The following is a 72,089-nucleotide window of genomic DNA, read 5'->3' as shown; positions in this document are numbered from 1 at the left end:
ACCTTGCTTAATGATTTGGACCGCACGTTCCGCCTGGCCATTGGAGGCCGGCTTGAATGGCGCAGTCCTGACGGGGTTGATGCCATTGCCTGACATAAACTCTCGGAATTCATAGCTTGTGAAACATGGGCCATTATCACTAACCAGGATGTCCGGCAAGCCATGGGTTGCAAAGATCGCACGTAGACTTTCCACGGTGGTGGATGATGTGCATGAATTCAGAATGATGCACTCGATCCATTTCGAGTACGCATTTACCACAATAAGGAACATCTTTCCCATGAACGGGCCCGCGTAGTCAACATGAATGTGTGACCATAGCCTGGTGGGCCAGGGCCACGGGCTGAGCGGGGCCTCCCTAGGGGCATTACCTAGCTGGGCACACATTGTGCACCTGCGAACACAGTGTTCCAGGTCTGAATCAATTCCAGGCCACCAAACGTGTGACCGGGCAATGGCTTTCATCAGCACAATACCTGGGTGCTCGCTGTGGAGTTCCCTGATGAATGCCTCCCTGCCCTTCTGGGGCATAACTACCCGGCTGCCCCATAGTAGGTAGTCGGCTTGGATGGAGAGCTCGTCCATCCGTCTGTGGAACGGTCTGACCTCCTCAGGGCATGCTCCGTGTGCGGGCGCCCAATCCCCAGTCAGGACACATTTCTTAATCAGGGATAGGAGGGGATCTCTGTTTGTCCGTGATGGGGGAGCCTGCACTGTCAAAGGCATCGACAGCCATGACCATCTCGGCACTTTGCTCCGCTGCCCCCCTCAGTGGTGGCCAGTGGAAGCCTGCTGAGCGCATCAGTGCAATTTTCACTACCGGGCTGGTGCCGGATAGAGTAGTCATAAGCAGCCAGTGTGAGAGCCCATCGCTGTATGCGAGCTGATGCGTTAGCATTGATAGCCTTGCTGTCTGACAACAGGGATGTTAATGGCTTGTGGTCCGTCTCTAATTCAATCGTCCTACCAAAGAGGTACTGATGCATTTTTCTTTTACACCATAGACACATGCAAGCGCTTCCTTCTCGACCATCCCATATCCCCATTCTGCTTGACAGCAGACCTGGAGGCATAAGCCACAGGTTGTAGTTGACCCTCAGCATTGCCCTGCTGCAATACGCACCCAACCCCATAGGACGATGCATCATCACATGTCAGAACCAATTTTTTACAGGAGACGTACAGGGTCAACAACTTGTTTGAACAAAGTAGGTTTCGCGCCCGATCAAAAGCCCGTTCCTGACAGGCCCCCAAAACCAATCACAACCCTTACGCAGGAACATGTGCAGCGGCTCCAACAACGTGCTCAAGTTCAGCAGAAAGTTCACGAAATAGTTCAACAGTCCCAGGAATGAACACAACTCCAATGTGTTGCAGGGCCTGGGTGCTCGTCGAATCGCCTCTGTTTTGGATTCGGTGGGCCGAATCTCATCTCCAGAAATTCAACCTCAGGAGCTAAGAACACACATTTAGACTTCTTGAGTCGCAGGCCTACCCGGTCCAGTCGGCGTAACACCTCCTCCAGGTTGTGGAGGTGTTCCTCGGTGTCTCGACCCGTGATGAGGATGTCGTCCTGGAATACGATCATTCCAGGAATGGATTTAAGCAGGCTTTCCATGTTTCTTTGAAAAATCGCGGCCGCTGATCAAATGCTAAACAGGCACCTGTTATAAACGAACAGTCCCTTGTGCGTGGTAATGGTGGTCAGTAGTTTAGATTTGTCAGCCAGTTCCTGGGTCATTTAGGCTGAAGTGAGGTCCAACTTTGTGAACAGCTTGCCGCCTGCCAACGTGGCGAAGAGGCCCTCCACTCTCGGGAGCAGGTATTGATCTTGTAGGGACACCCGATTGATGGTGGCCTTGTAGTCGCCACAGATCCTGACAGAGCCACCCGCTTTTAGGACGGGAACGATGGGGCTCGCCCAGTCGCTGAATTCAACAGGTGAGATGATGCCCTCTCTCAACAGCCGGTCCAATTCGCTCTCGATCTTTTCCCGCATCACATACGGCACCGCTCTGGCTTTGTGGTGCACTGGCCTGGCGTCCGAGGTGATGTGTATCACTACTTTAGTGCCTTTAAAAGTTCCGATGCCAGGTTGGAATAGTGAATCGAATTGTTGTAGGACTTGCGAGCACGAACTTCGCTCCACAGACGACATTGCATGAACATCCCCCCATTTCCAGTTCATCTCGGCTAACCAGCTCCTCCCCAACAGTGCGGGACCATTGCCCGGGACAATCCAGAGCGGCAGCCGATTCACTAACCCATTGTGTGTGACAGCCAACATTGCACTGCCTAGCACCGGAATGATTTCTTTAGTGCAAGTCCATAATTGTGTCTCAATACGTGCTAATTTGGGTCTACTGGCTTTAAGTGGCCATAGCTTCTCAAATTGCTGAATGCCCATGAGTGACTGGCTGGCCCCAGTGTCCAGCTCCATGCATACTGGGATACCATTTAAGAAAACCCTCATCATCATTGGTGGCGTTTTGGTGTATGAACTGTTAATATTCGCCATATGGACCCGCTGAACCTCGGCGTCCATCGATTTGCCCCAAAAGTCATCCTGCCTCAAAGAACCCTCTTCTGGTCCATCCATCTCATATATTAGTCTGGTTGCAGACTTCCTGCACATTCGAGCTAAGTGGCCACCGAGATTGCAGTTTCTGCAGACAAACTGTTGAAATCTGCAAGATCTAGCTGAGTGTTTTCCCCCACACATCCAGCATGAGTTAAAGTTTCCATTGTTGGGAAAAAAGGTACTATGTCCAGGCAATCTGCACTGACTGTCCCTTTGACTGCTCTTAAGTACCCTATTAGTGGGTGTCAATGGCCCCATCCGGGCCGCATTGTCCACTGTGATGGCGTAAATGTCCGTTCAGCCTGCCATTATCTCTGTTGAAGTCCTACTCTGGGGTCTATTGCTGCCTGGGGAGTGTCGGACTGCCCCTGCCTGCCTGCGGGCTCTGAGTCGCATTGATGATGTTGACTCCTTGATCCATCGCCACGTTAGAGGCAGAATTGCGCGCGTATATTATTTTCGTCTCTTCCTCCCCCGCCATGAAAGTTTGAGCCATCAACGCCGCCGCTTCTAAGGTCAATTCCTTGGTCTCAATTAATTTGTGGGAAATTCCCGCATGACCGATGCCCTCGATAAAGAAGTCCCTTAGCACCTCTCTCCTGCAGGCGTCTGTGAACTTACAGAGACTGGCCAAACGCCGGAGGTCCGCTACGAAGTCCAGTATGCTCTGTCCTTCACGACGTCGGTGGGTGTAGAATCTGTGTTGGGCCATATGTATGCTACTCGCCGGTTTGAGGTGCTCCCCGATCAATTTGCTAAGTTCTTCAAAGGTTTTGTCCACCAGCTTTTTGGGTGCTAGTAAGTCCTTCATGAGCCCGTAAGTCTTTGGTCCGCAGCTGGTCAAAAGATGAGCCCTTCGCTTGTCGGCCACTGCATCTCCCAGCCATTCTTTCCTAACAAAGCTTTGCTGAAGCCTCTCGACAAAATCATCCCAGTCTTCCCCAACACAGTACTGTTCCTCTGTGCTACCGGTGGCCATTCTCGTGGGCCGTGAATTCCCGTTTCTCATCGCCAATGTAAAGTCTTTACTCTACAGTATGTAACCACACGAGGCACATTCTGGGGATAACCTTAACTCTTTATTCACAGGACTCCAAAGACGATGACCCTGCGTGGGACCACCCTTTTTATGATCAGATAAAGAGTGTCTCCCACAAGTTCACCCTTTGTGGTCAAGGTGTGCATCTAGGTTGAGTGTATACAGTAATACAGTGGTGTTACATTGTGGTTACATACATAACAGAAGCAGCCCACATGGTTGTACTTACTCTGGAGGAGGTGCTGGTGCCACCCAGTGAGGTGCCAGCCCCTTTCCTGAGTGATACGAGTGTTGGAACATTCCACGGTTTCCCACAGGCCGAGGCTGCAGGTTCCAGTGGGGTGCAGCGAGGCACACCCAGGGCCCCACCATCCGAGGCTGCGGGTCCCAGTGGGATGCAGCGAGGCACACCCAGAGTCCCATCCTCCGAGGCTGCGGGTCCCAGTGGGATGCAGCAAGCCACACCCAGGGTGAGGAGGGGAAGGAGAGCTTGACAGCGCTCTCCTGAGGTGCAGTCGATCACTCTCCTCCTCACTGTTCACTATACTTCCAAGTCATCTGCAAATTTTTTAATTGTGCCCTGTACACCCATGTCCAAGTCATTTATATCAACAAAAGCAGTGTTCCTAGAACCGACCCCTGGGGAACACCACTGTATACCTTCCTCCAGTCCAAAAAACAACTGTTCACCACTATTCTCTGTTTCCTGTCACTGAGCCAATTCCGTATCCATGCTGCCACTGTCCCTTTTATTCCATGGGCTTCGATTTGTTGGCAATCCTATAATTTGGCACTTTGTCGAACACCTTTTGGAAATCCATGTACACCACGTCAACCGCATTACCCTCATCAACCCTCTGTTACCTCATCAAAAAACCCCATCACAATGGTTCAAAACAATTTGCCTTTAACAAATCCATGCTGGCTTTCCTTAATTAATCACCCCTATCCAAGTGACTGTTAATTTTGTTCCTGATTACTGTTTCCAAAAGCTTCCCCACTACCGAGGTTAAACTGACTGGCCTGCAGTTGCTGGGTTTATCGTTATACCCTTTTTTGAACAATGGTGTAACATTTGCAATTCTCCAGTCCTCTGGCACCATCCCCATGTCTATGAATATTATGGCCAGTACCTCCGAGATTTCCGCACTCAATTCCCTCAGAATCCTAGGATGCACCCCATGCGCTCTTGGTGATTTATCTAGTTTAAGTACTGCCAGCCTTTCTAATAAATTTATAAATTTTTACCCTATCAAGTGTCTCCAATACCTCCTCCTTCACTATGTCTATGGCAGCTCCTCTTCCTTGGTGAAGACAGATGCAAAGTACAGGCAACTCTCAATTATCCGTACACGGATCCAACGGAAAACCGTTGTAACGGGATTTAAAATTCTGTTGCTAACATAAAAGACAGCCCCAAATAATTTGGAAAAATCACCTTCCAAATACTGTGCTCATTTGTATTTGCTCATTCTCTCTCTCTCTCTCTCTCTCTCTCTCTCACTCACTCACCATAAAAATCACCCTCCTCTGCCCTTGCTTTGCTGGTGTGTGTGTGCGCGCGTTGCTGCGACCGCTGTCTCTCGCGGCCGCCGCTGACGTTGGGAATGTGGGCAGAGCCGGCACCGGGTTCCAGGCACAGAATGCATGCTGGTAATGTCCATCTTTTGATACTGTTTGTAGCTGATTGTATTGATTCATTAAAGTTTTAATTTATAAATGTAAACTCGCCCTAACAACTGTATTTATTCATTGAAGTTTTAACTTTAAATTGTAGACTCACTCTAACGGAAAAATCATTTACCTGGCATAGCCCAATCCCCGAGGGACCTGGATAATTGAGAGTTGCCTGTACTTAGTTAGTATCTCAGCCATATCCTCTGCCTCCATATTTGTTCAAGTGCTCAGTCACTGTGTACCTAATAACAGATTTGAGTAATCTCCCCACAACAGATGTTCGATGAATAGGTGTATAAATGCCTGGTTTCTCTCTCACATGCTTCTTAAATAATGGATTGACATTGGCAATTTTCCAATCCAAGCCGAAAAATCCTGAATCAAGAGTATTTTGGAAGATCATACCTAAAGCATCTGAGGTGGAAATCATTAGGTCATAGAGATTTGTCTATCTTCAGTCTTACTATTTTCTCCATTACCAGTTTTTACTCATTATTTAGTTACTTATTTTAGTAAATTCCTCCCCTTGATTAATTATTGGTTTTCCTCCTATCTCTGGTACTTAATCCTCCTCCTCTGCTATGAAAACTGATGCAAAGTAATTATTTAGCAAGTCTGCTATTTCCTTATTTTCAATTACAATATAATCTGCGTCTGTTGTTAAGGGACACACCTTACCATAGCAACTCTTAATATACTTGTATAAAGCTGTTGTGTTGTCCTTGATCTCCCTCACAAGTTTTTTCTCATTCCCATTTGCAGCTCTTACTATTTTCTTTGCATCCATGTGCTGGTCTTTATATCTCTCCCAGTACATGGGATCTCCACTATTCTTTGCATTCATAGAATCATAGAATAGTACAGCACAGAAGGTGGCCATTCGGCCCATTGTATCTGTGCTAGCTCTTTTGTAGAGCAATCCAGTTAGTCTCACTCCACGCTCTTTCCCCGTATCCCTGCACTTTTTTTCTCCTTCAAGTATTTATCCAATTCCCTTTAAAGGCTACTATTGAATCTGTATCCAGGCAGTGCATAAGAAAAGTTTTCCCCCTATCACCGCTGGATCTTTTGCCAATCACCTTAAATCTGTGCCCTCTGGTCATCAACCCTTCAGCCATTGGAAACAGTTTCTCTTTATTTATTCTATCGAAACCCATCTTGATTCTAAACACCTCTAGCAAATCTCCTCAGCCTTCTCTGCTCTAAGGGGAACAACCCCAGCTTCTCCAGTCTATCCATATAACTGAAGTCTCTTGATCCCTGGAACTATTCTTATAAATCTCTTCTGCACTCTCTCCAAAGCAATTCACATCCTTCCTAAAGTGTGGTGCCCAGAACTGGACACAATACTGTAGCTGGGACCGAACTACTGTTCCATATAGATTTATCATAACTGCCTGGCTTTTGTACTCTATGTCTCTATTTCTAAAGCCCAGGTTCCCATCTGCTTTATTAACTGCTTTGTTAACCTGTCCTGCCACCTTCAAATATTTGTGCACAGACACCCAGGTCTCTTTGTTCTTGCACCCCCTTCAAAATTATACCATTTAGATTGTATTGTCTCTCCTAATTCTTCCTACAAAATGTATCACGTCACACTTTTCTGTGTTGAATTTAATCTGCCACATGTCTGCCCATTCCACCAGCCTGCCTATGTCCTCTTGAAGTATATTGCTGTCTTCCTCACTGTTTACTTTGTATAAGCCCTTTCTTTTAGTTTCATACTAAATCTCACCTCTTTTGTTGACCAAGGTTCTTTAATTACACAAGTACAGTTCTTACCCTTTAGGGGTATGTACTGGACTTGTATTGTATCAAATACTTCTTTGCACACCTTCCACCGTTCATCTGTAGTTTTATTCATTAACAGTTCTGCCGGTCTACTGTGGTCAATTTTTGCCTCATTCCTCAAAGTCAGCTTTACCTAAATTTAAAATCGTGGTTCGTGGCTCATCCTCCTTCCTCTCCCTTATCCAGAACTCCCTTATCCAGAACCACCCCTCGTCCAGCACCATTCCCGGCCACCGGGTAGCGCATGTGCAGAACTCCAACATGAACAAATTGAAGTCCTTCCTCGCCGTCGACTTCCACAATCGCTGGCCTAACCCCACAATCCACCGCCCCCCAACATGATCGCTCTGCCTCACCCACAGCCCCAAGCCAGCCAGCCCCGATATCCCCTTGCTCAGTACCTGTACCAACCAATTTAACATGACCACCCCTCATCCGGAAAAATCCCTTATCCTGAACAGGTCAGGTCCCGAGGGTTCCGGATAAGGGAGTTCAACCTATATCAAATTCAATCATATTATGGTCAACTGATACCTTTAAAAAGGAAATGGATCAATATCTCTAGAGGCAGAATTGAAGGTTTAGATATATTTAATTTTTTCAGGTACAGAAAGCTCCATAAACTACTGGATCATAAGGTGATTGAGTCCATGATAGAATATCATACATGGAATATGGATGGAGCAGGCTTGATGTTATTTTCTTACTTTGGTATTTCTAATGTTTAGAAAAATGCATTTACAAATTACACTCCTGATCACCACCTAATAATCCTTTCTTCAAAGCAGATGTATGGATATTGGACAAGAAGAATTCCTTCCTCTCCTACAGGTGGGAAGTCATGCTTGGGTACAGGTCCAGGGGTCAATGCTGGTGATTAGTTCAAATTGTGTTGGGTGACAACTGAATCGTGTTTGTCTGTGATGCCTTACATGTGAAATAGGCTGCCAACATTTACTTCGACATAAAGGATTACCATTTTGTTGAGGTACTGGAGGGGTTCTGGATGTCCACAGAACTGTTCCCCAATTGGTGTCAGCACATTCTGGAGAACAAACCTGGTTTTGAGCGTGCCAGTTCTCTGGCATTACATCTTTTTCTAACGAATTATTAAATATGCGTAGTAATGCCTCTGCTATCTCTTCCCTAGATTCTTTTAAAATGTGTGCATACAATCCAGAGGTTTTATCCTATTTGAGTTTGATTAGTTTATTTAATATATCCCCTCTTTTTATTTTAAATGTACTTATCTCATCATCCAATATCATGTCCACCTGTTCTATCTCCGTGGTAAGTACTGAAGCAAAATAATTATTTAATATTTCTGCCATCTCTCTATCGTTACCTGTGGTATTATTCTGTCTATTCCTTAATGGCCATATTCCCATTCCAACCTCCCTTTTTTATTGGTAAAATATTTTACTATTTTGTTTTATGTTTCTTGATAATTTAATTTCATAGTTCCTCTTTGCCTTCCTAATTATTTGTTTGACTTCTCTCCCTAATCTTTTCGTATTCTCCCTTATCATGCATTCCCCTGCTGTCTATGTACTTAATGTATGCCTCTTTCCTTACCCCCAATTGTTCACTTATGGCTTTATTCATCTATGGAGTCTCATTAATATTTAATTTGTTCTTTCCTTTTAGCGGAATATATTGTTCCTGCACTCTGTTGAACACTGTTTCAAATGTTCCCCATTGCTGTTCTATATCGTTTTTGGCCAATATTGTTGCCAATTTTATTTTTCCAAGCTCTACTCTCAGCCCCTCAAAATCAGCTTTTCTCCAATCTATTACCCTGGTTTTCATCATACTTATGTCCTTCTCAATTATCATCTTAAAGCGTGTTATATTATGGTCACTATTGCCTAGATGTTCCCCTACTTTTACTTTTCTTATCTGCTCTGGTTCATTCCCCACTACTAGATTCAATAGTGAATCCTCCTTTGTTGGGCTTTTCACATATTGGATTAGAAAGAAGTCCTGTACACATTGTAGGCACTCCATTTCCTTATCCCCTTTACTTACCTCATCAGCAAGCAGCAAGAGAAATGTCAAGGCTCTAGAGCAGTGCAGAGTTTTGGGTCAAAATAAGCAGAGTGGGTCAGGAAGGGACAGAGATCGTAACAAAGGTAATAGGGCATCACTGACTAAGGTGACATCAGGGAAAAATAGAAAAAAGTCAAAGCTAAAGGCACTATATCTGAATGCGCGAAGCATTGACAACAAAATAGATGAATAGTGCAGATAGAAATTAATAGGTTTGATCTAATAGCCATTACGGAGACGTGGTTGCAAAGTGACCAAGGTTGGGAACTAAATATTCCGGGATACTTAACTTTTCGAAGAGAAAGACAAAATGGAAAAGGAGGAGGGGCAGCCCTAATGATAAAGGATGGGATAAAGATAGTAGAGAGAAAGTATCTTAGCTCGGAAAATCATGAAGTAGAATTGGTTAGGGTGGAGCTAAGAAACAGCATGGGGCAAAAAACATTGGTGGGAGTTGTTTATAGGCCCCAAACAGTAGTGGTAATGTAGGGCAGAGTATAAATCAGGAAATTAGAAATGCATGTAACAAGAGTAATACAGTAATCATGGGGAACTACATATAGACTGGGTACCAAACCAAATATGCAGTAATATTGTAGAGGATGAATTCATGGAATGTATACAAGATGATTTTCTAGATCAGTATGTTGAGCAATCAACTAGGGAACAGGCTATTTTAGATCTCATATTGTACAATGAGAAAGGGTTAATTAATAACCTTGCAGCAAAGGGGCCTTTAGGGAAGAGTGACCATAACATGATAGAATTTTATATTGATTTTGAAAGTGATTTTGTTAAATCCGAAACTAGGGTCTTAAATCTAAACAAAGCCAACTACATAGGTATGAGGGGTGAGTGGCTAAGGTAGATTGGGAAACTACATTAAAAGGTATGATGGTAGACAAATAATGGCTAGCATTAAAAGAATTATTAATACATCATTTACAACAAACACACATTCCCTTAAGGCACAAAACCCCCACAGGGAAAGGGTCCAACCTGGGCCAACAAGAGAAGTTAAACATAGTATTAGATCAAAGGCAGAGGCCTATAATGTTGCCAAAAAGAGCTGTAAGCCTGAGGATTGGGAGAATTTTAGAATTCAGCAAAGGAGGACCAAGAAATTGATAAAGAAAGGGAAAATAGAATGAGAGAGTAAACTAGCAAGAGACATAGGTATGTAAAAAGGAAACGATTAGGAGATAGGAGAAATTATAATGGGGAATAAGGAAATGGCAGAGAAATTAAACAAATACTTTGTGTCTGTCTTCACATAAGAAGACACAGAAAACCTTCCAGAAATAGTGGCGATCCAAGGGTCTAGCGAGAATGAGGAACTGCAAGAAATTAGTTTCCGTAAAAAAAATAGTACTGGAGAAATTAATGGGACTGAAAGCTGATAAATCTCCTGGACCTGATGGCCCACATCCTAGGGTTTGAAAGAGGTGGCTATAGAGATAGTGGATGCATTGGTCGTCTTCCAAAATTCCATAGATTCTAGAACGGTTCCCGCAGATTGGAAGGTAGCTAATGTAACCCCGCTATTTAAGAAAGGAGAGAGAAAACGGGGACATACAGACCAGTTAGCCTGACATCAGTTGTAGGGAAAATGCTAGAATCTATTATTAAGGACATGGTAACAGGGCACTTAGAAAATAATAATAGGATTGGGAAGACTCAACACAGATTTATGAAAGGGAAATCATGTTTGACAAATTTGCTGAAGTTCTTTGAGGATAACATAGAAACATAGAAAATAGGTGCAGGAGTAGGCCATTCGGCCCTTCGAGCCTGCACCACTATTCAATAAGATCATGGCTGATCACTCACCTTAGTACATACCCCTTGATCCCTTTAGCTGTAAAGGCCATATCTAACACCTCCTTCAATATATCCAATTAACTGGCATCAACAACTCTCTGCGGTAGGGAATTCCACAGGTTAACAACTCTCTGAGTGAAGAAGTTTCTCCTCATCTCAGTCCTAAATGGCTTATCCCTTATCCTTTGACTATGTCCCCTGGTTCTGGATTTCCCCAACATCGGGAACATTCTTCCTGCATCTAACCTATCCAGCCCCGTCAGAATTTTATATGTTTCTATGAGATCCCCTCTCATCCTTCTAAACACAAGTGAATACAGGCCCAGTCGATCCAGTCTCTCCTCATATGTCAGACCAGCCATCCCGGGAATTAGTCTGGTGAACTTTTGCTGCACTCCCTCAATAGCAAGAACGTCCTTCCTCAGATTAGGAGACCAAAACTGAACACAATATTCCAGGTGAGGCCTCACTAAGGCCCTGTACAACTGCAGTAAGACCTCCCTGCTGCGATACTCAAATCCCCAAGCTATGAAGGCCAACATACCATTCGCCTTCTTCACCTCCTGCTGAACCTGCATGTCAACTTTCAATGACTGATGTAACATGACACCCAGGTCTCACTGCACCTCCCCTTTTCCTAATCTGCCACCATTCAGATAATATTCTGCCTTCGTGTTTTTGCCACCAAAGTGGATAACCTCACATTTATCCACATTATATTGCATCTGCCACGCGTTTGCCCACTCACCTAACCTGTCCAAGTTACCCTGCAGCCTTTTAGTGTCCTCCTCACAGCTCACACCGCCACCCAACTTAGTGTCATCTGCAAACTTGGAGATATTACACTCAATTCCCTAATCTAAATCATTAATGTATATTGTAAGTAGCTGGGGTCCCAGCACTGAGCCCTGCGGTACCCCACTAGTCACTGCCTACCATTCTGAAAAGGACCCATTCATCCCGACTCTCTGCTTCCTGTCTGCCAAACAGTTCTCTATCCACGTCAGTACATTACCCCCAATACCTTCTGCTTTAATTTTGCACACCAATCTCTTGTGTGGGACCTTGTCAAAAAGCCTTTTGAAAGTCCAAATACACCACATCCACTGGTTCTCCCTTGTTCCCTCTGCTAGTTACATTCTCAAAAAATTCTAGAAAATTCATGCTGACTTGGGCCGATCCCGTCACTGCTTTCCAAATGTGCTGCTATTCATCTTTAATAATTGATTCCAACATTTTCCCCACTACTGATGTCAGGCTAACCGGTCTATAATTACCCGTTTTCTCTCTCCCTCCTTTCTTAAAAAGTGGTGTTACATTAGCTACCCTCCAGTCCATAGGAACCGATCCAGAGTCGATAGGCTGTTGGAAAATGATCACCAATGCATCCACTATTTCTAGGGTTACTTCCCTAAGTACTCTGGGATGCAGACTATCAGGCCCCGGAGATTTATCGGCCTTCAATCCCATCAATTTCCCTAACACCATTTCCCGACTAATAAGAATTTCTTTCAGTTCCTCCTTCTCACTAGAACTTCGTTCCCCAATATTTCTGGAAGGTTATTGTGTCTTCCTTCGTGAAGACAGAACCAAAGTGCCTGTTTAACTCATCCGCCATTTCTTTGTTCCCCATTATAAATTCACCTGAATCTGACTGCAAGGGACCTACGTTTGTTTTCACTAATCTTTTTCTCTTCACATATCTATAGTACCTTTTGCAGTCAGTTTTTATGTTCCCAGCAAGCTTCCTCTCATACTCTATTTTCCCCTTCCTAACTGAACCCTTTGTCCTCCTCTGCTGTATTACAAAATTCTCCCAGTCCTCAGGTTTGCTGCTTTTTCTGGCCAATTTATATGCCTCTTCCTTGGATTTAACACTATCCTTAATTTCCCTTGTTAGCCACGGTTGAGCCACCTTCCTCGTTTTATTTTTACTCCAGACAGGGATGTACAATTGTTGAAGTTCATCCATGTGATCTTTAAATGTTTGCCATTGCCTATCCACTGTCAACCCTTTAAGTATCACTCGCCAGTCTATTCTAGCCAATTCACGTCTCATACCATCGAAGTTACCTTTCCTTAAGTTCAGGACACTAGTCTCTGAATTAACTGTGTCACTCTCCATCTTAATAAAGAATTCTACCATATTATGGTCACTCTTCCCCAAGGGACCTCGCACAACAAGATTGCTAATTAGTCCTTTCTCTTTACACATCACCCAGTCTAGAATGGCCAGCCGTCTAGTTGGTTCCTCGACATATTGGTGTAGAAAACCATCCCTAATACACTCCAGGAAATCCTCCTCCACCGCATTACGACCAGTTTGGTTAGCCCAATCAATATGTAGATTAAAGTCGCCCATGATAACTGCTGTACCTTTATTGCATGCATCCCTAATTTCTTGTTTGATGCTGTCTCCAACCTCACTACTACTGTTTGGTGGTCTGTACACAACTGCCACTAGTGTTTTCTGCCCTTTGGTATTCTGTAGCTTCACCCATACCGATTCCACATCATCCAAGCTAATGTCCTTCCTTACTATTGCATTAATTTCCTCTTTAACCAGCAACGCCATGTAACGAGCAGGGTGGATCAAGAGGAACCAGTAGATGTTGTGTATTTGGATTTGCAGAAGGCATTCGATAAGGTCCACATAAAAGGTTACTGCACAAGATAAGAGCTCACAGGGTTGGGGGTAATATATTAACATGGATAGAGGATTGGCTAACTAACAGAAAACAGAGAGTCGGGATAAATGGGTCATTTTATGGTTGGCAAACTATAACTAGTGGGGTGCCAAAGGGATCAGTGCTGGGGCCTCAACTATTTACAATCCATATTAATGACTTGGACCGGTGTAATGTAGCCAAATTTGCTGATGATACAAAGATGGGTGGGAAGCAATTTGCGAGGACGCAAAGAATCTGCAAAGGGATATAGATAGGCTCAGTGATTGGGCAAAAATTTGGCAGATGAACTATAATATAGGAAAATGTGAAGTTATCCACTTTGGTAGGAAAAATAAAAAAACAAATTATTATTTTAATGGGGAGAGATTACAAAATGCTGCGGTACAGAGGGATCTGGGGGTCCTTGTACATGAAACACAAAAAGTAAGCATGTAGATACAGCAAGTAATTAGGAAAGCAAATGGAATGTTGGCCTTTATTGCAAAGGAGATGGAGTATAAAAGTAGAGAAGTCCTATTACAACTACACAGGACGTTGGTGAGACCACATCTGGAGGGAGTACTGCGTACAGTTTAGGTCTCCTTATTTAAGGAGGCATTGGAGACAGTTCAGAGAAGGTTCACGAGGTTGATTCCTGAGATGAAGGCGGTGAAGAAGGCAAATGGTATGTTGGCCTTCATAGCGAGGGGATTTGAGTATAGGAGCAGGGAGATCTTACTGCAGTTGTACAGGGCCTTGGTGAGGCTTCACCTGAAATATTGTGTTCAGTTTTGGTCTCCTAATCTGAGGAAGGACGTTCTTGCTTTTGAGAGAGTGCAGCGAAGGTTTACCAGACTGATTCCCGGGATGGCAGGACTGACATATGAGAGACTGGATCGACTGGGCCTGTATTCACTGGAGTTTAGAAGGATGAGAGGGGATCTCATAGAAATATATAAAATTCTGACGGGACTGGACAGGTTAGATGCAGGAAGAATGTTCCCGATGTTGGGGAAGTCCAAAACCAGGGGACACAGTCTAAGGATAAGGGGTAAGCCATTTAGGACTGAGATGAGGAGAAACTTCTTCACTCAGAGAGTTGTTGTTAACCTGTGGAATTCCCTACCGCAGAGAGTTGTTGATGCCAGTTCATTGGATATATTGAAGGAGGAGTTAGATATGGCCCTTACGGCTAAAGGGATCAAGGGGTATGGAGAAAAAGCAGGAAAGGGGTACTGAGGTGAATGATCAGCCATGATCTTATTGAATGGTGGTGCAGGCTTGAAGTGCCGAATGGCCTACTCCTGCACCTATTTTCTATGTTTCTATGAAGGGGTTGTCCTATGAAGAAAGAATGAGCAGGTTGGGCCTATACACATTGGAGTTTAGAAGACTGAGAGGTGATTGTATTGAAACATATAAGATTCTGAGGGGGCTTGACAGGGTAGAGGCAGAGAGGATGTTTCCCCTCGTGGGGGAATCTAGAACTGGGGGGCATAGTTTCAGAATAAGGGGTTGCCAATTTAAAATGGAAATGAGGAAGAATTTCTTCTCTCAGAGGGTCGTGAATCTTTGGAATTCTCTACCCCAGAGAGCTGTGGAGGCTGGGTCTTTGAATATTTAAGGTGGTGATAGACAGATTTTTGAAAGATAAGGTAGTCAAGGGTGATGGGGAGTGAGCACGGAAGTGGAGTTGAGGCCAAAATCAGATCAGCCATAATCTTATTGAATGGCGAAGCAGGCTCAAAGGCCAAATGGCCTACTCCTGCTCATATTTCTTATGTTCTTAAGGACATGCTGATGACAGTTACATGAAGGGGGGTGGGAGGCGGCTCGTGTGAAGTATAAACATAGGCATGGACCAGTTAGACCGCGTGGTCTGTTTCTGTGCTTTACATTCTATGTTATGAGATAACATAGATTATGACATTGTCAGGGATCTGAAGTTATGAGGAAAGACTGGAGCAACTTGAGCTTTACATCCTTGAAAGGAGGCATCTGAGAGGTGATCTTATAAAAGTAAACAAGATAGTTAAGAGAATGGACAAAAGGTAAATCTAGATTAAGAGGACAAAGCGACACATGTAATAATGCCAACTCTCGCGAAATAATCACAAGACGCGTGATTTTTAATGAAAATTTATCCCAACTCATGATTTTTTTCCTACTTTATTAATTTCTGCTGCCTCAGATCCAGCAAGAAAAGCAATCTCCAGCCTGCTGCCAACCACCTCGCCCCCTAGACAACTGGTGAAACAATTTCATCCATCCCTGTCAATTATTGAGATAACAAATGGGATCAGATTGAGGATAGTCATAAGATTGGTGCATGCAAAGTTGGAGATCACAGATTGTTACCGCAAGTGGCGGTAAATGATTTGATATTATTACCCAGTAGACAATTGCGTTGATAATAATGAGTCAGAGAAAGGCTGAGGCGGAGATTCGGCTATCGAATTGTATCGAACCTTGTCAGCAGCAGGCTGCGATGTAAAGTATGATAATGGGCCAGGTTGGAGGCTGTGCAGACAATTCCTGTGCCTTCCTGCTATGTTTCGATGGTATTTTTTTCTGAATTAAGTGACGATGTTTTGCATAGTGTTGAAAAGTAAGCTGATTGTGTACAATAGTTGGTGTTTAATTCAGTTGTTAGTTAAATTTTAATGTTTCCCTTCCCTTAACTCTTACTGAAAGCTCTGTCTTTATTTCTTACCCAGGCAGAAAGTTCCATCTCTAATATTTACTGGCAATAATCACTAAATCTTATACTTGGGGGTGTGGGTGGTGGTGGTTGGGGGAGGGCAATCACTACTAGAGCTAGACATCTGAAATAAAATAGATCAGAGGAGACTGAGGTAATTTCATTTTAAAATTAGGAAGGGATTGGACAGAATAGGTAGAAACAAGATTGTTTTGTGTGACTGAAGGGTCTAGATTAGAACGACATAGATGCAGTAAAACTAACTCTCGTGAATTAATCGTGAGACACGCTATTTTAATGAAACTGTATAGGGTATTGGTGAGGCCGCACCTGGAGTACTGCTTGCAGTTTTGGTCACCTTACTTAAGGAAGGATATACTGGCTTTGGAGGGGGTACAGAGACGATTCACTAGGCTGATTCCGGAGATGAGGGGGTTACCTAATGATGATAGATTGAGTAGACTGGGTCTTTACTCGTTGGAGTTCAGAAGGATGAGGGGTGATCTTATAGAAACATTTAAAATAATGAAAGGGATAGACAAGATAGAGGCAGAGAGGTTGTTTCCACTGGTAGGAGAGACTAGAACTAGGGGGCACAGCCTCAAAATACGGGGGAGCCAATTTAAAACCGAGTTGAGAAGGAATTTCTTCTCCCAGAGAATTGTGAATCTGTGGAATTCTCTGCCCAAGGAAACAGTTGAGGCTAGTTCATTGAATGTATTCAAGTCACAGATATAGATTTTTAACCAATAAGGGAATTAAGGGTTATGGGGAGCGGGCGGGTAAGTGGAGCTGAGTCCACGGCCAGATCAGCCATGATCTTGTTGAATGGCGGAGCAGGCTCGAGGGGCTAGATGGCCTACTCCTGTTCCTAATTCTTATGTTATGTAAAATTTACCCCAACTTGCGATCTCGCGATTCAACTGTGAAAAGTCATGATTTTTTTCTCTACTTTATTCATCTTTGTCTTACCTCCTGGTGATTGGCTGCTCTGGGACACTTGAGTTAGGTCAGGCCGATGGGTCCATGGGAAGATTTTAGGGGGTCCGCAAGTTGGTTTGTCCCATTACTTATCTGTTTTTCCATCACCTCCCTTGTGTATTGAGACGATTTGGAAAAGTCTCAGTCTGTGAATGTGTAGTTCTTACTGTTCTGTTGGGCACCATTCATTATTGGTTGGGTAAGTTCACTGGCTTGTACAGATTTATCTCGGTAAGTTTTTTTTATTGCTTCTACCTTCAGCCCACTCACTGCTTTTAAATATTAAATAAAATAGAGGGAGTTAGAACTTCTTAAAACCCAAGTTGAGAGTGTGTTACTGCTCAGATCTGGTAACTCATCAGAGGCCAGAGATCGAACCCAGGCACTTTCCTGCTCTTACATTAAGTAAAACAAAAATAATATATATGTGCTTATTTCGTAGCCCTGACGAAAACTTGGCTGGGAGGGTGATGATACCTTACCCTTAAATGAAACCTGGCTATACCTTCCACCACTTGCCCCGCCCAGACCGCCATGGTGGCAGTGTAGCTTTTACCACCAAATCACACTTTGGTCTATCCTCCTACTGCTCTGGCACTTTCTCGTCCTTTGAGCATCTCGCCTTATTATACCCCTCTCACCTCATTTACAATTTTCATTCTCTATCGCCCACTCATTTACCATAAAAATGTTATCATCGAGATATCGTCACTGCTTTCCTCCCTCAGCCTCTGCACCGAGCAACTTCTCATCCTCGATTTCAACCTCCATCTCAATTCATCAGGCTCTCTCTGCTCTGAGTTCACTACCCTCCTATCCTTAATCTCTACCTCCATGTAAACTCCCCAACCCATATTCACGGCTGTTGTGTCCTTACACACTACTATAAATTCACACGAGGCACATTCTGCAGACAAAGTCACTCTGTGATCTGACCTTTATTCACAGGACCAAGAAGTGATGAAGGTGGGTGGAGCTTCCCCTTTTATACCTGAAAGACCAGGCTACGAGTGTCTCCCACAAGTTCATCCCCTGTGGTCAAGGTGTGCATTTCTAGGTGTATATAGTATGCAGTGTTGTTACATGAAGGTTACAGTTACATGAAGGTTACATACATGACATCACCTCCCCCCCACATCTTGTGGAGTCAAAGATTAAGTCTTTCGGGCGGTCGACACTCTCTTGTGGAGTGCCGCAGTGGGGGCTCTGGTTGTTGAGCCTTGGCATGTGTCTCTGTCCTCTGTGGTGATTCCGGCTCGTCTGGGCTGGCCGCAGGGACTGTGCATGCTGCTGAAAGTTTTTGTTGCTCATTCACTGGCGGTGGTGTGGGCAACATCTCATGATTTTCCTCAGGTTCCTCAGTGTCCATGCTGAACCTTTTTTTTACTTGATCCAGATGCTTGCGGCATATCTGTCCATTGTTAAGTCTGACCACTATGACCCTATTCCCCTCTTTGCCAATTACAGTACCCTCAAGCCACTTGGGCCCCAAAGCGTGATTAAGAACAAATATAGAGTCATCGATTTCTATACATCTCCCCTTTGAGTTACTGTCATGGCACTCATTTTGGGACTGGCGCTTGCCCTCAACAATGTCTGACAGGACTGGATGAATGAGGGACAGCCGAGTTTTTTGTGTACGTTTCATGAGTAGTTCCGTGGGTGGGACTCCCGTAAGCGAATGCGGTCGGGACCTATAGGCCAGCAGGAGGCAATAGGCGGCATTGAAGGGAGGGTCCTTGAATCCGGAGCATGCCTTGTTTTATGATTTGGACTGCACGTTTCGCCTGGCCATTGGAGGCCGGCTTGAACGGTGCTGTCCTGACATGTTTGATGCCATTAACCGACATGAACTCCCGGAATTCATAGCGAGTGAAACACGGGCTGCTGTCGCTAACCAGGATGTCCGGCAAGCCGTGGGTCGCAAAGACCACACGCAGACTCTCCACAGTGGTGGACGTCGTGCACGAATTCAATATGATGCGCTCGATCCATTTTGAGTACACATCAACAACAATGAGGCACATTTTTCCCATGAACAGGCCCGCGTAGTCTACGTGAATACGTGACCATGGCCTGGTGGGCCAGGGCCACGGGCTGAGTGGGGCTTCCCTGGGGGGATTGCCCAGCTGGGCACACGTCGTGCACCTGCGAACACGGTGTTCCAGGTCTGCATCAATTCCCGTCCACCATACATGTGACCGGGCAATGGCCTTCATTAGCACGATGCCTGGGTGCTCGCTGTGGAGTTCCCTGATGAATGCTTCCCTTCCTTTCTGGGGCATGACTACCCGGCTGCCCCATAGTAGGCAGCCGGATTTGTGACGTCAGAAAGATAATCGAAAGTCCAGGAAAAGCCCGGAATCCGGAACGGCCTCGGTCCCGAGGGTTCTGGGATTTTAGGCACTGCACCTGTATCACTCTCCACCCACACCCCCTTCCCTGCCAAACCTATTTCCTTCTGTGTCAGCCTCAGGAATAAACTTTCTCCCAAGTCTCTTACAACTGCAGTTACGAAATCCCAACTATCCAGCTTTTGGCCCTCCATTCAGCATGACAATTCTGCAGCTACCGATCTGCTCAACCACACCCTCAGTACCACCTTTGATGCCCTAGTCCCTATTAAAACAATTACTCTCTTTTACCCTGGCCGTTCCCCCGGTACAGCCCTCACCTTCGCTCCCTTAAGTTCAAGGGTCGCAGACTTGAATGGGCAACTGGTTTAGCCATTCACCTCCAGATTTTGGCTGGACCACATAAAGCATTATCGGGTCCTACTCTCGTCTGCCAAAACTGTTCACTATTCCAGAATTATTCTGGAATGCAAAGATAGTCCCTGGCTTCTATTCTCTACTGCTAACCATCTTCTTAAACCCCTCTCCCGTCTCCTCCACCCTCACCTCCAACAAGTGCGAGGAGCACATGGACCTCTTTGTCTCGACAGTTGAGACCTTATCAAAACATATAAGATAATGAGGGGGCTCGACAAGGTGGATGCAGAGAAGATATTTTCATTCATAAGGAAAACTAAAACTAAGGTGCATAGTCTCAGAATAAGGGACCGGCCATTTAAAACAGGGATGAGGAATTTCTTCCCTCAGTTGTAAATCTGTGGAATTCTCTGCCCCAGAGAGCTGTGGAGGCTGGGTTATTGAATATATATATTAAGCGGAGATAACACAGATTTTTGAGCGATAAGGGGTGATGGGTAGCGTACAGGGAAGTGGAGCTAAGTCCATGATCAGATCATCCATGATCTTTTCATCCATGATCTTATTAAATGGCGGAGCAGACTCGAGGGATCAAATGGCCTTCTCCTGCTCCTATTTCTTATGTTCTTATGTATGCCAGCACTAGCAGCAAGCCCAGGAGGGGGGCTTGGAGTGGCCTACCCCGGGGGGCGGTGATCGCAACTCCTATCTCCATCAAAGGTGTTTTTGATTTTTTTCCCCCCAAAACTTAGCTTTGGTTGGCAGCTGTAGGAAGTGCATTGCATGGAGATTGTGTTGGGCACCAGGTGAAAGGGTGGTGATAACGGGTAAGATTTTTAAAAAGATTTTTGCAAAGCATTTTCAAATACAGTAATATAGTTTTTGTAAAGAGTTGTGATCTGTTACATAGAGATGAAGCAAATCTATATTGGTTTCTGTTTGGGGAAAAAGTAGCAACTCACGATTTCTATACCAAATCTCGTATTTTATGAGTTTTTCTCCTAATTTGAGGCTGTGGAGTTGGAAATACTGCTCCCTTCAAACTAGTAAAAGGGGAATTTTAGATCTGAAAGCAGGAAGTTATTTTTCCAGAATGATCAACACCTGGAATGGGCTCCCAGATTTGATGGAAAGGAAAACCCAATTTTTTATTAAAACAAAACTGGATGCCACAATGAGGGGACTGTGAGGTCTCTGGGTGGGTGGATGGACCAAGTGGCTTTCCTCGTCCATAATTATCTTGCGATCACAGTTCTTCAGCCCCTTTTTATAACACTAACAGTAACTTACATCCATTTTTAGAAACCATTATGCTTTTCTGACGATGATTGTAACTGATATCAGTTGCCCTGACATTTAACCTGCGAGTTGCAGCGGGGCCGGGGCCGGGGCCGGCCGTGATTTGGCGCCAGACCCCAGTTGACCCCTCACTGACCTCGGCGCCGCCGGGACTCGCGCGCTGATTGGCTGCACACGACGATGATGGGGCGGGGGACAACGCAAGAAAGGCGGTGACGGGACAGCCCGGAATGCAATCCGTGCAACACCAGCACCCGGACACTTGACGGGACAACACCGGGGAGGGCCGGGTAACCAGGGCAACACCGGAAGCGCGGTCCGGGGGCATCAGGGCAGGTAACCGAAACACTCAAACTTCACCTCATTCTGCTTCAAAGTCGGGTGGTTTTGCTCGATCAAAGCGCTGTGTGGTTGGTCATCTGTGGAGGGGGCAGGCAGGCTAAAGGTTTGGCTGCACACCTCTTGCCATTCTGATCCAGGATTCGGCCCAGAAACAACGCCTGTCTGCTCTCTCCACAAATGCTGTGTGTTACAGCAGGGCCCAGCCTGAAACATAGAAAATAGGTGCAGGACTAGGCCATTCGGCCCTTCGAGCCTGCACCACATTCAGTAAGATCAAGGCTGATCATTCACCTCAGTATCCCTTTCCTGCTCTCTCTCCATAACCCCTTGATCCCTTTAGCATAAGGGCCATATCTAACTCCCTTCTGACTATATCCAATGAACTGGCCTCAACAACTCTGCGGTAGGGAATTCCACAGAATAACAACTCTCTGAGTGAAGAAGTTTCTCCTCATCTCAGTCCTAAATGGCCTACCCCTTATCCTTAGACTGTGACCCCCTGGTTCTGGACTTCCCCAACATCGGGAACATTCTTCCTGCATCTAACCTGTCCAGTTCCGTCAGAATTTTATATGTTTCTGTGAGATCCCCTCTCATCCTTCTAAACTTGAGTACAAGTAGGCTGACACTCCCAGCGCAGTGCTGAGGGAGCGCCGCACTGTCGGAGGTGCTGTCTTTCGGATGAGATGTTGAACTGGGACCCTGTCAGCTCTCTCGGATGGATGTAAAAGGTCCGATGGCGCTGTTTTGAAGAAGAGCAGGGGAGTTCTCGCTAATGAGCTGACCTATCCCTCAACCGACATCACTTAAGAAAACAGATTATCTGGGTCATTATCACATTGCTGTTTGTGGGAGCTTGCTGTGCGCAAATTGGCTGCAGCTTTTACTACATTACAACAGTGCACTCCAAAATTGGTGGCAAAGTGCTTTGCCACAGCTTGAGCTCGTGAAAGGTGGTATATAAATGCAAGTCTTTTTTCTGTTTCAGATTTCCACCACCTGCAATGTTTTTTTATTCTTGTGCTGAAATGGGTTTATAGTTAGTCTCGTCTTTCTTGATCATAAGAATCATTCAACTACATTTCATCCACAGTGATGACTCTCGACAGCAATGCTGGCACTCACTTGATCGCAGAGCAATGAGCAAGGATTAAATAACCACTCCACCTCCCCCCATAGTTACTGAACCTATGGATTGGTGCACACCAGTAGGATCAGATGCAAAAGGATAGAATGTTTTAAGGAAAGTTATTTGGAGCTGACGTACTATCCAGGAATTTTAATTTAAAGATACAGATGGATGAGATATTGAGAATGATGTAAAGACCTGAAAGCCAACATCTGGGGAGAGATTTGCACTTCTGAAGAAGCAACAGATATAAATCGAATACTTCACATGGCTATCAGATATAGTAAAGCAGGATGGCTTAAATATATTTCAAAAGTAGTTCCTCCCATGAGTTGAGAGAGTATATTGTACGAAGCAAACTCTCAGTAATTCATCCAAAAGCAAAATACTACGGATGCTTGAAATCTAAAATAAAAAGTGAAAATGCTGGAAATACTCAGCAGATCAGGCAGCATCTGTGGGGAGAGAAACAGTTAACGTTTCAGGTCGATGACCTTTTATCAGAACTGGAAGATGTTGGAGATTTAACAGTATGAGCAAGTACAGAGCCAGTGGAAAAAGGGAGGGTGGGGGGAAAGGGAAGAACTTTGACAGGGTGGAGGGCAGGAGTGATTAAATGACAAAAGGGATGATGGTGCAAGGCAAAAGGGAGTGGTAATGGGACAAGTAAAGAAACAAAAGATGGGTGTAGAGGAGGTGTAAATGGGAATAGCAGAATCATCAACAGCTGCTGTCCGAAAAAGTAGGTGCAGTGGTTATGATCTGAAATTGTTGAACTCCATGTTGAGTCCGAAAGGTTGTAAAGTGCCTAATCGAAAGATGAGGTGTTGTTGCTGTCCCTCGAGCTTCATTGGAACAGTATAGGAGGCCGAGGACAGAGAGCTGGGAGTGGGAAGAAGAATTAAAATGACAAGTGACCGGAAGCTCAGGGTCACGCTTATGGACTGAACGGAGATATTCAGCAAATCAATCATCCAATCTGCATTTCTCTCCCCAGTACAGAATAGACTGCATTGTGAGCAGCGAGCATAGTATATTAGTTTGAAATTATATCGCTGTTTCTGCTGGAAGGAGTGTTTGGAGCCCTGGATGGAGGCAGATCTTGCATCTCCTGTGCTTGCATGGGAAAGTGTCGTGAGAAGAGGAACAGGTATTGGGGATGATGGAAGAGTGGATCAGGGTGTCCCGGAGGGAACGATCCCTTTTGAATGCCGAAAGGGGAGAACTGGGGAAGATGTGTTTGGTAGTGGGTAAAATAGCGGAGGATTATCCCTTGAATGTGGATGCTGGTGGGGTGGAAGGTGAGGACAGGGGGGACCCCTTTAGCGTTTCTGTGAGGGAGATCAGAGGCTTTCAGGAGGTTGGAAGCCTTGGGGTCGGGGAAGGTTTATCAGATAGTTGACGGTGGGGTGGGGGGTTGCGGCTGATTTCGGGGGTGGGGGGGGGGAGTAGGTTAGCTTGTGGGGGTGGGGGTGGGGGCACTCCTTCTCCTGGCCCACAAGAAGTTCCTGGAAAGGCTCTTATCTGATGGATTGGGCCATTCTCGCCTCCTTCCATCTATTGGGTTTCTCAAGCCCTGGACGAAACATTAAAAATGAAACTCTGCTAAAATTTGAGGCATGCAGCCTCATTAAAACTATTTAAATATCAGATCAGCCTCTAGTGAGCAGGTAAGTCATCCACTCCCAACCCGCCTCTGTGGCTGCGCTGGGGTTGTAATTCCAATTTTTGAAAAGTAACCTTTCTTTCTTTGCCAGAAATAGCAGCGAACCCAGGGACTGGGAGAAATTTAGAACTCAGCAGAGGAGGACAAAGGGTTTGATTAGGGCAGGGAAAATAGAGTACGAGAGGAAGCTTGCAGGGAACATTAAGACGGACTGCAAAAGCTTCTATAGATATGTAAAGAGAAAAAGGTTAGTAAAGACAAACGTAGGTCCCCTGCAGTCAGAATCAGGGGGAGTCATAACGGGGAACAAAGAAATGGCAGACCAATTGAACAAGTACTTTGGTTCGGTATTCACTAAGGAGGACACAAACAACCTTCCGGATATAAAAGGGGTCAGAGGGTCTAGTAAGGAGGAGGAACTGAGGGAAATCCTTATTAGTTGGGAAATTGTGTTGGGGAAATTGATGGGATTGAAAGCCAATAAATCCCCAGGGCCTGATGGACTGCATCCCAGAGTACTTAAGGAGGTGGCCTTGGAAATAGTGGATGCATTGACAGTCATCTTCCAACATTCCATTGACTCTGGATCAGTTCCGATGGAGTGGAGGGTAGCCAATGTAACCCCACTTTTTAAAAAAGGAGGGAGAGAGAAAACACAGAATTATAGACCGGTACCAGCCTGACATCGGTAGTGGGTAAAATGATGGAATCAATTATTAAGGATGTCATAGCAGCGCATTTGGAAAGAGGTGACATGATAGGTCCAAGTCAGCATGGATTTGTGAAAGGGAAATCATGCTTGACAAATCTTCTGGAATTCTTTGAGGATGTTTCCAGTAGAGTGGACAAGGGAGAGAACCAGTTGATGTGGTGTATTTGGACTTTCAGAAGGCTTTCGACAAGGTCCCACACAAGAGATTAATGTGCAAAGTTAAAGCACATGGGATTGGGGGTAGTGTGCTGACGTGGATTGAGAACTGGTTGTCAGACAGGAAGCAAAGAGTAGGAGTAAATGGGTACTTTTCAGAACGGCAGGCAGTGACTAGTGGGTACCGCAAGGTTCTGTGCTGGGGCCCCAGCTGTTTACATTGTACATTAATGATTTAGACGAGGGGATTAAATGTAGTATCTCCAAATTTGCGGATGACACTAAGTTGGGTGGCAATGTGAGCTGTGAGGAGGATGCTATGAGGCTGCAGAGTGACTTGGATAGGTTAGGTGAGTGGGCAAATGCATGGCAGATGAAGTATAATGTGGATAAATGTGAGGTTATCCACTTTGGTGGTAAAAACAGAGAGACAAACTATTATCTGAATGGTGACAGATTAGGAAAAGGGAAGGTGCAACGAGACCTGGGTGTCATGGTACACCAGTCATTGAAGGTTGGCATGCAGGTACAGCAGGCGGTTAAGAAAGCAAATGGCATGTTGGCCTTCATAGCGAGGGGATTTGAGTACAGGGGTAGGGAGGTGTTACTACAGTTGTACAGGGCCTTGGTGAGGCCACACCTGGAGTATTGTGTACAGTTTTGGTCTCCTAACTTGAGGAAGGACATTCTTGCTATTGAGGGAGTGCAGCGAAGGTTCACCAGACTGATTCCCGGGATGGCGGGACTGACCTATCAAGAAAGCCTGGATCAACTGGGCTTGTATTCACTGGAGTTCAGAAGAATGAGAGGGGATCTCATAGAAACGTTTAAAATTTTGATGGGTTTAGACAGGTTAGATGCGGGAAGAATGTTCCCAATGTTGAGGAAGTCCAGAACCAGGGGTCACAGTCTAAGGATAAGGGGTAAGCCATTTAGGACCGAGATGAGGAGAAACTTCTTCACCCAGAGAGTGATGAACCTGTGGAATTCTCTACCACAGAAAGTTGTTGAGGCCAATTCACTAAATATATTCAAAAAGGAGTTGGATGTAGTCCTTACTACTAGGGGGATCAAGGGGTATGGCGAGAAAGCAGGAATGGAGTACTGAAGTTGCATGTTCAGCCATGAATTCATTGAATGGCGGTGCAGGCTTGAAGGGCCGAATGGCCTACTCCTGCACCTATTTTCTATGTTTCTCCTCTCCGCCCCTCTTCCGCTCATCCAGGGGAGTTAAAATTACCTCAAAGTGTCTTCATGTGAGTTTTGCAAGGCTAAGAAAAAAATCTTTGATATCAGTGCGGTTACTGAAGCGGCCATCGAAACAACAACAACTTTTATTTATATAGCGCCTTGGGTAGTAAAACACTGCGCTTCACAGCAGTGTTATAAGACAAAACAGATAAATTTGACACCGAGCCACATAAAAAGAAGTTACGGCAGATGAGCAAAAGCTTGGTTAAAGAGGTAGGTTTTAAGGAGCATCTTAAAGGAGGAAAGAGAGGTTTAGGGAGGGAGTTCCAGAGCTTGAGGCCCAAGCAGTTGATGGTTGAGCAGTTATAATCCGGGATGCTCAAGAGGGCAGAATTTGAGGATCGCAGACATCTTGTGGGGTTGTGAAGCCGAAATAGATTCTTTTCCTCTTAGCCAGTCCCTCGGAGTCGAGGATGACTTGCTTCCACACTAATGAGTTCTCAGGTGACTGAATCCAATGCGCGACCTACAGTCTTTGTCACAGGTGGGGCAGATGGTGATTTGAAGGGACGGGTGGGTGGGGTGCTTGGGTTGTCGGCGTTCCTTCCGCTGTTTGTGCTTGGCTTCCACTTGCTCCCGGCGAAGAGACTTGAAGTGTTCGGTGCCTTCCCGGATGCTTCTCCTCCACTTTGAGCGGTTTTGTGCCAGCGATTTCCAGGTGTCGGTGGGGATGTTGCACTTTTTCAAGGAGGCTTTGAGGGTGTTCTTGAAGCGTATTCTCTGCCCACCTTGGGCTTGCTTGCCTTGTCGGAGCTCTGAGTAGAGTGCTTGTTTTGGTAGTCTAGTATCGGCATGCGGACGATGTGGCCTGTCAATCGGACTTGATCGAGCGTGGTCAATGCTTCGATGCTGGGGATGTTGGCCTGAGCGAGAACACTGACATAGGTGCGCCTATCCTGCCAATGGATTTACAGGATCTTGCGGAGGCAGCGTTGGTGGTAATTATCCAGTGCTTTGAGGTGCCTGCTGTACATAATCCATGTCTCTGAAGCATATAGGAGAATAGGTATCACTACTGCTCTGTAGACCATGAGCTTGGTTCCGGGTTTGAGGTACTGGTCTTCAAACACTCTCATCCTTGGTGACCGACGGCTGCACTGATACACTGAAGGCTGTGTTGGACTTCATCATCGACGCCTGCCCTTGTTGACAGTGGACCCCCAAGTTATGGAAAATATTAGAGGTAGGGAGGGGCGAGGCCATGGAGGAATTTGTAAACCAGGATGAGCATTTTGAAATCGAGGCGTTATTTAAAAGGGAGCCACGGTCAGCGAGCACAGGGGTGATGGGTGATCGGGTCTTTATGCAAGTTAGGACACGGGATACCGAGTTTTGGATGACCTCAACTTTACGTAGTGTAGAATGTGGGAGGTCAGCCAGGAGTGCGTTAGAGTAGTCAAGTCTAGCGGTAACAAAGGCATGGATGTGGGTTTCAGCAGCAGAAGAGCTGAGGCAGGGGCACTGTTACGGAGGTGGAAATAAGCAGTTTTAGTTATGCCGCAGATATGTGGCCAGAAACTCATTTCAGCGTCAAATGTGACGCCTAGATTGCGAACATAACAGTGGAATTGTTTCAGCTCAGAGGACAGAAGTATCTTGTAGTTACTGACTATTCCAGATTTTTTGAATAGCTCCTCCGATATCAGATGAAAAGGTATGACGGTAGATAAGCAATGGCAAACTTTTTAAAATAAATATTCCAAAATTCTGAATGAATATACATTCTATTGAGAAATAAAAACTCCACGAGAAAAGTGATCCATCCGTGACTAACTAAAGAAGCTAAGGACAGTATTAGATTAAAAGAAGAGACTTAGAATGATGTAAAGAATAGTAGTAAGACTGAGGATTGGGAGAGCTTTAGAAACCTGCAAAAGATGACCAAACAATTGATAAGGTAGAAAATAGAATTAGAGTAAACTAGCAAATATAAAAACAGATTGCAAGAGCTTCTACAAGTATGTAAAAAGGTAGAGTAGCAAAATTAAGTGTTAGTCCCTTTAGAGGCTGAGACAGGTGAAATTATAATGGGGGTAAAAAGGAAATGGCAAAGACTTTAAACAAATATTTTGTATCTGTCTTCACAATAGACGACACAAAAAAACATACTAAAAAGTGGGGAACCAAGGGGTTAATAAGAGTGAGGAACTTAAAGTAATTAATATCAGTAGAGAAAAAATACTTGAGAAACTAATGGGACTAAAATCAGACAAATCCTCTGGACCTGATGACTTGCATCCTAGGGTTCGAAAAGAGGTGGCTGCAGAAATAGTGGATGCATTGGTTGTGATATTCCAAAATTCCCTGGATTCTAAAATGGTCCCAGTGGATTGGAAGGTATCAAATGTAACCCTGCTATTTAAGAAAGTAGGGAGAGAGAAAACGGGGAAATAGAGGTCAATTAGCCTGACATCAGTCGTTGGGAAAATGCTGGAAAATATTATTAAGGAAGTGGTAATGGGGTACTTAAATCATTAATATGATTAACTAGTAGGGTAGATAAGGGGAACCAGTGACCTCCCCACTATTCCAGCTCAGCCCAGACAAGGTGTGTTTACCCACAAAGCCTTGGGGGACCCTTTCCTTTGCATTTTAAGTTACGTTCTGTGATACATAAAAATATCACCCCTAAGTAACTACTAGTTAGCAACTGGCCCATACAACTCACAAAGCTGTCACAGTGGGGCTGTTTTGGGGGCAGGGAGACAGAGAACGTGTTTTGTGCAAATGAGTATTTATTTATCACTGAAAGGACGCTGTTCTGTGACTCCCCTTTCCAGACCATGTGTTCTGCTTTTGTTAGGATGTTCAGGAGAAGTGGACTAGGGAGTTCCGCCCTGGCGAGAGCCCAGGCTCAACTCGCTGGGCAGAGAATATCAGAAAGCTTCGAGGATTCTGGGGACGAACTGCAGGTAATGAACAATTGTCTTGCAAAAAGTACCTTTTTGACACCCTTGTTGTCGACCTGCAATTTTTTTTTACTTGGCTCCTGCTCGACTTTGCCCTTTTCTCTTTTTGTTTAGTTTTCTTCTCTCTCTCTCTCTCTCTCTCTCTCTCTCTCTCTCTCTCTCTCTCTCTCTCTCTCTCTCTGTCTCTCTGTCTCTCTGTCTCTCCATCTCTCTGTCTATCTATCCCCACACTTTGTATCTCATATGTGATAAGTGGCTTGAGAAGTAATATTTGGGCCACACAAGTGCCAGGCAATGACCATCTCCAACATCATCATCATAGGCAGTTCCTCGAAGCGAGGATGACTTGCTTCCACGCCAAAAAGGGATGAGTTCACAGGTGTTTCAATGAAGGACCTAATATTCCAGATCCCAAACTACATGCTGCACAGACCAAGCGTGTGCACATATCGCGGTGTGGGCTGGCCCTTGCTGTCCCTAGGCCCTCGCCTCTTCTGGGCCCCAGATTCACGCCTCTCTTGGGCTCTGGTCACTTCCCTCTATGGTCTCTTCCCACTCCTTCGCCCCTCCTGTTGTGCCTGCCCGCACTGCAATCAGCGACCTGGCTTTGTAGCCGTCGCCCTCCTGCAGCAGCACACGCTGCTCCCTGTAGTGGTCTGCCGCCACACGCTGCTCCCACCAATGGTCCCGGCCTGCTGATGGTCTTGCAGGCCGGGACCGTGCCGATTTCCGGGCTGGGCCGCCGCACGCTGCTCTCTTTCTCCCCCCCACCCCCAGGCAGGGCCGCGGATGGATGGCGGGCAGCACCGGGTCCTGAACCGCCCGGGGGAGGAACAACTTCCAGAATGATCCGCGCGGAAACGTCCCGCAAGCGAGAGTCTAACCACCTCCCTTAGCATTCAATAGCATTATCGTTGTTGAATTCCCCACCATCAATATCCTGGGGGTCACCATTGACCAGAAACTTAACTGGACCAACCACATAAATACTGTGGCTACAAGAGCAGTTCAGAGGCTGGGTATTCTGCAGCGAGTGTCTCACCTCCTGACTCCCCAAAGCCTTTCCACCATCTACAAGGCACAAATCAGGAGTGTGATGGAATACTCTCCACTTGCCTGGATACGTGCAGCTCCAGCAACACTCAAGAAGCTCACCATTCCAGGATAAAGCTTGATTGGCACCCCATCCACCACCTTAAACATTCATTCCCTCCACCACCAGTGTACCGTGTCTACAGTGTATATCACCTATAAGATGCACTGCAGCTACTCGCCAAGGCTTCTTCAACAGTACCTCCCAGACCCACGACCTCTACCATCTAGAAGGACAAGGGCAATGGGAACACCATTACCTCCAAGTTCCTCTCAAAGTCACACACCATCCTGACATCACCGTTCCTTCATTGTCGCTTTGTCAAAATCCTGGCACTCCCTCCCTAGCAGTACTGTGGGAGTACCTTCACCACACGGACTACAGCAGTTCATGAAGGCAGCTTACTATCACCTTCTCAAGGGAAATTTGGATTGGACAATAAATGCTGGTCTTGCCAGTGACCCCCACATCTCCGGAATGAATAAAAAAAAGTATTTTCTTTCATTGATATTCCTCATTATGTTCTCTAATGTTAATATCACTTCTGCCACTTGGCCATCTCCTGTTTTCCATGTTATAGATCATTCTGTTTACTTTTCCTTTGTGTGTTATTTTTCTTTCCCCTTAACTCTGTAGGGCCCCAACTGCTGCTTCAGCTGAGATCAATGAAGTGACCTGCATGCCTTAGTACTGCACCACATCATGCATTTTCTAACTAAGCTGTCAAGCTAGCTCAAGTATATACACTTTTTTCCCCCAGTTAAAATATACAGAATCCCTAGGGTTACTCTCATTTCCTAGCAGGGAAGGAGTCAGGTACCTATATGCAAGTTCTGCCAATCAAGCTATTAATCTCACAGTTCAAAGGTATACAAACCTTCCCTCCCAATTATTTCCCCCCCCCCCCCACCTTATGTTGGAAGTTTCTCACTTTCTCTCAATACCTCTTCCTTTAGCTCAACTGAGATTGGGAATTGCAGGTATAAACCCATGTGGTATGATCTACCACTGAATCTACATGCTTTCTCTATGAGGTGGCAACAGTAACTGTTTTCTAAACTATCACTCTTGTATTTACAGGATTATATGAACACTCTCTATAAGAAAAGCAGTGCCCTGAAGATTAATCCTTTCAATGTGCATGAAATTAGTGACCTAAGCGACCTTTCAGTAGAGGACACAGTGGACAGAGAATGGAAAGAAAATCAATATTCCAAAACTGCAGCCAACATAAAGCCAGCAGAAGGCATCAGTGAGCTGCCATTGACTGGCAATCGGTTCTTGAAGAAGCCAAACAAATTGGCAATATCGCAAAGTCCCACCGTGAGCAAGAGCATGTTGAAGAAAGCTAATGAAGCAGACACAAGAAGACCTGCTGCTGCCTCCACGTGGGTCAGATCCTCCAGTGCTGCGCTTGCCAGACTGGCACAAATAGAAAATAAAATTATGAGCAGAAAACTGAGTGCACTTATGATTGATTCGGATGAGGATTTGCAGATGCCTGATGAGAGGCAACTTTCCCCCAAGTCAAGCAGTGAGTTAAGCGGAAAAGGGGGCAAGTTCCTGAAGAGAATGGCAGATACTGCTGTGAAGCAGGGGTTCAATGCTAGGGATCAGAAGAAAGAAATGGGATCTTCCAAGAGAGGCAAGCATAACTCGCATCCTAAAACTCCAGCCAGAGTGGTCACAATCGACAGTGATGAGGAGGAAATGGGAAGAATGCTGGGAGGCTCCCTAGAGCTCTCCGATGAAAGTGAACTTCTAAAAAGATCGCAAGGGACTCCACAACACAGTTCCAAATTGCACAACCAGGTAGTGTACACGCACAATACTACTTTAATAGCAACTTGCATTTATATAACGTCTTTAACGTAATAAAATATTCCAAGGTTTCACAGGAGTGTTATCAGACAAAGTTTGACACCGAGCTACAAAGGAGATATTGGGCCGTGAATTGCGGCCTCTCCGAGTGTGTACGATGTGCGTACCTGCCCGAAGATGCCCCGCAAGTGCTGGTTCTCTGCGTGCGATGCGCATGTGCCGAAAACCAGTATTTTGTTTGATCCAGCTCTTTGATTGAGCAATCCACTCTCCCTATAGTCTTGTACCTTCCCCTGCTTCAAATGTTTATCCAATTTTCCCTTAAAAATTGCAATGGTCTCTGCCTCAACCACTCACTGTGGCAAAGCATTTCACTCTCGCATCTATCCATGTAAAGAACCTCTCCCCTCACTCTCAATTTCAAATAGATGGCACTCATAAAAACATAACATAAGAAATAGGAGCAGGAGTACGCCATACGGCCCCTCGAGCCTACTCCGCCATTCAATAAGATCATGGCTGATCTGATCATGGACTCGACTCCATTTCCCCGCCCGCTCCTCATAACCCTTTATCCCCTTATTGTTTAAGATAATTTACGGCCTCATCATTGACTCCCCAACCAGAGGAAATAGGGTGAATCAGGAAAGACTATCAAAACCTTTCATAATGTAAAAGTCTACTCTTAGCCTTTGCTGCTCCAGTAGAATTAATCTTGCCCTATTCATTCTTCTCAGAACCATGGTTTCCCATCCCTGATTAATCTACACTGGACACTTCCTATGGCTTTAAAGTCCTTTCTATAATGGGGTGCCTCAAACTGTGATCTAATTAATATTTTGTACAAGCTTATAATTACTTCTTTACTCTTGCACTCTATGCCCCTGTTAATAAAACTCAAACTGCTGTTGGCCTTTTTTATGGTTTTATCCACTTGTACTTGCACTTCCAGGAAATTGTGTATTTGAACCCTTGGATCTTTGTTCATCCACACCCTTAAGCATTTTTTTTATTGAGTGGGTATACCAATTCTCATTTCAGGTTATTCCACCTAAAATCTATTACCTCACACTTATCCACATTAAATTACATCTGCCACCCGTCTGCCCATTCCATTAATCTATCTGTCTTCGTGAAGCCTTTCACAGACTTCCTCACTGTTTGCAAAACCCGTTACTTTTCAAGATTTGCTACCAACTGCTCTTTATGCTTAACTTCAAATCGTCCAGATACACACCGAGCATAAAAGTGACCCCTCCGGTACATCACTTCCGATTCTTCGCCAGTCTGAGCAACACCCATTTGTCCTTGACTCTTGTTTCCTGTCTATCAGCCACTTTTCTGTCCATGCTGCTGCATTTCATGTTGTATCATGTGTCTGAATTTTGTAACAAGCCTCTTGTAACACCGGATCGAAAACTTCCTGAAAGTCCATATCTGCTACTACATTCCCTTTTATTTATCTAATTGGTCACTTCTTCAAAAAAGTCTACTAAATTTATAAACTGTGACTTGCCTTTGACAAATCCATGCTGGCTGTCCTTGATTAACCCATACATTTTCAAATACTTACTTATTTTAAGAGCTTATCTACAACTGAGAGAGTAAAGAGATTTCATCACCCCTATTTCAGACTTTGTAAAAGTCTTGTTGTGTGAATACGTCAAAATAATGAAATACAGCTACAATATTTGGGAAATTAGGAACAAAAATATCATGAAATAATCTCCAAGGAGATTGAAACTGGTTTGTGAAATCAGTGTTAATGTCTCTGAGCCCACATCAGATCCAGGAGTGAGGGCACTGTCCAGAAGCAGATTTGTAACACAAAACAATGTTCTCGCCCTTCAGACTGACTGGTGATTCTGCAGCATCAATAAAATACCCAGATTGGTAGTCTCAAAACAGGTTCAAGATATAACAGAATACGTGATTCCTACTCCCCCACACCATGGCTCTCCACCGCCCTTTGAGGGGCTCCATCCCACCACACACCCACCCATCCCAACCTGTTCCCACTAGGGGCTTGCCCTGCCTGCCTGGTGCCCTGTTTTGCTCCTTGGATTCCCTACCAATGCTTCGATGCCCCAGCCTGATTTATTTTTGCACAGAATGTACAGCACAGAAACAGGCCATTCGGCCCAACAGGTCCATGCCAGTGTTTATACTCCACACGTGCCTCCTCGCACCACTCTTCATCTAACCCTATCAGCATATCCTTCTATTCCTTTCTCCCTCATGTGTTTACCTAGCTTCCCCTTAAATACATCTGTGCTATTTGCCTCAACTGTTCCACATGGTAGCAAGTTCCACTTTCTGAGTAAAGAAGTTTCTCCTGAATTCCCTGTTAGATTTATTAGTATTAGTGACTATCTTATATTTATGATCCCTAGTTTTGGCCAGAAGGTTGTGGGTTCAAGTTCCACTCCAGGAACTTGAACACGTAAATCTAGGCTGACACTCCAGTGCAGTGCTGAAGGAGTGCTGCACTGTCTGAGGTGCCGTCTTTTGGATGAGACGTTAAATCGAGGCCCCATCTGCCCCCTCAGGTGGACGTAAAAGATCCGATGGCACTATTTTGAAGAAGAGCAGGGGAGTTATCCCCGGTGTCCTTGCCAATATTTATCCCTCATTCAACATAACAAACAGATAATCTGGTCATTATCATATTACTGTTTGTGGGAGCTTGCTGTGTGCAAATTGGCTGCCATTTTTCCCACATTACAACAGTGACTACACTCCAAGAGCACGACATTGGTTGTAAAGCGCTTTGAGACGTCCAGTGGTCGTGAAAGGTGCTATATAATCCAAGTCGTTGCTTTATTTTACTCATAAGTGGAAACATCTTCTCTACATCTACCCTTTCATAATATTAAAGACCTCTATCGTGTCACCCTAAGCTTTCCCATTTCTAGAGAAAAATGCTCCAGTCTGTTCAATCTTTCCTGATAATTATAACCTCTCATCCTTGAATGCTATCACCCTTGTAAATCTATTTTGCATTTCCTCCAATGCATCTATATCCTTTTTTATAATTTGAAAACCAGAAATGTTCTCAATAAGTGAGATCTAACCAAGGTTTTATACAAGTTTAATATGACTTCCCTTGCTATTCAGTTCTATCCCTCTAGAAATGAATCCCAGTGATTGGTTTGTCTTTTAATATCTTATCCCTGCAAATTACCCTGCATCGCTTGTGATTTGCATTTCTGTAACCCCCGATCTCTTTACTCCACTACCTCATTTAGATTCTTTTTTTCAAGGATTATGTGGCCTCTTTATTCTTCCTACCAACATTCATCAACTCACACTTAACTATATTGAAGTTAATTTTCCAATTACACATCCATTCTGCAAGTTTATTCATTCTTGTATTTTGTCGCAGTCCTCCTCTGTATTAACTACACCCCCACCCCCCCATTTAGTGTCATCCACAATTGTACACATCATTCCAGAGTTCAAATCGTTATGCAAATGGTGAACAGCAGTTGTTGCAGCATGGATCTTTGTGAAACATCACTTTCCACCTTTTGCCAGTCTTATTTGCTGCCCTTAACTATTTCTCTCTCTTTTGTGTTTTGTAGCCAGCTTGTTATCCATTCTGCTATTTGTCCCCTGACTCCACATGTTCCAACCTTAGACACAAGTCTATTATGCGGTAACTTATCTAAGGAGTTTCGAAAATCCAAATATAGTACGTCTACTACATTGTCCTTGTCTACTCTTTCTGTTAGTTCTTCAAAAGCATGGGCCTTCCCTTTTGATATCCGTACTGACTACTTTATTATACTTTCTGTTTCTAGATGTTTTTCAATTACATATTTGAGTAAAGATTCCATGATCTTTCCTATCACCAACATTAAGCTAACTGATCTATCGTCCCCTGGACTTGTTTATTTCCCTTTTCAAATATTGGAGTTGCACTCGCTTATATATGTAATAGTGCCATATCTTAATTTATTTTAATGCCTGTGGGTGCAATCCATCTGAACCATGGGTTTTATCCTCTCTAAATTTGATTAGTTTATCAATGAACTCATCCTTTCTAGATTAAATGTCTTTATATCTTATTTGATCTCTTTCTTTACTGTCATGTACACCTTGCCAGTCGTGCTGTTAAATACTGAGGCAAAGTAATTATTCAATAATATGCAGCAGGGCGGAGGATTTAAAAAGAAAAGTCACTCAGAGTTTGATTTTATCGCAGCAAGAAATTAGGGGAGATTTTTCAGGTCGTCGGGTGCATCTGGTGGCGGGGTCGTGTGCGGGAAACATTGTTTTTGATAGCGAGTCGGGACCTCACTGTCAATCCGCCACCATGTGCCATTCTCAAATGTCAGGTCTGTCGGCACTGAAAAACCCAACACGCAGCGGTGGGGGAGGCACTTGAGGTCATTATGATCTTGTTAGCAGCCCATTAAGAAGTCTTTTGCGCTCAGCTTTACATTTTACTGGATCACCCACAAATATGCTCGGGGATCACGTCAGGTACAGAAGTCGGGACCATCGAAACATATCCTTACTTGGCAGCTGCAAATATCCTATCCAATCTCCCACCTCACAGCTGTTCACTTTCCAAACTCAGAAGTCGTTGCTTACTGCATTTGGAACACAGATTGAGCTTTATGCAGCATACAAGTGCCTACCTAACCTTGTGTCTTTTTACTTGGTATGATTGGACTGGGATGAGGGTGAATGTGAGTGGTGGCTATTGAGATGGGGAAGTAATAACATAGATAGAGAAACATGGTGGAGGTGTGAGTAAGGATGTGCAGGAGTAGGGTAGGGAAGGCAGAGTAATGAGCTTGTGATGAGTGGCAAAGCAGGATGAGGTTGAGCGTGGCTTTGCAGTAACGTTTCGTGGCCTACTGAAATAATTGAAATGTTTGTGCCACTGCAACCAGGTCCTCCTGACGACATCCGTGCTTGTGCCCTCCTGTGCAATGTGCAACCAGGCTGCATTGGTGACCTGTGGAGGTCTGTTCTGCCTATTGGAAGGGAAGAGAACCTCCCTGCATGCTGTGACTCCCTCCGTAAGGATATGGGGAGAGTCATGGGAGAGCCTGGGTGCAAGCCATCCATGTCTAACTAATGAAGTAAAGGATGGTATTTAAATTGAAAACAAAGGCATACAATGTTGCAAAGAATAGCGGGCCAGAGGATTGGGAAATTTTTAGAAACCAGCAAAGGACGACTAAAAAAATAATAATAGAGAAGATAGTTTGAGAGTAAGCTAGCAAGAAATCTAAAAACAGACAGTAAAAGCATCTACAGGTATAGAGAGTAGCTAAAGTAAACGTGTGAGCTGTGAGCTGTGAGGAGGATGCTAAGAGGCTGCAGGTTGATTTGGACAGGTTGGGTGAGTGGGCAAATGGATGGCAGATGCAGTATAATGTAGATAAATGTGAGGTTATCCACTTTTGGAAGGCAGAATATTATCGGAATGGTGACAGATTAGGAAAATGGGAGATGCAACGAGACCTGGGTGTCATGGTACATCAGTCGTTGAAAGGTGGCATGCAGGTACAGCAGGTGGTAAAGAAGGCAAATGGCATGCTGGCCTTCATAGTGAGACGATTTGAGTTTAGGGGCAGGGAGGTCTTTCTGCAGTTGTACAGGGCCTTGGTGAGACCACACCTTGAATATTGTGTACAATTTTGGTCTCCTAAACTGAGGAAGGACATTCTTGCTATTGAGGGAGTGCAGCGAAGGTTCACCAGACTGATTCCCGGGATGGCAGGACTGACATGAAGAAAGACTGGATTGACTAGGCTTGTATTCACTGGAATCTAGAAGAATGAGAGGGGATCTCATAGAAACATATAAAATTCTGACGGGATTGGACAGGTTAGATGCAGGAAGAATGTTCCCGATGTTGGGGAAGTCCAGAACCAGGGGTCACAGTCCAAGGATAAGGGGTAAGCCATTTAAGACTGAGATGAGGAGAAACTTCTTCACTCAGAGAATCGTGAACCTGTGGAATTCTCTACCACAGAAAGTTGTTGAGACCAGTTCTTTGGATATATTCAAAAGGGAGTTAGATGTGGCCCTTATGACTAAAGGTGTATGGAGAGAAAGCAGGAATGGGATACTGAAGTTGCATGATCAGCGATGATCATATTGAATGGTGATGCAGGCTCGAAGGGCCAAATGGCCTACTTCTGCACCTATTTTCTATGTTTTCTATGCCCCTTAGAGGATGAAACTGGGGAATTAATAATGGGAAACGGGGAATAGGCAGAGACTTTGAACACATATTTTATATCGGTCATCACAGTAGAAGACACTAAAAGCATCCCATAAATTGATAATCAAAAGGCTATTTGAGGGGGGGGGGTGGTGGAAACGACTTAAAGCAATCACTATCACTAGAGGAAAAAGTACTAGGCAAACTAATGGGACTAAAGGTGAACAAGGCCCCTTGATCTGCTGGCCTGCAAATTAGGGTTTTAAAAAGTGGCTGCAGAGATCGTGGATGCATTGGTTGTAACCTACCAAAATTCCCTGGATTCTTGAGAGGTCCCAGTGGATTGGAAAGCCACAAAAGTAACACCTCTATTTAAGAAAGAAAGCAGGAAACTATAGACCAGTTAGCCTAACATCTGTCACTGGGAAAATGCTGGAGTCCATTATTAAGGAAGTAGTAACAGGACATTTAGAAAATCATAATGCAGTCAAGCAGAGTCAGCATGGTTTTATGAAAGGGAAATCATGTTTGACAAATTTGCTGGAGTTTTTTTGAGGATGTAACGAGCAGGGTGGATAAAGGGGACCCAGTAGATGTCGTGTATTTGTATTTCCAGAAAGCATTCTGGTGTCACATAAAAGGTTACTGCACAAGGTAAGAGCTCACGGGGTTGGGGGTAATATATTAGCATGGATAGAGGATTGGCTAACTAACAGAAAACAGAGAGTCGGGATAAATGGGTCATTTTCAGGTTGGCAAACTGTAACTAGGGGTGCCACAGGGATCAGTGCTGGGGTTTCAACTATTTACAATCTATATTAATGACTTGGATCAAGGGACCGAGTGTAATGTAGCCAAATTTGCTGCTGATATAAAGATGGGTGGGAAAGCAAGTTGTGAGGAGGACGCAAAGAATCTGCAACGGGATATAGACAGGCTAAGCGAGTGGGCAAAAATTTGGCAGATGGAGTATACTGTGGGAAAATGGGAGGTTATCCACTTTGGCAGGAAAAATAAAAAAGCAAATTATTATTTAAATGGGGAGAGATTACTAAATGCTGCAGTACCGAGAGATCTGGGGGTCCTTGTACATGAAACACAAAAAGTTAGCATGCAGGTACAGCAAGTAATTAGGAAAGCAAATGGAATGTTGGCCTTTATTGCAAAGGGGATGGAGTATAAAAGTAGGGAAGTCCTGCTACAACTGTACAGGGCATTGGTGAGACCACACCTGGAATTATTAAGGAAGTAGTAGCAGGACATTTAGTTATACTTGCATTGGAGGCAGTTCAGAGAAGGTTCACGAGGTTGATTCCTGAGATGCAGGAGTTGTCATGTGAAGAAAGATTGAGCAGGTTGGGCCTATACACATTGGAGTTTAGAAGACCTGAGAGGTGACCTTTATTGAAACGTATAAGATTCTGAGGGGCCTTGACAGGGTAGATGCAGAGAGGATGTTTCCCCTCATGGGGGGAATCTAGAACTAGGGGGCATAGTTTCAGAATAAGGGGTCGCCCATTTAAAATGGAAATGAGGAAGAATTTCTTCTCTCAGAGGGTCGTGAATCTTTGGAATTCTCTACCCCAGAGAGCTGTGGAGGCTGGGTCATTGAATATATTTAAGGTGGAGATAAGACAGATTTTTTAAAGATAAGGGAGTCGAGGGTTATGGGGAGAGGGCGGGGAAGTGGAGTTGAGGCCAAGATCAGATCATCCATGAATGGCGGAGCAGGCTCGAAGGGCCAGATGGCCTTACTCCTGCTCCTATTTCTTATGTTCCTATGAACTTAGATTGGTCCATAGTTACTTAGTTTATCCTTCTGTCCCTTCTCATCTGAGCGTGCCCCAAAGACATTTTGCTCGAGCATAAGGAGAATGAGTTCCATTTTACCTGGGGTGAAAGCCTTTTCTGCATCTAGGGATAGTATCCACGCAGGAGCACCACATTGAATCATACAGGGTGGTAATGGACTATTTGTTCATGTGGAGGGTAAATGTCAACACGGGCTGGTTGGGCCGAATGGCCTGTTTCTGTGTTGCAACTTCTACGTTTTGTCTGCCAAGAGGTATCCTCTTACGAAGCCAGTGTGATCTGGGTGAATTAAATCAGTCAAGACTGGTGAGAATTTTGGTCAACATTTTATAGTCACAGTTAAGGGCTGTCACGCTGTGACAAAACAGAAAATTCTGTAATTATCTTGAATGATTTTAGAGAGTCGGGGTAAAGCCACGTTTTAAAAACATTGTTTTCACCAGCAATGTCCCTGGAGTGACTTTTTGTAAGAATTCTCTTGTTCAGTAGCTGCATTGTAAGTCATCATCATAGGCAGTCTCTCGGATCGAGGATGATTTGCTTCCACGTCAAAAAGTTCCCAGGTATTTCAATGAATGACCTAAAATTCCACATCCCAAATTAAATCTTCAAGGGTGGAAGATGCCTGTGCGTGGATTTTTTTTAAACGTGTGGTGGCCGTTGCACCCCAGCCACCACACGGGCTTGACAGAGCTAGGTCTTGGTCTAGTGCAAGGATTAACCAAGACGACTGGAGATCAGCTCTGCTGCACGGACCCAGTGCGCACAATATCGCAGTGTGGACTGGCCCGTGCTGCCCCTGGGCCCTCGCCTCTTCTGGGCCCTGAACTCGCGCCTCTCCTGGGCCCTGATCACATCCCTCTACATTCTCTCACCGCTCCTTCGCCCTGACCTTGCCGCTCCTGCTGAACCTGCCCACGCTCCAATCACCGACCTGGATCTTGGTGACGTCCCTCTTCACTGCCGTTGCTCTCCTGCTCCAGCACGTGCTGCTCCCTGGAGTGGTATGCTGCCACGCTGCTCCTTCCGCTCCCCGGCCTGCTCCGATGGTGCTCGCAGTCGGGGGCCGCTCAGCCTTCTGGGCCATGCTGCCATGCTGCTCAAGTACACAGCCTCTGACTCTCAGCTGGTGAAGTCCCTTTAATCTTGAGGGAATTGTTACTTGCCTTCCTTTCTGGGGTGATGTGCAAGATGTTGAATATTACTTCCTATTTATGGGGTGTTGAGAACCATTGTAACTAGGAAGGTGAAAACATCACAGATGGTTGGAGGACCAGGCTTCAGTACGGTATGGAGACCTTTCCCATTCTATATAATCTTTGGACTAGGTGTAACTGTTCAATTTGATTATAATCCCCAGCATCAAAGCACTGACCACACTCTACCAGCTCCGCTAGGCGAGCCACATTGTTCGCATGACTGACACGAGACTCCCAAAGCAAGCACTCTGCTCAGAACTCCTACACGGCAAGTGAGCCCAAGGTGGGTAGAGGAAACGTTTCAAGGACATCTTCGAAGTCTCCTTGATAAAATGCAACATCCCCATCAACACCTGGGAGTCCCTGGTCAAAGACCGCCCTAAGTGGAAGAAGTGCATCCGGGAGGGCACTGAGCACATCGAGTCTCATCGCCGAGAGCGTGCAGAAATCAAGCGCAGGCAGCGGAAGGAGCGTGCGGCAAACCTGTCCCACCCACCTCTTCTCTCAACGACTATCTGTCCCACCTATGACAGAGTCTGTAATTCCCATATTGGACTGTTCAGTCACCTAAGAACTCATTTTTAGAGTGGAAGCAAGAATTTATAAATATTTGGTTGCGCTTGTTCCTGACTTTTTATTGACTCATGCTTGTTTTACTCTTAGTCTGTCTTGAGGACCCAATTGAGAATGCCTTCGCCACCCAGTGTGGGCTCCCTTCAATTGAGTTGGTCGCCAAGAATGAGATTTGTGAAACGACTCCCATCATCCCCATCCGAACAAAGTGAGATTAAATCTTTGGACGAGCTCTTTACTGTACCTTCTGTTGCTGAGGATGTCCGCAGTCTTGACAATGAGACTTGTGATGGTGAGTATCTCTTTGGGCCCAAGCTTCCACACGATAAAAAACGGGCGCCCCTCCGAGCTGGGCGCCTGTTTTTCGTGCCTAAAACGGCGCCTAAAAAAAAAATCGCGATTCTGGAGCGTTCTGCAGCTCCTTGTCTGCCTGGCGCGGCGCCCAGGGGGGCGGAGCCTACACTTGCGGCGATTTTGTAAGTGGGAGGGGGCGGACACTATTTAAATTAGTTTTTTTTCCTGCCGCCAACGCTGCACGTGTGCGTTGGAGCGTTCGCGCATGCTCAGTGTGAAAAAAGCATTGGCACTCGGCCATTTTTGTAGTTCTTTGTAGCTGTTTAATTTTTGAACATTTTTTTAAATAAAAGCACATTGCCATCAGCACTTGCAGCCTTCTCACTGTCTCTCTCCCCCCCCCCCCCCCCCGCGGGAAAGAACGGGCACCTCCTCTCCCCTCCCCCCACCCCCCAGCGGGAAAGAACGGGCGCCTCCTCTCCTCCCCCTCCCCCCCCCCGCAGGAAAGAACGGGCGCCTCCCCTCCCCTCCCCCCCCCCCCCCCCCCCCCACCCGCGGGAAAGAACGGGCGCCTCCTCTCTCTTTCCCCCCCCCCCCGCGGGAAAGAACGGGCGCCTCTTCTCCCCTCTTCTCCTCCCCCAGGAAAGAACGGGCGCCTCAGGCTGACTGCAGCATTCTCTGTGCCTCAAGCACTTTCACACAGGTAGGAAGATGGTTTATTTAATCTTTTCTTTGCTTATAAATGTTTATTCAGGTTGGATTTATTTGTATAATATTTGTAGAAGTATAAATAAGGATTGATTGTAGAATTTAATGACTTCCCTTCCCCCCCCCCCCCCCCCACCTCGTTCTGGACGCCTAATTTGTAACCCGCGCCTGATTTTTTTAATGTGTAGAACAGGTTTTTTCAGTTCTACAAAAATCTTCACTTGCTCCATTCTACTTTAGTTTGGAGTATGTTTTCACTGTGGAAACTTTGAAATCAGGCGTCAGTGGCCGGACACGCCCCCTTTTGAAGAAAAAATTCTGTTCCAAAGTAGAACTGTTCTACCTGACTAGAACTGCAGAAAAAAAAATGTGGAGAATTGCGATTTCTAAGATAGTCCGTTCTCCACCAGTTGCTCCTAAAAATCAGGCGCAAATCATGTGGAAACTTGGGCCCTTTGTACCTAATTTTAGGCATCTTGTTTGATTGGATCTGGTGATGAGTGTAAAGTTTGACAGACTGTTCACAGTTTTGTTTCCAGCTGTATCTGTCCACACTGTGGAGCAGTAGTACAGAAACATGGGAAATTTTAGCAATAGGGAAAGGTCATTTGGTCCAACAAAAATGCCCCTTTTTCAAATGATATCAACTACATATTGATTTCTCACCATATTCACCTATCCTCTTTTTCTCTGGAAATATATCCAGTTGTTTCTTGAACTCATTCCTAGCTGGCAACCTAATTTCCTGGAGTCCAATAGCGCCAGAAAATCTGTCAAGTTGGTTTAAAGCCATGGTCCCTTTTTCCATGGAGTTACACTAGGACATGGGACGAGTGGGTGTTGCTTCTCTTGGTAACAACACTTTTTAAAGAAAAAATAAACCTGATTTGTCTTTTCCAGTGTGAAATGAGGAGTACTTTGGATAAAAAAATACTCTCCCTAGACTTAGACTCTCCCTTAATAGACAGTGAATATTGACAAGCTACTTGCTATGTGGGGAGCATCACAGCTGAATCTATCCTGTCCTCCTCTGCCATCTACACACACGTACTTTGCAGCAAAAGTCACCAGAGAACAAACAGGAGTAAAAACCCTATCTGATTTATCTTTTCTCTTTTGTGTAGCCCAGGGATACCAAGGCTCTCGTAGTGTCCCAACTGCTATCCAGGCTGAGATCAGCAAACCCAGCACTGTCCGTGATTAACCTGGAAGCTCCTGGTTTCTGTGAGTTAATACACTGCATGGTGCATTTGCCTACTAAGCTGGCAGGGAAGCTTTAATTGGCCCTGAATTTGCGGTCGGAAGCGTACCTCCGGAGTACGCCTCCGACCTGCAAAATATTTCTCAACTTACCTCTTGGCTCCACAGCTATGTAGAGTTCAGGTCTCGGCCTGCAGGTGTAGGTCTGCATAAAGGCCCAAGGATCCCAGGGACGCAGGCGGTTCGGAAGCATCCCTGGGATCACGTGGGCCGGGTCCTCCAATGTGAAAAGAGGATTCTATTGCAGTCCGAAAGGAATCTCCTAATGACATACAATGGAATCCCCAAATAATTATACAATTTAGACAATTCTTAATAAATATAAATGTTCTGATTTTCAAATTTAATTATAAGTCCCTTAATTACAACAAATACAAAATTTTAAAAAATTTTTTGGAAACGAATGTAAACTTTTTAATTCAGGCCAATATTTGCATAAACTAATTCTAAGTGTGCATCATTTTTTATTGAAAATTTTTTAATTTAAGATTTATATTAGCCCTTACGCTGGTGAAAGCAAGCCCTATGCCTGCTTTTATCAGCCGTAAGAATTTTGTGGGCAATTGCTGGGTAGTAGTTGGTTCGGTAGATCTGTCGAGGCATATTTTGACCGATCGCAAGTTCCGGGTATTCACGCATGCACAGCGCATGCGGAAAGCTGGAACATGAGGGGCCTTTCAGAAGGCTTGCAATGGTGTATGCTCCGCGTCCGCCAGCATCAGCACCTCAAATTCCGGGCCGTTATGTTTTGTACTTTTGTCCCAGGCCATGTCTGACAGCTAGTTTGATATTTTACATAGACTTCTAATAGATATGATCTCACATATAGGAAGCTCTGTTTGGGTACAGCCATTTTGTGTAGAACTGTGAAGGGATAATGAGCTGTGGGCAGCACTTCCCATGCTGATATCAGTACTACATAAAATTTCTGCTCCCAGGCTCAAGCAAACAGTGCACAATTACATTTAGGAGACAGTATTTCAGAAGCTGGTGTTATAAGGGAGAGTGCTCTTGATAACCAGATTGCTCTGTTATAATTTAAATACCATGTCACTTTCTAACATGTATTCTACGTCTGTTTCAGACTTCAGGCTAAATATCTTGACTCTGGATGATTTGGTTCCAGCTGTAGAACAGAAAACAGCACTGACTGTGAAGGTAATCTGTTTGTCCTAGATTGAGATTGTTTAGTTTGAACTATTCCATCCTGCCTTGTCAACTATCTGGTGCAGTGCCGGCTCTTATAAGCTGTTACAGAATTTAAAGTTTTGCAGCTGCATGTAATTTCCCATCCCCAAACGGGCAAGCTGCCAATCAAAAGGTATTTTTGGAGCTCGTCCATAATATATTTCAATGAAGCTGACCCCTGCCACCATGCTCAGGATATTGGGCAGGTACATGCATCCTTCTAGTCTGTCTCTCTCCAGGCCTGCTCTCATACACCTCATGAGCCACCCATAAAGTGACAAAGGCAGAGATGTGAGCATGTCATATATTCCCAGAGAAGTTGCTTTGCAGAAGGAGATTATAAGGAGGGGTTAAATAGAAAATACAAGTATAGCTGTGATGCAGTGCTTTGATGCGCAGTGCAATATGTATAGAGTCATAGAATGATACAGCACAGAAGGAGTTCATTCGGCCCATCGTGCTTGTGCTGGCTCCTTGAAAGAGCTAACCAATTAATCCACTCCCCTGCTCTTTCCCCACAGCCCAGTAGCATGTTTGCTTAAAAATTATCAAAAGGGGAATAACTTTGAGATCAAAGCTGGTGGATGGCTGCATGTTCTGGGAGGCTTTGAAATCTATTGTGATCGACAGCTGACAACTTTGCTTACTTGTGATGTCTCGGGAATGGGGTGATTGACAGCTCCTTGCTTCGGCACAGAATATATTTGGCAGCCTTGAAGCAGTTCAGCAATTCTTCCTGTTCTATTGACATGGAAAGGAACACGTGAAGGTACCACACCACGAGGGCAAACTGAACCTCCCATGTCAGTTTTGTGTTGGGGCCACTGGTCCAGGTTCAGTGTTAGAAGAATTGATGAAGCATTCTGTATTTTATTATTTTGTGAACTGAGTGAACAGTAAGTTAAATGTAATTAAATCTGTTAACCTCCCTATTTTCTACTGTTTACTTCTAATATAATCATGGTTGATAGTTTATGGCCTAAGCCACATAGTCTGACAGTAATTACTCTTCCACTGTTAAAAGAATAAGAATACTTGCGTCATTTGCAATGAGCATATTGCAGCAACAAGGATGTTCTCTTCTACCCTGGGCAACACTCACTACATTACCAGATATTGCACATTTGTGATCACATTTCAGTTTGTAAGGAGTGAGGGATTGCTTTACATCGTCCTTGGCACTAAGCTCGCGAGAAATACCCAGTGAGTGCCTGAAAATCTTAACCAGCCAGACATCAGTGGAACTGCAATATGCAATATTCAGTGAACTGAGTGTTTTATTTGTATGACAATGTTATTGCAGGACTATTGATCTGTACAACTCAGGAGTAGGAGGCCTGGCTGATTTTTCACTCCCCCCACCCCCACTCCCTAGCCCAGGGCACTGAGGCCAATTGTAGTGCTCCCTGTCTGAGATCAGCCCACTACATGGATTAGTAATCACATCCAAGAACTTTCTGGTCTACATGGTTCAGTTCCACATGGCAACGCACTTGCCCACCAAGCTATCGGGGAACTATAGTATATGTTACTAACCCAAGCAGGGGACTGATCGAGTAGAGTAATATATCTATTTATATCGCTAGTTATTTACTTGTGCTCTGTTATCATGGAGTGTTTTCTAAGGATGCAGTCTGTTGCCTTTTTTTTTAAGAATAAAGAAAGCCAATCCTCGGGTGATCAGAGCAAGCAATCTGCTTTTCACACCTCCGGGCTACGTATGGCAAATGAGCTGGTCAGTCCACGTTCCCGACCCACCAAACCTTCAAGGGAGAAAGACGAGAGTGACTTGGAAAGTGAGATCCAGACAGTAAGTGCTGCCACTGGAAGTGAAATCTCCGAATGTTTGAATGGAGATTCTAATGTGTCGAGGAAGGAAAAGAACTCTCCAGGGAAGCTGCACAGGCGATTAACGGGGGATGATGAGAGCACTCTGTGTTCTGAGTATTCGGAGGACTTTGAAAACTCTGACTGTGAAGTGTCCTCAGTAAAATTGGACCAGAGCGAATCCTGTGTTGAGCAGTCATCCGAGGAGCAGTCAAAGATTAATTACTCTGACAACAGCACTTACCATTCATCGTCCTCCAGTCCAACTCCAGACCAGTCCAAGCTGGCAACAAGCATTGAATCTTCCTGTTCAGTGAGAAGGATGCGAGAGTCGGGACTGACTAAAGTGACTGTAAAAGATACAGCAATACAGACGCAGCCATCCGGGTTTACCTACAGCTGGCCCAGAGGTTGATTTGTGAATTATTTTTATTTTTATTTACAGATTTGTTCCCCTCCTCCAATCGTTCCTCCCTTCTCCTTACCCCAGTTAATCCCAATATATCTCGGTGAAGCAGTTGGGCGGGTAAGGACTGCTGTTGAAGGTGTGTAGAAATTAATAATCCTGGAGCACAGTCTGCTACCATGAGGCTCCCTCCCACCTAGAGAGCAGTCCATAACCCTGTGAAACTCTGGCCTGGAGTCAAAGTTGCAAATGCAATACATGATTATTACAAGTGATTTACCAATATGCTGTTGGTCTGCCGACAAACTGTCTCTTTCCATTCCCTGTGGTCTGATGACTGGCTGTTTACAACTCCTGGCAGCCTTGTTGCAGTGTTTATTTCCTTTACTTTCTTCCAGTCCCGCCGAGTGACCATAGGATCAATTGTTCCCGAGTCTGTTCGTAAAATTGTTGTAATGCACAGATTGTAGAATGAGTTGTAGCTGTGGGCCTACCTTAGTTATAGCTCTGGTGTGTGAGTTAGTCTGCAGTACCATACTTGAGTTTGAAATCCAGTCTTGCCTACAGTTAATTGTTGGGCTTGCTCAAGGAATCAAGAGGCTGAAATTGCCCCGTTCCTTAAGGCCTGTTACCACTGGAAATCGTCGGCCTTGCTGCGGAGTGCAATGGCCACCGACTTTTCGTGTAATGGCCGCCATTATCAAAACTTGGCTCTTGCGGTATCCCAGTGGTGACCCGTATTAGACAGCTTTCTTGCTCTTTTCGCTTTGTTGCTTTAAACGTCGGAATTACACACACTCATTTGTAATAATGGCAAGATCAGATATTTTATTTAAACCTTCATACTACACAAACCAGTATGAAAGTTACTGAGACTCTTCACCAAGCCAGCTGACTGCTTGTGAGGTACACACCACCTGAATTTCCAGAGTCTATCAAACAGCCTTCTCTCTCATCTCTTATGCCAAAAAAGCCTTTGAAATCTCATTTCCTTGCATAGTAACAATGGTACTTACAAATAATTAACACAGATAAATGACCAGCTACCCATTATCCTGAAATTTAAAACAAATCTTCAAAGAAACAAATTCTTTACCGATACTATGATAACCATTTGCAGTAACCTGCTAAGTAATGTAATGGTGTCTGGCTAAATCAGAAAGCTAGAATGATGCGCTTGATGGACTCGGTGGCCTTTTCGCATCCTTGACTTAGTTCTCGTTAAGTTTATTAGTTGGGAGTTGATCAAGTGTTTAATTCATAGTTGCATTTAAACAGCTCATTCGCAACTAAGTTCACCTCTGCATGGAACAGTCCAACAACTGTATATAGCTTGTGTGTCAAATGCAGCTGCTGGTCAGGTTATCCACTGTGGCACAAAACAATAAGCATTCTCTACTCGTTCCACAGGGGAAGGTCTGGCTGTACTAGGAGCGTCTCTTGGAGCTGCATATGTGGATCCCACACCCATTGCCAGTCACGTTATCAGCCCTGAGGCAATGGAAGGTAAACATTTAGCATTTTACTTGTCAAGATGATGTCAAATGGAGGCTGAAGTGCAGCCTCTCAGATCCATAGTAGAATGGGAATACAGTGCTGAGGAAAGCATGAGGTGTGAAGCTACTGTGCGATGTGCAGCAAGTTCTGTACTGGACTAGGGGACAGTGAGGGGAAATAGCAGTCTCTGTGCTGGAATCCAATATGGGGGACTGGGGATGGAGTAAACTGATGTTTGAGCCTATGGATAAATCACTAAGGTTTCATTTAGGACTAAGGGACAAGGAGCTGAGTAACTTGGAGTCAAGTAGAATTAATGCTGTTCAAAACATTGAATTCTGTTTAAATCTGTACTCATTGAGAACATTGCATTTAAAAAAATATATATCGGAGCTGGGACTGGGATTGGGTTCAAATGCAGACCAGACTGATGGGATAAAAGTCTTCCCTGGGGTATAGTCCGAGAGACTTGACAGCCTGTTTGTAGCCTTTATGTCGTCTTCCAATATTGATGACCAGCTTGCAGAAGGACTGGGCTTTAACCTGTATTTTCTTCCTTTTGAAATTTGGGGACAATAATCTCACTTTGAATCTCTTGGAGGAATTTGCCTACATTTTTCAACGGTGAAGTTACTTGCAAGAACTACGGTTGCCAAAGAAAAGAAAGAATTGCATTTATATAACACCTTATTGTGTTTCTCAGGATGTCTCAAAGCGCTTCACATACAATGCATTACTTTGAAGTTGTCATGTAGATGGATGACCAACTATTCTTAGTGATATTCGTTGACACTGCACAAACTGCTCTCCTTTCAAAACCAGCTTTTGTGTGGACACACCAGAAATTGCATTTAAATGTGACACTATATCATGCAGCACATAAACCTGTCAGTGGGTAATCTGTAGTTTGAACTTTTGGTTCCAACTGTTTGGATAGTTTGCTGTTAAATCAAATTTCTCAAAATGCCACAGCTAAGGTATTGGAGTGTTAATCAGCATTCCTTTCCAACTATTAGGATGGATAATGTGATAGATAAAATATGGAAGGGAGGGGGTGAGTGACTAAAGTTGAGATGGTAATCTGAAATTAGAAGTGCCGGGTGGGGCAGCTGATCAGTCTGGTACATTGTCAGATTGATTTTGATCAGATGCACTGCAAATTGGGCGCCCGATCATCCTGTTGAACGAGACTTGGCGCTGGGAACAGAGTCCCACAATTTCAAGCTGTGTTAAAACAACATGATGGAATTTTTGCATTCATCAGACCCAGAGCCCTCCTGACTTCAGCCTGCCACTGGATGAAAGGGTGGGGAAGGAAGAGAAACACGGCATGCGTCAGTCCTGTCATTAAATAGACGCACAGTTGTATGAAAAATACAATTAAATTAACTGTGCAATAAATTAAACCTGCCTGTCCTGAGGTGAGTGTTGTGATTGTAGATCATTGTACTGCAGCACAGTGTGTCGCTCATTTCCCTCCTTGGCTTGTCCAATCCACAGCACTGACAGCATACAGTCCTGCCATCTTTGCTCTGAACGACATGCTGAAACAGCAGCTCACTCTGACCCGGCAGTTTGTGCAAGTCAGTCGACATCTCTACTTGTCTGTGGTGGCCTTGTTAGAACAGGACAACTACCATTACATGACCTTGGAAGAAACTAAAGAGGTAAGTAAGCAATCTTTTTGATGCACTGGGACTTTACAGTCCCCCCACTCCCTCTCCAACAGTGCTGCTTGGCTCCCTGCATCCTTTGAAGCGGAGAGGAGGCATTCACACTGCACACTCATTTCAAGTTGATAACAACTTTCATTTATATAGCGCTTTCAATGTAGAAAAGCATCCCAAAGGACTTCAGAACCATAATCAAAAAATAGATGCCGAGCCAAAATTCGGAGGAGAGTTCAGAGTTGGGTTTTAAGGAGGCTGTTAAATCCCAGAAATTTACAGCACGGAAGGAGGCCATTTCGGCCCATCGTGTCCATGCCGGCTGACAGAGCTATACAGCCAAATCCCACTTTCCAGCTCTTGGTCCATCGCCCTGTGGGATACGGCACTTCAAGTGTATATAAGAGGAAGAGGAAGAGGAGGTGGGGGAAAGAAATTTCAAAGTATGGAATCTTGGCAGCTGATTATGAAGTTGGTTTGTAAGGCATCACTGAATGGGAATGCTAGCATATAGAGGTTCACAGGAAAACTGAAAGACTTGCATTTCTACAGCGCCTTTCAGAATCTCAAAGTGCTTTATAGCCAATGAAGTACTTTTTTGAAGTGTAGTCACTATTGTAATGTAGGAAATGCAACAGCCAATTTGAACACAGCAAGGTCCTACAAACGGGTATGTGATAATGATCAGGGATAAATATTGGCCAGGACACCAGGGAGAACTCCCCAGCTATTTTTGAAATAGTAGCATGGGATTTTTTTACATCCACCCAAGAGGGTTTAACATCTCATCTGAAAAACTGTACCTGCAACAGTGCAGCACTCCCTCAGTACTGCACTGGAGTGCCAGCCTAGATGTTGTGCTCAAGTCTCTGGAGTGGGACTTGATCCCACGAGCATCTGACTCAGAGGTGAAACTGCTGCCAACTTAAAGCAGACGAGCGCAATGTTTTTGTTTGTTTACACACACTAAAGTGGAGAGTTGCCAATTGTTAAATCTGTGCCATCTTAACCTGTTGCATCCTTTTCTTGTCCAGTTTGTCAGCAGTCGTAGGTCTCCACCACTCACCTTTGATCAGGCTCTGGAAGAGGTGCAGCAGGAAATGAAGCAATATCACTACATGTGACTGCCTGCAAAACATGAAGTAAATCTTGCAATGCTAATGATGAAGAGAAGAACAGCTGCTACTGAGCCTGGCTCTCGTATCAATGTTACAAGTAAAGCATTTATCATTGTCCTGCTCACCTGTTAATGCAGTTTTTCAAACTCTGATTCTGTTCATTTCCAAGTGGTTTAATTTTGTAGTTGGCACACTCCGTGTATTAGCACTCATTACAAGAAAGCGGATATGGATGAGAAATATAAAGAATAACTCACACATATTTTACAAACAGGCCCTGATTATCCTTGCCAATACCTGGCCTGGCCTATATATGACTCTGGACCCATAGCAATGTGGTTGACTCTTAACTGCTCTCTGAAATGCCCTAGCAAGCCCCAGCATCGACCTCAGCACCGACTTCGGACATGACAACAGCACACCCAGCCCCGTTGACCCTATAAAGTCCTCCTCACTAACATCTGGGCACTTGTGCCAGAATTGGGAGAGCTGTCCCACAGACTAGTCAAGCAACACTCACAGAATCATACCTTTCAGCCAATGTCTCAGATTCCTCAATCACCATCCCTGGGTATGTCCTGTCCCACCAGCAAGACAGACCCACCCAAGGTGGCAGCACACTGGTATGTAGTCGGGAGGGAGTGGCCCTGAGAGTCCGCAACATTAACTCTGGACCCCATGAAGTCTCATGGCTTCAGGTCAAGCATGGGCAAGGAAACCTCCTGCTGATTACCACCTACCGGCCTCCCTCAGCTGATGAATCAGTACTCCTCCATGTTGAACACCACTTGGAAGAAGTACTGAGGGTAGCAAGGGAATAGAATGTACTCTGGATGGGGGACTTCAATGTCCAGCTCCAAGAGTGGCTCGGTAGCACCACTACTGACCGAGTTGACCAAGTCCTGAAGGACATGACTGCCAGACTGGGCCTGTAGCAGGCGGTGAGAGAACGAACACGAGAGGAAAAACCTACTTGATCTCGTCCTCGTCAATCTACCTGTCAATGATGCATCTGTCTATGACAGCATTGGTAGCAGTGAACACCACACAGTCCTTGTGGTGACGAAGTCCTGTCTTCACACTGAGGACATCCTCCATCGTGTTGTGTGGCAGTACCACTGTGCTAAATGGGATAGATTCAGAACAGATGGGATAGCTTCAAAACTAGGCATCCATGAGGCTCTGGGCCATCACCAGCAGAAGAATTGTAGTCCCCCCCACAAATTGTAACCTCATGGCCTGGCATATCCCTCACGACCATTACCATCAAGCCAGGGGACCAACCCTGGTTCAATGAGGAGTGCAGAAGAGCATGCCAGGAGCAGCATAAGGTGTACCTAAAAATGAGGTGCCAACCTGAGGAAGCTGCAACAAAGGACTACATGCATGCTAAACAGTGGAAACAGCATGTTATAGACAGAGCTGAGCGATCCCACAATCAACGGATCAGATCAAAGCTCTGCAGTCCTGCCACATCCAGTCGTGAATGGTGGTGGGCAATTAAACAACTAATGGGAGATGAATATTCCCATCCTCAATGATGGCGGAGCCCAGCACGTGAGTGCAAACGGCAAGGCTGAAGCGTTTGCAACCATCTTCAGCCAGAAGTGCCAAGTGGATGTTCCAGATTGGCCTCCTCCTGAGGTCCCCACCATCACAGAAGCCAGTCTTCAGCCAATTTGATTCACTCCACGTGATATCAAAAAACGGCTGAGTGCACTGGATACAGCAAAGGCTATGGGCCCTAACAACATCCCGGCTGTCATTCTGAAGATTTGTGCTCCAGAACTAGCCGCGCCTCTAGCCAAGTTGTTCCAGTACAGCTACAACACTGGCATCTGCCCGACAATGTGGAAAACTGTCCAGTGATGTCCTGTCCACAAAAAGCAGGACAAATCCAATCCGGCCAATTACCGCCCCATCAGTCTACTCTCCATCATCAGCAAATGATTGACAGTGCAATCAAGTGGCACTTGCCAATAACCTACTCACTGATGCTCATTTTGGGTTCTGCCAGGACTACTCAGCTGCAGACCTCATTACAGCCTTGGTCCGTGAGGTGAGAGTGACTGCCCTTGACACCAAGGTAGCATTTAACTGAGTGTGGCATCAAGAAGCCCTAGTAAAATTTAAGTCAATGGGAATCGGGGGTGGGGAAACTCTCCATGGACTTGAGTCATACCTAGCACAAAGGAAGATGTTTGTAGTTATTGAAGATCAGTCATCTCAGCCCCAGGACATCGCTGCAGGAGTTCCCCAGGGCAGTGTCCTAGGCCCAACCATCTTCAACTGCTTCATCAATGACTTTCCCTCCATCAGAAGTTGGGATGGTCACTGATGATTGCACCATGTTCAGTTCCATTCGCAACACCTCAGATAATAAAGCAGTCCATGCCCACATGCAGCAAGACCTGGATGACATTCAGGCTTGGGCTGATAAGTGGCAAGTAACATTGATGCCACACAACCGCCAGCAATGACTATCTCCAACAAGCCATAAAACATCATTATCATCGCTAAATCCCCCACAATCAACATCCTTGAGGTCACCATTGACCAGAAACTTAACTGGACCAGCCACATAAATACTGTGGCAACAAGAGCAGGTCAGAGGTTGGGTATTCTGTGGTGAGTGTCTCACCTCCTGACTCGCCAAAGCATTTCCACTAACTGCAAGGCACTAGTCAGGAGTGTGATGGAATACTCCTCTGGATGAATGCAGCTCGACACCATCCAGGACAGAGCAACCCGCTTGATTGGCACCCTATCCACCATCATTAACATTCACTCCCTCCACCACCGGCGCACTGTGGCTGCAGTGTGTACCAGCAATTTGCCAAGGCTTCTTCGACAGCATGTCCCAAACCCACAATCTCTACCACCTAGAAGGACAAGGGTGCAGGTGTATGGGAACACCATCACCTGCAAGTTCCCCTCCAAGTTACACGCCATCCTGACTTGGAAATATATCGCCATTCCTTCATCGTCCATGTGTCAAGCTCCTGGAACTCTCTCCCTACCAGCACTGTGGGAGCACCTTCACCACAAGGACTGCAGCAGTTCAATAAGACAGCTCACCACCTCCTTCTCAAGGGCAATTAGGGATGGGCAATAAATGCTGATCTTGACAGCGATGCCCACATTCTAGGAACAACTAAAATAAATCAGTAAAATCTGCTGTATTTTCAGTATTTTTGCACCAAAAATGTCAAAGCTTCACTCAGGTAATGTTTCATTTTGCAACACAGTCCCTATGAAGTTAGTCTGTTAGAAAAAACTTGCATTTATATTGGATGTCCCAAAGTGTTTCACAAGCCAATTCATTACTTTTTAAAGTGTAGTTGCTGTTGTGAATGTGGTAGCCAATTGGTGCACAAGGTCCCACACCCAGCAAATTAGATAATTAACTAGTTAACTTGTTTTAGTGGTGCTGGTTGAGAGAGGAATGCCAGCGAGGATACCCCGCTCTTCAAATAGTGCCATGGGCTCATTTATGTCTACCTGAGCAGGTAGACAGGACCGCAGTTTAACGTCTTATCCAACAAGAGCAGGTCAGCATCACCTGCAAGTTCCCCTCCAAGTTACACGCCATCCTGACTTGGAAATATATCGCCGTTCCTTCATCATCCATGGGTTAAGCTCCTGGAACTCTCTCCCTAACAGCACTCTGACAGTGCAACACTTCACAGTATTGCAGTGGTGTCAGTCTGGGTGATGTGCTCAGGTACCTGGAGTGGGGCTTCAATCTGCAGCCTTCTGTCTTGGGTGAGAGAACTATCAACTGAGCCAAGCTTGCAGTTGGAATTCCTCATTTGATTCCTACTTTGTCAATAAAACTCTCCAGTCTGTATGATAAGAGCAACATCACTGAAGACCTACAGAGACAGGTATTTTGGAATAAATTTTGCTTGTTTGAAATTCTTCTCCAGACTAGACTTTTGCCTGTACTCTGTTTTACATCCTGGATAAAAGTAAGTGATAAAAAAGTGCTTTATTTTAGGATTTTTCGATTCGGGCTCAACAGAATCTATGTCTGCAGTTGGATATTACTAAGCCTGTTAATTCCTCTCCTAAAGTTTCCTGTGGTAAACCAGCTACCATATTAAACTCTTAATACAAAAGCAAAATACTGCGGATGCTGGAATCTGAAATAAAAACAGAAAATGCTGGAAATTTCAGCGGGTCAAGTGGAAAGAAACAGAGTTAACGTTTCAGGTCTGTGATGCTTCATCAGAATTGGAAAAGTTCAAGAGGTAACGTGTTCTTAAGGAAGTGTAGGGGCAGTAAAGGGGGACGGGTGGAAACATAGAAACATAGAAAATAGGTGCAGGAGTAGGCCATTCGGCCCTTCTAGCCTGCACCGCCATTCAATGAGTTCATGGCTGAACATTCAACTTCAGTACCCCATTCCTGCTTTCTCACCATACTCCCTTGATCCCCCTAGTAGTAAGGACCTCATCTAACTCCTTTTTGAATATATTTAGTGAATTGGCCTCAACAACTTTCTGTGGTAGAGAATTCCACAGGTTCACCACTCTCTGGGTGAAGAAGTTCCTCCGCATCTCGGTCCTAAATGGCTTACCCCTTATCCTTAGACTGTGACCTCTGGTTCTGGACTTCCCCAACATTGGGAACATTCTTCCTGCATCTAACCTGTCTAACCCCGTCAGAATTTTAAATGTTTCTATGAGGTCCCCTCTCATTCTTCTGAACTCCAGTGAATACAAGCCCAGTTGATCCAGTCTTTCTTGATAGGTCAGTCCCGCCATCCCGGGAATCAGTCTGGTGAACCTTTGCTGCACTCCCTCAATAGCAAGAATGTCCTTCCTCAGGTTAGGAGACCAAAACTGTACACAATACTCCAGGTGTGGCCTCACCAATGCCCTGTACAACTGTAGCAACACCTCCCTGCCCCTGTACTCAAATCCCCTTGCTATGAAGGCCAACATGCCATTTGCTTTCTTAACCGCCTGCTGCACCTGCATGCCAACCTTCAATGACTGATGTACCATGACACCCAGGTCTCTTTGAACAAACCGGAAGGTCTGTGGGAGGGTGGAAGGCAGGAGAGATTAAGAGACAAAAGGGATGATGGGCAAAAATGAGACAAGTTAAGAAACAAAAGATGAGTCATGATGGGGTGTGAATGGCGGACTTATCACCGGCTGCCATGGGAAAGAGAGGTTATGGTCTGAAATTGTTGACCTCGATGTTGAGTCCCGAAGGCTGTAAAGTGCCTAAACGAAAGATGAGGTGCTGTTCCTTGAGCTTGCGTTGAGCTTCAGTGAAACCACGTAGGAGGCCGAGGACGGAGAGGTCAAAGTGGGAGTGGAGCAGAGAATTAAAGTGACAGGTGACCAGAAGGTCGGGGTCATGATTACGGACTGAACGGAGGTGTTCCACAAAGCATCAACCCAATGTAGAGTAGACCACATCATGAGCAGCGAATACAGTATACTAAATTGAAAGAAATACATATAAATCTCGGTTTCACCTGGAAGGAGTGTTTGGGGCCCTGGACAGTGGTAAGGGAGGAGGTAAAAGGGCAGGTGTTGCATCTCCTGCGCTTGCACGGGAAGGTGCCGTAGGAAGGGGAGGGGGTGCTGGGAGTGATGAAGGATCATCGACCTGAGACGTTAGCTCTCTCCACAGATGCTGCCTGACCTGCTGAGTATTTCCAGCATTTTCTGATGTTTAATCAATTGTATGTATAAAGCTGTGTTAGTCACTGAATGGTCCCACGTTCAATACCTGGCCTTTGCTACATTAGCTTGTTGTGTATCTGTAAAACATGCACTCCCATGTTCCGCCACCAGGGAGTGCATCCCCTGAAGTCCCAAGGGATCCCAGCATCCCTTGGGAGCACTGTATATAAGCCAGCCCTAAGGCCTGTTCCTCACTCTGGAGTGTCTTTATAAAGACTGAGGTCACTGTTACTTTAACCTCCCTGTGTGCAGTCTCATCTGTGTTAGGAACACAATAACTGGCGATGAGTATACGAATCCAACGCAAAGATGCAGTAAACTGTGGGCATCCTGGAGAAGTTCTCGGAGGGTGAGGACTGGGAAGCCTATGTCGAATGGCTGGACCAGTACTTTGTAGCCAAAGCTGGACGGAGAAGGAAGCGCTGCAAAAAGGAGAGCGGTCCTTCTTGCGGTCTGCGGGGCACCGACCTACAGCCTCATGAAGAATCTTCTGGCTCCAGTGAAACCCACAGATAAGTCGTATGAGGAGCTGTGTACACTGGTTCAGGAGCATCGTAACTCGAGGGAGCGCGTGCTGATAGCGAGGTATCGGTTCTACATGTGCCAGCGATCTGAAGGTCAGGAAGTGGCGAGCTAGGTCGCCGAGCTAAGGCGACTTGCAGGACAATGTGAGTTTGATGGCTACTTGGAGCAGATGTTCAGAGACTTTTTTTGTACTGGGCATTGGCCATGAGACCATCCTACGAAAACTTTTGACTGTAGAGACACCGACCCTCAGTAAGACCATTACGATAGCACAAGCGTTTATGTCCACCAGTGATAACACCAAACAAATCTCAGCACACAAGTGCTAGCAATGTTCATAAATTAACTGGAACTGTGTTTGCGAGCAGAAATGTACAGGGCAGAACCCACGAGTCTGCAACTGCCAGCAGGCCTCAGGTGACCCAGATGACTCGGCGTCCACAACAAAGGATGAATGCAAGGCAATTCACACCTTTTGGCGTTGTGGAGGCTTCCATTCAGCCTATTCATGCCGCTTCAAAGGGTATGTTTGCAAGAGCTGTGGAACAATGGGGCACCTCCAACGAGCTTGCAGACGAGCTGCAAGCTCTGCAAAATCTGCTAACCACCACCAGCCAGAGGAAGATCGGTCCATGGTGGATCAAAGCAATTTCGAGCCTCCGAGAGAGGAGGCAGATGCTGAAGTACACGGGGTGCACACATTTTCGACGAAATGTCCACCTATAATGCTAAATGTAAAATTGAATGGCTTACCCGTAGCCATGGAACTGGACACTGGCGCTAGCCAATCCATCATGAGTAAAAAGATGTTTGAGAGACTGTGGTGCAACAAGGCACTCAGACCAGCCCTGAGCCCCATCCACATGAAACTGAGAACGTACACCAAAGAGCTCATCACTGTCCTGGGCAGTGCCATGGTCAAGGTCACCTATGAGGGCACGGTGCACAAACTGCCACTCTGGATTGTCCCAGGCGATGGAAACTTTTCCGGGGCAAAGATGCGGATCCACTTGATCCTACAGGCGCGACCCATTCACCACAAGGTGCGAGCGGTACCTCACATGATGAGAGAGAATGTGGAAATCGAGCTGGACAGGCTGTAACGCGAGGGCATAATCTCCACAGTGGAATTCAGCAATTGGGCCAGCCCAATTGTTCCAGTACTCAAAAGTGATGGCACGGTCAGGATATGTGGCGATTATAAAGTAACTATTAATCGTCTCTCGCTACAGGACCAATACCCGCTACCTAAGGCAGACGACCTATTTGCGACGCTGACGGGAGGCAAGATGTTTACCAAGCTCAACGTGACTTTGGCCTACATGACGCAGGAGCTGGAGGAGTCTTCGAAGGGCCTCACCTGCATCAACACGCACAAAGGACTGTTCATCTATAACAGATGCCCGTTTGGAATTCGGTCAGCTGCAGCGATCTTCCAGAGAAACATGGAGAGCCTACTCAAGTCGGTATCATGCACGGTGGTTTTTCAGGACGACATATTGGTCACGGGTCGGGACACCGTCGAGCACCTACAAAACCTGGAGGAGGTCCTCCAGCGACTGGATCGCGTAGGGCTGCGGCTGAAGAGGTCGAAATGCGTCTTCATGGCAACAGAAGTGGAGTTTTTGGGGAGAAAGATCGCGGCGGACGGCATTCGGCCCACAGACGCCAAGACAGAGGCTATCAGGAACACGCCCAGGCCACAGAATGTCACGGAGCTGCGGTCGTTCCTGGGACTTCTCAACTATTTTGGTAACTTCCTACGGGGTTAAGCACCCTCTTAGAGCCCCTACATGTGTTATTACGTAAAGGTGAGAACTGGGTATGGGAAAAAAAACAAGTAATTGCTTTTAAGAAAGCCAGAAACATTTTATGCTCCAACAAGCTGCTTGTATTGTATAACCCATATAAAAGACTTGTGCTAGCATGTGATGTGTCGTCGTATGGAGTCGGGTGTGTATTACAACAAGCTAATGTTGCGGGGAAATTGCAACCTGTCGCCTATGCCTCCAGGAGCTTGTCTAAGGCTGAGAGGGCCTACAGCATGATTGAGAAAGAGACATTAGCGTGTGTTCGGGGTAAAGAAAATGCATCAGTACCTGTTTGGCCTCAAATTTGAGCTGGAAACTGATATATCCCTGTTCACTGAAAACAAGGGGATAAAAACGAATGCCTCAGCCCACATATAAAGGTGGATACTCGCGCTATCAGCGTATAACTATACCATCCGCCACAGGCCAGGCACCGAGAACTGTGCGGATGCTCTCAGTCAGCTACCATTGCCCACCACGGGGGTGGAAATGGCGCAGCCTGCAAACTTGTTGATGGTGGCGCAGCCCGCAGACTTGTTGATGGTCACGGCCCGCCAGATTAGGACTTGTACCAGCCAAGATTCTCTGTTGTCCTTAGTAAAAAACTGTGTACTGCATGGGAGCTGGACCAGCATCCCCGTTGAAATGCAAGAGCTAATCAAGCCGTTCCAGCAGCATAAGGACGAGCTGTCCGTTCAGGCAGACTGCCTGTTGTGGGGTAACCACGTAGTGCTACCCAAAAATGGCAGGGAGACGTTCATCTCGGATCTCCATAGCACCACCCGGGTATAGTAATGATGAAAGCGATAGCCAGATCCCACGTGTGGTGGCCCGGTATCGACTCTGACTTAGAGTCCTGTGTACGGCAATTCAGCGTGTGTGCTCAGTTGAGCAACGCACTCAGAGAGGCACCCCTAAGTTTGTCCTCGAGACCATGGTCGAGGATCCATGTCGACTATGCGGGCCCATTTCTCGGTAAAATGTTCCTGGTGGTGGTGGATGCTTTTTCAAAATGGATTGAATGTGCAATAATGTTGGGAAGCACCGCCACCGCCACCATTGAAAGCCTGGGGGCCATGTTTGCCACCCACGGCCTGCCTGACATACTGTTCAGTGACCATGGGCCATGATTTCACCAGTACCGAATTTAAAGAATTCATGACCCGCAATGGGATCAAACATGTCACCTCGGCCCCGTTTAAACCAGCCTGCAATGGGCAGGCAGAGCGGGTAGTACAAACAATCAAACAGAGCCTTAAACAAGTCACAGAAGGCTCACTCCAAACCCGGCTATCCCGAGTACTGCTCAGCTACCGCACGAGGCCCCACTCGCTCACAGGGGTGCCCCTGGCTGAGCTACTCATGAAAAGGACACTTTAAACCAGACTCTCGCTGGTTCACCCCAACCTGCATGATCAGGTAGAGGCCAGGCGGCAGCAACAAAATGTAAACGATGGTCGCGCCACTGTGTCACGGAAAATTGATCTGAATGACCCTGTGTATGTGCTAAACTATGGACATGGTCCCAAGTGGATCGCGGGCACAGTGATAGCTAAAGAAGGGAGTAGGGTGTTTGTAGTCAAACTAGACAATGGACAAATTTGCAGAAAGCACCTGGACCAAACGAGGCTGCGGTTCACAGACTGCCTTGAACAACCCACAGCAGACACCACCTTTTTCGAGCCCACAACACACACCCAAAGGATCAATGACACCACCCCGGACCAGGAAATTGAACCCATCACGCCCATCAGCCCAGCAAGGCCAGGCTCACCCAGCAGCCCTACAGGGCCAACAACACGCCAGCCCAGCGAGGGCACAACCAACACACAAGAACAGACATTTGTATCGAGGCAGTCCACCAGGGAAAGAAAGGCTCCCGACTGCGTCACCTTGTAAATAGTTTTCACTTTGACTTTGGGGGGGAGTGATGTTGTGTAGCTGTAAAGCATGCACTCCCATGTTCCGCCACCAGGGAGTGCATCCCCTGAAGTCCCAAGAGATCCCAGCATCCCTTAGGAGCACTGTATATAAGCCGGCTCCTAAGGCCTGTTCCTCACTCTGGAGTGTCTTAATAAAGACTGAGGTCACTGTTACTTTAACCTCCCTGTGTACAGTCTCATCTGTGTTAGGAACACAATATAGCTGACCTCAGTTAGAATGGTGATGGAGACACTGCCCTGGGAGGGGTAAATTGGTTCCCAAATCTGATCAGTAACCTACCCCTATTGGAAATGCACGTGTTGCTGACTGGTGAGTGTAAACTTGGCTCAGCTGCGATGCCTCTACAGTTGTATAACCCACTGATGCTCACTGTTGAGGCTGAGATGTGAATAACTTGGGCAAAGCACCTGATACCTGTAAAACTGTACCTAGCAAGGAGTCCATACCTTCAGGAGAGGAGGGAAGGGCGATTTTTAGATACATTTGAGAAGAAGCTAGGTAAGCACGAGGGAGAAAGCAATAGAGGATATGCTGATGGGGTTAGGTAAAGTAAGGTAGGAGGAGGCTTGTTTAGAGCATAAACACCGCCATAGACCTGTTGGGCTGATTCTGTGCTATAAAGTTCTATTAAAATTGGCAAGAAAAGACGAGACTATAAATCCACCTGTTGATGGCTCTCCAGGTGTTCTGTGCAAGATGGAACGGCTACTTGGGGGCTGGCCTGGTGGGTGGAATAGGTTTTTACTACTCCTGTACAATCCTGTGTTTCTAGCAAAATTGGGATGTGTGGTGGAGAGGGTGTCTAGTGATGTGCCATGTGTAAAGTTGGATTTTCCGAATAAGCACTGGGAACATAACCGATCCATGAACTGCTCTGGGAATATAGCAATGCTGAGTGGTACATTGACTTAGTGGAATCTAACCATTCAGTGGAATGGCAAATCAGACATAATATCCCAGTTCAGTGATGCTGATCTGTATAACTTTACTATGTTTACAACCCTGGAATGCTGTGCTGAGTCTAATCATTTTGTCCCCTGTGTTGTGTCTAGTCACACTGCCCCTGTGTCATGTCTGGTCACTGCCCCCTATGCTGTGTCTGGTCACTCTACCCCGGGGGGGATGATGACTGGTGTACTGATGTGGATAGAGAACTGGTTGGCAGATAGGAAACAGAGAGTCGGGATAAACGGGTCCTTTTCAGAGTGGCAGGCAGTGACTAGTGGAGTGCCACAGCGCCCAGTGCTGGGACTCCAGCTCTTTATAATATACATTAACGATTTAGATGAAGGAATTGAGTGTAATATCTCCAAGTTTGCGGATGACACTAAACTGGGTGGCGGCGTGAGCTGTGAGGAGGATGCTAAGTGTTTTGGACAGGTTAGGTGAGTGGGCAAATGCATGGCAGATGCAGTATAATGTGGATAAATGTGAGGTTATCCATTTTGGGGGCAAAAACACAAAGGCAGAATATTATCTGGATGGCTGCAGATTAGGAAAAGGGGAGGTGCAACGAGACCTGGGTGTCATGGTTCATCAGTCACTGAAAGTGGGCATGCAGGTACAGCAGGCAGGCAAATGGTATGTTGGCCTTCATAGCTAGGGGATTTGAGTATAGGAGCAGGGAGGTCTTACTGTAGTTGTACAGGGCCTTAGTGAGGCCTCACCTGGAATATTGTGTACAGTTTTGGTCTCCTAATCTGAGGAAGGACATTCTTGCTATTGAGGGAGTGCAGCGAAGGTTCACAAGATTGATTCCAGGGATGGCTGGACTGTCATATGAGGAGAGACTGGATCAATTTATTCACTGGAGTTGAGAAGATGAGAGGGGATCTCATAGAAACGTATACGATTCTGACGGGACTGGACAGGTTAGATGTGGGCAGAATGTTCCCGATGTTGGGGAAGTCCAGAACCAGGGGACATAGTCTTAGGATAAGGGGTAGGCCATTTAGGACTGTGATGAGGAGAAACTTCTTCACTCGGAGAGTTGTTAACCTGTGGAATTCTCTGCCGCAGAGAGTTGTTAATGCCAGTCCATTGGATATATTCAAGAGGGTGTTAGATATGGCCCTTACGGCTAAGGGGATCAAGGGGTATGGAGAGAAAGCGCGAACGGGGTACTGAGGTGAATGATCAGCCATGATCTTATTGAATGGTGGTGCAGGCTCGAAGGGCTGAAGGGCCTACTCCTGTACCTATTTTCTATGTTTCTATGACAGCCTTTTTGCAGCCCACCCTATTACGTGATCTTAGCTCTTAGATCACAACTAATGTCGTCTCACAGGAACCGAACTTCTTGTTGTTACATCGACCTTCAGGTGACAGTAACAAACCAAGCAAATCGAATGGACCCCTCCAAAGAAAACTACATGTAGTCTCATCCATCCGAATATGCCAACTAACATCAAAGACATCTCTCGTTCAAAATGCGAATACCTCGAAAGGTTACTGAAGAAATACAGCATTGATGTTCTGTGCTTCAAGAAACACACATTTAACACATCCACCAGTTTAACACATACGAACAAAAGAGCATAAGAAATAGGAGCAGGAGTAGGCCATAAGGCCCCTCGAGCCTGCTCCGCCATTTAATAAGATCATGGCGGATCCGATCATGGACTCAGCTCCACTTCTCTGCCTGCTCCTCATAAACCCTTAGCGTTTAAGAAACTGTTTATTTCTGTCTTAAATTTATTTAATGTCCCAGCTTCCACAGCTCTCTGAGGCAGCGAATTCCACAGATTCACAACCCTCTGAGAGAAGAAATTTCTCCTCATCTCAGTTCTAAATCGGTGGCCCCTTATTCTAAGATCATGCCCTCTAGTTCTAGTCTCCCCCACCAGTGGAAACATTCTCTCTGCATCTACCTTGTCAAGCCCCCTCATAATCTTATGTTTCTACGAGATCACCTCTCATTCTTCTGAATTCCAATGAGTAGAGGCCCAACCTACTCAACCTTTCCTCATAAGTCAACCCCGGGATCAACCTAGTGAACCTTCTCTGAACTGCCTCCACAGCAAGTATATCCTTTCATAAATATGGAAACCAAAACTGCATGCAGTATTCCAGGTGTGGCCTCACCAATACCCTGTACAGCTGTAACAAGACTTCCCTGCTTTTATACTCTATCCCCTTTGCAATAAAGGCCAAGATTCCATTGGCCTTCCTGATCACTTGCTGTACCTGCATACTATCCTTTTGTGTTTCATGCACAAGTGCCCCCAGGTCCCGCTGTACTGTGGTACTTTGCAATCTTTCTCCATTTAAATAATAACATGCTCTTTGATTTTTTTCTGCCAAAGTGCATGACCTCACACTTTCCAGCATTATACTCCATCAGCCAAATTCTTGCCCACTCACTTAGCCTGTCTATGTCCTCCTGCAGTCTCTTTATGTCCTCCTCACACATTGCCATTCCTCCCATCTTTGTATCGTCAGCAAACTTGGCTACGTTACACTCAGTCCCCTCTTCCAAGTCATTAATATAAATTGTAAATAGTTGGGGTCCCAGACACATGAGGACAGATCACAGGTTTTGATCGCATTCAATTCACTCTGCCTCCAGTGCAGTGTCTGGTCACTCTGCCCCAGTGCGGTGTCTGGTCACTCTGCCCCAGTGCGGTGTCTGGTCACTCTGCCCCAGTGCCGTGTCTGGTCACTCTGCCCCAGTGCCGTGTCTGGTCACTCTGCCCCTGTGTTGTGTCTGGCCACTCTGCCCCAGTGCCGTGTCTGGTCACTCTGCCCCTGTGTTGTGTCTGGCCACTCTGCTCCCTGTGCTGTGTCAGGTCACTCCTCCCCAGCATGGCCGCTCTCTCCCTCACTGGCTTCTCTCTGAGGTTGTTGCTATAGTCTGTTAATCAGTCTAACTTTGAGAAACTATTTCAATTACTGTATTGTATAGGGGTATATTGATAGGGGCCTAGTGTATATTGAGAGGTGTGTGTGTGTGACTAGAGATATACTCAAAGTCCATCGAGTGTTATCCAGATTTGTTGTGCTATTGCTGAGAATAAAACAGCTCCATTTTCACTATCCTGAAGGACCAAAAAAGATTAGAAATATTTTGGGGAAAGTACATCTTACACCATATTTTATTAAGCATTTATTTACAGCCCAGTGCAGGACAACTATTGCATATCATTTGGCAGGAAGAAAATGACCCAAACCTGATTTTATATAATTGTATCTCATGTACTTCGGTCACAATGTGGTGCTCTTGTTGTCTGTTCATTATTAAAATAGATATTTATGTTAGAATGTAAAATAGAGAAATATAGTTTTAAAAATTCTAACCCCCACTGAGAACAATACAACTACATCAGGTAAGATTTATTCCACATACATAAACGTTTAAAAGTAGAATGCATTGTAAATATTCAGGCTGTATTACAGTGCCTTCCTCACATTGATTATATAATCCAAACATTTCTGCCTGGACTGGGCGGTGCTAAAGCTTGGTTGTTGGTACATTAATAGCACTGGAGGAATAATTAACAAATGTGGAAAAATAGCAATCTGTGCCATTGCAGTGAGATTCACTTTTCAATAGCTGGCTTTGTGGTGTTCTTGGTTGTGCTGCAGTAACCCCCATCTTTTCAAATGAAACATACTCCATACACCACAAGTGAGGTAAGTAATGGTAACAGTAAAGTCAGATTCCAACCCCCTCAACACAGCAGTGTGAAATAGCGAATCTGATCTAGGGCAGCAGTGGGCCACGACACTTAGTCTCAGTGTCTCTGAGCTAGGAAGGGGATACAGTCCGCCAGGGTTCTCCATCTAAACATTATCCAGTGATCCACTGGAAAGTACATGTGCCGGCAGGCTGGGTGAGAATAGGATAGACTTGTCTATGTTTCTAGCTGGGGGACGTGGTCCCAGTGTGAGTGAGTTCAGTACATGGTGCAGGAATTTAAAAGAACAAAGGCTGAAGGACGTGACCCATAACACTGGACCATAACGTTGCCCTAAGGGCCCCTGACCCAGCCAAGTCTCCACTGTAAGGCTGGAGAATGACTGCAGCAGGACTTGGAGGCCACAGTTTAGCACAGGCGGTGGCCTCTGGGACAGAATTTTTAAAACACCTTTTGGGATAGCAGGGATATGGAGGAAGCCCTTGAGTTAAGGTGCAAATGACGGGGAAATGATTGCCCCGCACTGAAAAAAAACTTGCATTTACATAGCGCCTGTCACAAAGTCAGGACATCCCAAAATCCTTTACAGCCAATTAAGTACTTTTTGAAGTGTAGTCACTGTTGTAATGTAGGAAACGAGACAGCCAATTTGTGCACAGCAAGCTCCCACAAACAGCAATGTGATCATGACCAGATAATATGTTTATCAGTGTAGGTTGTAGGATAAATATTGGCCAGGACACTGGGGAGAGCACTCCTGCTCTTCTTCAAATAGTACCATCCACCTAAGAGAGGTGGACATCTCGTCAGAAAGACGGCACCTCCGACAATACAGCTGCACTGGAGTGTCATTCTAGATTTTGTACTCAAGGCTCTGGAGTGGGACTTTAACCTATGACCTTCTGCCGCAGAGGCCAGAGTGCTACCACTGAAGCAAAGCTGAGATTGGTGCCTTGCAATGGTTCCTCTAGGGTCGGGGCGATGGTTCCATTGGTGTCATGCATGACAGCTGACTGGAGGAATTACCAAGTGGCACCAGAGCAAACATGACACAAAACCAGAGGAGCCATTGCCTGGCACCTGAGGAGCCATTGCCTGGCACCGAAAGACCATCGCCTGGCACCTGAGGAGCCATTGCCTGGCACCGAAGGACCATCGCCTGGCACCTGAGGAGCCATTGCCTGGCACCAAAGGACCATGCCAGGCATCAGAGGACCATTGCCTGGCACCGAAGGACCATTGCCTTGTGAACATAATACCAATTAAATCATCAGAGGGCCCCGATGCAACTGCGTGGGACTGGAGGAAACATGTCTTTAAAGGACGAGTATTCTTGCAGTTTGCTTTTGGTTCGATCACTTCCTTTTTGTGCATGGAGTATTATCAGTGCTGTAATTAGCACTTTAGACTGCACAGGGCCAGGGATGTAGTGAAATCAGCCACTCCCAGAGCCGGGTAGAGGGGCTTGGTGAATGCTTGCGGCGGGAAAGTGTGTAGCAGGGTGAGTTTCCTGTCTGACACACTGTAAAACGAGATCATTCCAGCCTCAAAATCCACGTACACTCCCACCCTGGTGGGCATCGGAACCGTTAGTTTAGTAACATTGTTATTGTGCAAGGCTGCAAGGCTCCTTGGCTCTGAGTACAGACACCACGACTCCTTGTTCTGTCCCAGTGAACACTCTTTACCCTCGCCCTTCCGACTCAAGCTCTCATAGCACATTCCAATATCCCACCGACGGCGGTCCCCTCCCACCTCCACCTCCCAGTAGCAGCGGCCACAGCTCACTCTGTCGGTGCACAGAACCTGCCACCAGTGGTTGAATCTCTTCGGCGTGTCGGGGTAAGGTTGCTGGCGCTTGGATCCTGATACAGAGCGGTTACTGTCGGACAGGACGAGGTGAGGAAATGCTGTGCGAGAATCCAGAGTCGGTGTCAGTCCATCTGTGAATGAGAGGAGTAGCTTGAGAAACCCCGGCCATTTACCCCGGGAAAGGGAGCTGTCTCAGTGATATTGGAACAACTGCTGGGTAGAAATATTATATGGAATTTACAGCACATTCAATGCTGGTGTCTCTGCTCCACACGCGCCTCCTCCCACTCTATTCACAGAGTAACTGTTTGTACTGTCTTCCCCCCCCCCCCCCCCCCCGCCCCGCCCAAGCCAAAACAACATGTTGCCTCTGGTCCATCCAGAAGCTGCCCCAAGGCCCAAGCAGCCGAACGTATCCTCCATGCCACCGACCGGGCCCCCCCACCCCTCGCTGTGCCCCGAGCGGGGAGAGAGAGAGAGACATGGGGGGAGAGAGCCTAGGGGAGAGGGAGAGAGAGACATGGGGAGAGAGAGCCTTGAGGAGGGGTGGGGGGGGAGAAGGAAGAGAGAGACACAGGGAGAGAGAGCCTGGGAAGGAAAGAGAGAGACATGGGGAGGGGAGAGAGAGACATGGGGGGCGGAGGGGGGGGGAGAGAGAGAGAGATGGGTGGGGAAGAGAGAGTCACAGGGGGGGGGAGAGAGAGAGAGAGAGACTGGGGTGGGGGGTGAAGAGAGAGAGACACTGGGAGAGAGAGCTTGGGGGGGAAGAGAGCCTGGTGCAGGGGAGGGGGATAGAGACACAGATGGGGGTGGGGGGATCTGAGAGAACTCAGTGAAGACAGATCACGTTCTTCCATCCTCCTGGTGCGTACAAGGTCAGTGCATGTGTTACAAGAGGCAATGTTGGGGTGGATGAAATCCAGAAGTCATGACATTGTCAATATTCACTTCATACCAAATAAACCTGCTAACAATCCGCACACGATGCTCCATCTACGGCTGGGGGCGGGGGGGGGGGGTGGTGGGTAAGGTCATGCATTTGTGCTGGGGTAAGGGTCTTCAGCTGTGAGAGGGATGCACTTGCGCTAGGGTAAGGGACTTCGGCTGGAACTTGGTGGCTTTTGGGCAGATCTATACTCTGCTTTTGAAGTCAAAATGGATCGAATTATAAATTGTAAAGTCAGTCAGAACTTGGGCTGGGCTGTTCCAGTTACACATTCCAGAGGAACTTCAGGGTGTGGCTTATCCTCCAAGAGGACCAATTAGCAATCGATCATTTGATAATGGAGAACCAATCAGAGAAACGGCTGCCTTTCAGTTATTACAAATAAATGCATCCCTCTATTTACTACATTTCAGTCTATCAGCATATCCTTCTAGAGAGAGACGGGGGATCGGAACGAGAGAGAGAGACGGGGGATCGGAACGAGAGAGAGAGACGGGGGATGGGAACGAGAGAGAGATGTGGATCGGAGCGGGGGCGGGGGAGAGAGAGGGGGAGATGGGGAGGGAGAAGGGCGGAGAGAAAGGGAAACAGGGAGAGGGAGAAGGGGAGAGATGGAGACAGTGAGAGAGGGGGAGACTGAGGAGAGAGAGGGGGAGATCGGAGGGAGGGAGAGAGAGGAGGTTAGGAACTCGTGGGGGGGTGGTACAGAGTGCAGTGAGAAGTGGGGATGGTGGAAGAACGTGATCCAGGTCTAAGGGAAGGGGGGAGGGTGTTGAGAGCGAGACCGTGATCCAGACTGGTAAGACTGGATGAAATTTGGAAGTCACGACACGGTCACTATACACTTCCTACCCAATAAACCTGTTAACAATCCGTGACCCACACACAATGACCTATCTATGGGGGTGGGGCGGAGTAGGTCCGGAACTTGTTGGAGGTAGGTCAGGAACCCGTGGGGGAGGAACTTGGGGGGGGGTGGCAAGGTCAAGAACTTGGACTGGGGAGGAGAATGTCAAAGGATTGAGGGGAGGAGGTCAGAAACTTGGGCAGTGGTGGGATGGGGCAAGGAGCTGCTTTGGGGGATGGGAGGTCTTATCCCGTGAGAGGGAGCCCTGTCTGTTGTAAGTAAGCTCTGTTCTGCTTGGAGTCGGCAGTCAGAATGGCTCGAATTACACTTTGCAAAGAGAAACTGCTGGAAGTGTGTTATCCTCCAAGAGAACAAATCAGCAATCAGGACTTGTCATCAAGAGGGCCCAATCAAAGCTTTACGTGTTGCAAATTAACGCGTCCGAAACAAAATAATTGGAGGGAACATTGGTTATGTGTCATATATGGGACCTTCCTCATCCTGAAACCTCCACGTGCACTCAGGGAATTCCTTTGAGCCACCATGCGGAATTTCTATCAGGAATTGATCGCTTCTCTATCGATATTTTGTTTTTAGCTCAACCTGTTTTCCAACATTCCCTGCTTCTATTTCCAATTTAGAAATTCTCGCTTTTTAAAAAATTTCTGATTTTTCCGAACCCTTTTCAAATAATTCATTTTTCTAATCAGTTTCCCCTCTCACGACTCTTTCTCTTTTGTCGTCTCAATACTCTCCTGCTGTAAAGGGTGTGTTATACTCCTGCTGCTATCTTTGTTTGCTGAAGGTCTTTTAGATCTTCCATGAGACCACAACTATGGACACTGTAGCAACACATAACACCATGGAAAACCCATGGAATACTTAACACAGGAGTTGACAAGGACTCAAATCATCGAACCCTGAAATATTTCTATCCCAGGAGCGTGAGTGGGAAGTACTTTGGCCTATTGGGATTCCACCCAGCAGAAGTGAATGGGGATTATAATGCTTCACTGCTTTGGACACCCCCAGTGTCAGCACCAAGCTGCAAGGGTTGGAGAAAGTGGAGTTATTTGGTTATGACAATTTTACAAGCCCGTGCTGGCCATTCTGAACCCTGCCTACTGTCGGCATGCACTGCTCCCTGATCCACAGACTCTCTCTGATACATGCTGTACATAGATAGAGATAGAGCTCCACTCTGGAGCATGAACCCCTTTAGTCTCTGTCGATTAAAGCCCCACCTCCCAATGTTTCATTCATATCTGAAGAAGGTGGGAACGTTGCTGGGCGCTGTGCGCTCTGTATCCAAGTGCGCAGCTGTTTCCGTAGATACTTACACATACTGACCAGGAAGTTACTGCCCAGGGTTGGCAGGGGCGCTGCCACATACTGCCGTTGGACCCAGTCCACCAGCCTTTCTGCAACAGTTATACCCACATCAGAGCTGGGAGTCGGTGCTATGAATGGTTCAGACGCATCCTTCATTCTAAAAAAGAAAGAACTTGCATTTATAATAGTGTCTGTCATGACCTCGTGATGTCCCAGTGCGCTTTACAGCCAATTAATTACTTTTGAAGTGCAGTCACTGTTATAATGTAGGAAAAGTGGCGGCCAATGTGCACACAGCAAGCTCCCACAAACAGCAATGAAATAATGACTGGATAATCCGTTTAATGATGTTGGTCGAGGGATAAATATTGACCTGGACACCAGGAGAACGCTGCA

At 45.8% G+C, this 72,089-nt stretch overlaps 2 protein-coding genes across 3 annotated transcripts in view; one reads left to right on the top strand and one right to left on the bottom strand.

The window, feature by feature from the left end:
• The first annotated feature begins 21,542 nt into the window (after positions 1–21,542).
• Positions 21,543–52,254, top strand: c18h19orf44 (chromosome 18 C19orf44 homolog). 2 transcript variants are annotated; one of them, XM_070860070.1, is made up of 9 exons: positions 21,543–21,655; positions 29,379–29,487; positions 31,658–32,389; positions 42,260–42,461; positions 45,516–45,589; positions 47,274–47,856; positions 49,263–49,358; positions 50,850–51,016; positions 52,051–52,254. In XM_070860070.1, exons 2-9 carry the CDS (start codon positions 29,380–29,382, stop codon positions 52,138–52,140), a joined length of 2,052 nt encoding a protein of 683 aa, XP_070716171.1. In that variant the 5' UTR covers positions 21,543–21,655; position 29,379; the 3' UTR covers positions 52,141–52,254. The 2 variants fall into 2 exon arrangements, with proteins under 2 accessions (XP_070716171.1, XP_070716170.1); XM_070860069.1 differs by having other exon boundaries at positions 29,356–29,487.
• Positions 52,255–67,969: 15,715 nt separating this feature from the next.
• LOC139228750 (E3 ubiquitin/ISG15 ligase TRIM25-like) overlaps positions 67,970–72,089 on the bottom strand; it is an 11,564-nt gene continuing 7,444 nt past the window's right edge. Inside the window, exons 5-6 of the mRNA XM_070860068.1 lie at positions 71,702–71,850; positions 67,970–68,699 (exon numbers count right to left, since the gene is read on the bottom strand). Of these exons, the coding sequence (XP_070716169.1) occupies positions 68,152–68,699; positions 71,702–71,850 (697 nt within the window). The 3' untranslated portion in view covers positions 67,970–68,151. The remainder of the gene's footprint in view (positions 68,700–71,701; positions 71,851–72,089) is intronic.

This window comes from Pristiophorus japonicus, chromosome 18 (genome assembly GCF_044704955.1).
Source record: "Pristiophorus japonicus isolate sPriJap1 chromosome 18, sPriJap1.hap1, whole genome shotgun sequence".
NCBI classification, from domain to species: Eukaryota; Metazoa; Chordata; class Chondrichthyes; family Pristiophoridae; genus Pristiophorus; species Pristiophorus japonicus.
This window is presented reverse-complemented; position numbering and strand designations above follow the sequence as displayed.

What these genes read in the sequence shown, in the direction of transcription:
- c18h19orf44 (XM_070860069.1), top strand. Translation starts at nt 29,359, where the DNA reads ATGTGTTCTGCTTTTGTTAGGATGTTCAGGAGAAGTGGACTAGGGAGT. An exon ending in AAACAGCACTGACTGTGAAG is followed by an intron (nt 45,590 to 47,273) that starts GTAATCTGTTTG and finishes TTTTTTTTTAAG; the next exon opens with AATAAAGAAAGCCAATCCTC. An exon ending in CCTTGGAAGAAACTAAAGAG is followed by an intron (nt 51,017 to 52,050) that starts GTAAGTAAGCAA and finishes TTTCTTGTCCAG; the next exon opens with TTTGTCAGCAGTCGTAGGTC.